Source organism: Leptodactylus fuscus, chromosome 4, assembly GCF_031893055.1.
Source record: "Leptodactylus fuscus isolate aLepFus1 chromosome 4, aLepFus1.hap2, whole genome shotgun sequence".
Lineage (NCBI taxonomy): Eukaryota > Metazoa > Chordata > Amphibia > Anura > Leptodactylidae > Leptodactylus > Leptodactylus fuscus.
This window is the reverse complement of record NC_134268.1, coordinates 185,757,798-185,829,886: the sequence shown is the minus strand read 5'-3', so window position 1 is coordinate 185,829,886 and position 72,089 is coordinate 185,757,798. Positions and strand designations below refer to the sequence as shown.

At 42.5% G+C, this 72,089-nt stretch overlaps 1 protein-coding gene across 1 annotated transcript; it reads right to left on the bottom strand.

The window, feature by feature from the left end:
• Nucleotides 1-30,463: 30,463 nt before the first annotated feature.
• Nucleotides 30,464-46,391, bottom strand: CSRNP1 (cysteine and serine rich nuclear protein 1). The gene is made up of 5 exons (XM_075271483.1): nt 46,208-46,391; nt 37,794-37,974; nt 36,988-37,247; nt 36,299-36,595; nt 30,464-35,919 (listed from the first exon to the last, which is right to left on the bottom strand). The coding sequence occupies exons 2-5, from the start codon at nt 37,948-37,950 to the stop codon at nt 34,912-34,914; spliced, it is 1,722 nt and encodes a 573-aa protein (XP_075127584.1). The 5' UTR covers nt 37,951-37,974; nt 46,208-46,391; the 3' UTR covers nt 30,464-34,911.
• Between the last annotated feature and the right edge of the window lie 25,698 nt (nt 46,392-72,089).

Sequence of the window (72,089 nt, the reverse complement as noted above, 5' to 3'; positions counted from 1 at the left end):
TGTGGACTATGGTCCTATTCATATGTTTGCATTTTATGTATGCAAGCCATCGGCATATATATAGACTCATTTCAATGTACCGGTATTTATTCAGACATTTGTTTTTTTGCACAGGCCATGGGTCCATGAAATAACAATGGAAGCTTGTTCACCTTTACAAATCAATGCAAGTCTATGCGTAGGTGACAAAAAACAGATGGGATCTGTGTGGATCCAGAGACAATGAAAAGTACAGGAAATGTACAAAAAAAAAAAAGTTGATGTGTGTCTATGGTCTTATACAACAGGTTTTCCCTAGCTGTGTGAATCCCACCTTTTTAATACGAGGGAAACTCCGTTTTCAGTATGAAAATTATTTCATTAAGAGACATTATTAAAATACAATATAGAATTAGAGATAGATACAGCACCGTTCAGTAGCTAAGGAAGTTCAGCAGTACACCTGCAGGGAAGGAGTCTCCCTCTCCTGCAGCTTGTTTTTCTTGAGGTTGTCTAATATAGCACAGGAAACACTAAATGTGATGTTATATATGAATGCAAGTTAACAGCATAATAACAACACTGACCTGGGGTAACATCCCCTTAGTCTAAGGCTCCACGTTATGAAAAGCTGCTTTTTTTTGTTGCAGATTTTTCTGCGTTTTTTTTTTTTCTTTTTTTTTTTTTTTTCTTTTTTAGCAAAACAAAGGAGAAATACTGTATATAATATTCCAAAGACATACTGATAGGGAAAAGGAAAAAAAAAAAAAGGACATTGTGAGCTCTATGTGGGGCTCACAATCTACATTTAAAAAAAAAATAAAAATACTGTATATAAGAAGTACTTCTACTTCCTTCTACTCAGTACACTCCTCGCTTTGGCTCAAAAGAAAAAAAATACAAAAATATCTGCAATGTAAAATGCAGTTCTGCAACATGGTTGTACACTCGGTTCACACTAGCGCCAGGCTCTCCATTGTTCGGGTCCATCAGGGGGACCTGAATGATGGAGAGCTGGATTGCTATGACAGCAGTTACACACATATATTGGTGGACACCATTGACTGTGATAGGGTCCACCATTTCCAAACTGAAAGCGTCGAAGAATAAAGTCCTCCTTTATCTGCCAATATTTGGCCGTTTCTGCGACGGGCACTCCCAGCCTTAGCCTTAAAGTGACGTCACTTCCTCGCCATCAGTACTATTGAACAGATTGGACACATATCATAGATTTAAGTGTTACCAGGATCTGAAATTTGTACTCAATGGGTGTCCTTCCTCCAATGTCCCTTGAGGTTGGAATGATTTTGCCATCTAATAATGAATTCAGATATTACATATAATACACCGTGACTTGACCCATATAACTCAGCTTTCCATTCTTGAGATTGGCCAGTGCCTTTGTATGGTGGCGGCTGCACCTATGTAGTGACACTCCTAATAAGTCTCACCGCTGCTCCCAATTCCTCAAAGATTAATTAGTGTCTTTGTATCAGCGGATGTGACAGCAGAACAGAGCCGGCTGTAAAGTGGACCAGTCACTTCATCTCATACCTGCGGTGTTGATATGCTTTGTTCTGCTGTTCGAGATACTAGATTCTGCTGATGCTGATGAGATGACATGATCTTTATACACAACTCGGAGTCTTGTAGAGAAGCTCATCTTGTTTAATGCGATCTAAAGTGTATGACATTTTACTTATAACTAGACATTTTTGCCTTACGCTTATTGCTATGCAAAGCACTAGGCGCTCATGACAGCTGAAGACAAGATAAAGGGAGATGTGATAAGGACTCCTGAATCACACAGTAATGAACACCGCACTATACAACTTATACCAGGTCTACGATTTAAAGGTGTAGGGCGTTCACTATTGTACATGGAGGCTACTCCTTATTACAAGGGCTGGTTATGTCTCTAAGAATTTTCCAAAGGATCATTTGGAAGGTGAACCTAAAATAATATTCCTGTTGTCGGGTAACATGCGGGTTATATACAACTAGGAGCAATTCCAGCCCCTAAGGAAGGTAAATGGCGCCACCTCCAACATTGGAATCTAGTCTTGCTTATTTTATTTGGAACATATAGGGAGATAATGTTTATTTGCGGTCTTGTTACTGGTGCTGCGTATAGATCAACTATGTCTGTATTATATGGAAGCATGCATAGGCTGGCACTGTTCTGGGGGCACTCTTTACACGCTTAGATTTAGGGCCGCATTGGGTTCAACCTAGGGATGCTCAATCCCAATAACTGCCCTACGGGTACAAGCAAGCAAGCTCGAGGGTGCGGTGTGGGTCCATTCACATGGAGGAAAATGGTGAGGAATTTGGTGTGGAATTTCAGCACTGAAAAAAAAACCCCTCCCATTGACTTCAATGGGTTCCTTTTTCTCTAGTGGAAACCCATTGGAACCCATTGTAGTCAATAGGAGACTTTTTTCAGCGCTACAATTCCACGCTGAATTCCTCACCATTTTCCTCCGTGTGAATGGCCCCACACCGCACCCTCTAGCTTGCTTGCTTGTACCCGAAGGGCAGTTATTGGGATTGCGCATCCCTAGGTTGAATCCAATGCGGCCCTAACTCTAGTGAAATCTAGGATAAAAAATTGACATTTCTACATTCCAATAGACTATCACTATTTCTGCATTGTCTGTTCTTCTTAGTCCTTCATTGATTGTAAATATCTCATTTCAAGAAAATGACTTATGAATTGAAAGGAAATATTGCGTCGGAGTCAGGATGAGAAGACATCCGCCATTCACTGTACACGGTCATTAGACTTCGGGTATAAAGATTGTAATCCTAGTTTTGATTTCCTTCCATTGTTACGAAGAACAGATCTTGCAGTTATTGAAATGTACAAGTGAAAAGAATGACCTTGTGTTCATGTTAGTTGGGCCGTGGGAGGCAGATTTGTAGGGCAAAGGTCAAAGATTTGGGTGAACTTGAATTCCAGTCTTTTAGACGTAGCTGAGAAGTAAAGGGCAGAATCACAGAAATAGGTTTGTTAAGAGCCTAAAGGCAGCGTAGCCATAAAGAAAGTGCAAAACCAAGCAAGCGGATCCTTAGGTATGGAGGCTCCTTGATACAAGGGCAGAATTCTACGGTATGGTTGTTCATTCTAGAAGCAAGCCTAGTCCCCTTGTATCTGTAGAAGGTCAATGCAGAAAGGTTACCGCTGACTTAATATTAACTTTACAAAGTGCAGCGAGACATCTTTGAAGGACATTGTGTACTAGTACTACCAGGGTGTAAAGAATATCTCTATACAGAAATGGCCTTTTAATAGTATCAGTGAGGACTCCGTTGTAGCTCCTGTATGCAAATAGAGTCTCATTAATGCCTTATGCTAGCGTACGCCTAGCCAAGCATGCATTTATACTGAGAAGTTAGGAGGAATAGCTGCTCATTTGGCCTACAGCTACTTAAGTTGTAAGGGGATCTTAGCTTCTTCCAGACTGCCCATAGATGTTATATATTTGTGGTCTGCTTCTAACTCTGCAAGGATGTACCTATACTTTCTGGCCAAATTAAACAGCTGCATGAGGATGTAGGAATAGGGAACAGCTGGACACCCCAGAGAGAAGGCAGGGATGGTGTATTACTGCCCCTGCTTTCCTGACAGCACCCAATGAGCTCTGTGTAAAAAGTTAATGGAGCCGCCATGATACGGCTTCTCTCCTGACTTGGTGATCAGATCAGCTCTACAGTCTAGGGTAGGAAGCTGCAATCCTCCTGTAGGCTAAGGTCCCACATAGTGGGCTGCAGCCAAAAAGCGTTGTTGCTGCTGTGGTTTTTCCCACAGTGCTTTTCTGCTTCCATTATATCTGTAGGAAACCGCTGGCATTTTGGTAGGTATATGTTAGGATAGCAGATGCCGTTCAGAGCCAAATCGAGAACCAGTACTAGATACACCGATTGAAATGGTCAACAAGGTGACGTGTGTCCATCACCTCCTGGGCCGCACCAATTCCAACCCCACAATAGTGTTCACCAGAGTCCCAGATGGTGGGGAGGGATTTTGCTGCACTGCTGGGCAGAGCAGTATGAGTCGGGAAACGCCAAACACACAGCACACCACAAATCACAGTAAACCAGACACTGAGACTCTTACCAGCAGACATTTCAGGTTGCGATGTTGGTCCAGGGATCCAGAAAGCTGTGGCAGGTGGCAGCAGAGAGTAAGTTGTAGTCGTACGGCCCGGGTCGTCAACAACAGGGCAACGCAGTACAGTGGGTAATCGAAATGTAACATCAGGCACGCCAAGTTGGTAACAGGAGCGGTAGCATAGTACAAAATGGTGTACAGGAAGCAGAGGGCTAAAGGCAAGCCAGGGTCCTAAATAGGAGCAGGCACAGTTTGAAATCAGGAGGCAAAGGCAGGGTCAGCGTTCAGGCAAGGGGTCAGAATACAGGAAATAAGATACAGGAGAAAAGCTTACTACTAGGACAAGAAGTACAAGTGAATAGCCAGCGGTGGTCCGGAGCCAGAGCCCACCTTAAATAGCTTCCGGCCCACTGCTAGGCCAAAGTCACCCGTCCGGCTCAGGAGGAGACTGGCAACCCCCGCACAATGCTGGTGAGGTTCCGGCTTGTTTCCTGAGACCTGGAAGCAGGGAGTCGGGAGTGAAGTGAGGAGAGGGCCGGCAGCCTCCTCATATCGCTGCAGAGGCTTCGGTCCTCCCCGTAACAGTATAATTGACATGCTGCAATTTCCAAAACCGCAAAGGCTTTGGAACATTTAGTATACCCCCTGTGCGTATTTTTACACAGTGTGTGGATAGGATTATCTAGAATCTCATCCACTATGCAGGGACTGTATAACGCCACGTGGGGCCCAGCCAAAATTAGAAGTATATCCCTACCACACCTACATATGACAGGTGCGAGCCCCACCCAGGCAGCATATAACTAGATGTCATCTGCAGAACAATTACCATAATGGAGAGGGAAAGCTGTTAACATTTTTATAATAAAATAGATTAAACAAATTAATAAAAATCTCATGAAAATAAAGCTGAAAAAACACTGCAAATGTTAGGTGCCTTTTACACAGCAGAAAATGAAGAAGAATTCCTCTTCATTTTCCAGCCACCGGCTCCCCACAGCAGACTGAATAGGCCTAATCCGCGAGGAGTCCCAAGCCGCAGGCTCTACAGCTATCAGATGCAGCATCTGCGTCGAGATCGAGCAGGATGCTTTCTTTTTTCAGATTAATGTTGCAGACTCTGCCACCCATTGGAAAAAAATGGGAGGCAGAATCTGAACGGAATCTGTCATTGATTTGGGGTTAGAACTTGTCCCCAAATCATTGTCAAATTCCGACGTGTGAAAACCACAAGTATGAACAAAAATGTGTCCATTCATGAGCCAGGGAAAATGGCCTGATATTGAAGAGGCTAAAGCTGGGATTCTACACTGCATAAACGCAGTGGTTTGGCCGCAACGGAAATGTGAGGAAATAAATACAGCATTGTACAGCAAAGTGGATGGATGGATGTGCAGCGGACACGCTATGATATCCGGGTTTGGAAATCGCAGCATGTCAATTATACCTACGGAAACGCCAGCTGTTTCCCTACAGGTATAAAGGGAGCTCTGCCGGAAAAACTGCTATGTGTTGTTGTGTTTTTTCCCGCAGCACTTTTTTTTGCTCCAGACTGCTATGTGGGGTCTTAGCCTAAAGGGAATTTATGGTTATTTAGCAATGCCATTTTACCTTTGCTCCATTTCATTACAATCCCTCTATTCTCATATATAGCCTATGCTATGGGCCGTCCAGAGCACAGGTCTGGTTGAACATGAAACCTCTGCGGCCCTGTAATATGATCAGAAATAGGCCACGAGCATCATAAAATAATGTCTGACTTCATACGTGACATACTCATTGAAAACAAGGTCACGCCGACGAATTGATGACATATTTGCCATGTCCTCCACAGTCTGTCCCTACTTGTTAAATAACCAGGAGTGTAACATAATGCTTGTAACTAGCGACTTCCTTCAGACGATGACCTATTTCATGTCTGATTCTACTGTTATGGTTGCCTAGAAAGACCCTCTAGACGTCAGTCAGAGCTGCAGGATCGCACCTACCACGCTCGCATAGGCAGTACAGCCTGTTCTCAGCTTATTCCATTACTAAGCCTTGTCTGAACTGCAGAAAAAAAGATTAGCAAGTAAATAATGTTACATAGGTGACTGCACCGGATATGTGTAGGTCAGTGTCCCCAGAAGTCTGGTATAAGCTGAACTTTCAAAGACCTTAAAGTGGACCGGACACATTGAGAATGCACTCTGACCTGAGGCAGCAAGTTATAGAGCAGATAGATATACAGATTTGTGGGAAAAGATCCAGTAGAAATGTATTCATGTAAATGCATAATTATTCTGTCCTTAGGAGTCCAGTGGGTGGTCTTACAGATAATTGACAGCTATCTCTATACATATTTTAAAGAAAAACAATTGTAGCAGCACCAGCAAATCTGGGGATCATCCCATAAATTGCGCGGCAGAAACCCCTCTCCAGGCAAAAGGGTTTGCAATAGAAAAAACAATCCGGTCTGCCAGCAACTTGTATGGATGGGAAAATGTCCTTTTATTGGAAAAATCAGAATGTGGACCGATACATGGTGTACACTGTCAGTGTATTCCCGTATACCCGATATATACCCCCGATACCCGTTCCAACGGTGTGCCCCCCCACCTTCACCCCAGAAATACCCTGCAAGTCCCCTAGCAATAGGATTGGGGCTATATACACCCACTATTTTTGCTACTGCCATATGGTGCCATTGTCTCACTGGGAATTCAAAGAATATATTGGGCTTACATATAACTTCAATTCCAGGGAGAAGCTTGTCAGTGTAACGTGGCACTGACGGGCTCAATCGCCGCAACCCAGCTTTCCCAGGATCCTGAATGGAACACACTGACAGTGTATTCCCGTATACCCCATATATACACCCCAAATCCCCGTTCCAACGGTGTGCCCCCCCACCTTCACCTCAGAAATACCCTGCAAGTCCCCTAGCAATAGAATTGGGGCTATATACACCCACAATTTTTGCTACTGGTATATAGTGCCATTGTCTGACTGGGAATTCAAAGAATATATTGGGGTTACGTGCACCCACAATTTTTGCTACTGCTATACAGTGCCATTGTCTCACTGGGAATTCAAAGAATATATTGGGGTTATGTGCACCCACAATTTTTACTACTGGTATACAGTGCCATTGTCTGACTGGGAATTCAAAGAATATATGGGGGTTATGTGCACCCACAATTTTTACTACTGGTATATAGTGCCATTGTCTGACTGGGAATTCAAAGAATATATGGGGGTTATGTGCACCCACAATTTTTACTACTGGTATACAGTGCCATTGTCTGACTGGGAATTCAAAGAATATATGGGGGTTATGTGCACCCACAATTTTTACTACTGGTATACAGTGCCATTGTCTCACTGGGAATTCAAAGAATATATGGGGGTTACGTGCACCCACAATTTTTGCTACTGCTATACAGTGCCATTGTCTCACTGGGAATTCAAAGAATATATTGGGGTTATGTGCACCCACAATTTTTACTACTGGTATATAGTGCCATTGTCTGACTGGGAATTCAAAGAATATATGGGGGTTACGTGCACCCACAATTTTTGCTACTGCTATACAGTTCCATTGTCTCACTGGGAATTCAAAGAATATATGGGGGTTATGTGCACCCACAATTTTTACTACTGGTATATAGTGCCATTGTCTGACTGGGAATTCAAAGAATATATTGGGGTTACGTGCACCCACAATTTTTAATACTGGTATACAGTGCCATTGTCTGACTGGGAATTCAAAGAATATATTGGGGTTATGTGCACCCACAATTTTTACTACTGGTATACAGTGCCATTGTCTGACTGGGAATTCAAAGAATATATGGGGGTTATGTGCACCCACAATTTTTACTACTGGTATACAGTGCCATTGTCTGACTGGGAATTCAAAGAATATATGGGGGTTATGTGCACCCACAATTTTTACTACTGGTATACAGTGCCATTGTCTGACTGGGAATTCAAAGAATATATGGGGGTTACGTGCACCCACAATTTTTGCTACTGCTATACAGTGCCATTGTCTCACTGGGAATTCAAAGAATATATGGGGGTTATGTGCACCCACAATTTTTACTACTGGTATATAGTGCCATTGTCTGACTGGGAATTCAAAGAATATATGGGGGTTACGTGCACCCACAATTTTTGCTACTGCTATACAGTTCCATTGTCTCACTGGGAATTCAAAGAATATATGGGGGTTATGTGCACCCACAATTTTTGCTACTGCTATACAGTTCCATTGTCTCACTGGGAATTCAAAGAATATATGGGGGTTATGTGCACCCACAATTTTTACTACTGGTATATAGTGCCATTGTCTGACTGGGAATTCAAAGAATATATTGGGGTTACGTGCACCCACAATTTTTAATACTGGTATACAGTGCCATTGTCTGACTGGGAATTCAAAGAAAATATGTGGGGGTTATGTGCACCCACAATTTTTACTACTGGTATACAGTGCCATTGTCTGACTGGGAATTCAAAGAATATATGGGGGTTACGTGCACCCACAATTTTTGCTACTGCTATACAGTGCCATTGTCTCACTGGGAATTCAAAGAATATATGGGGGTTATGTGCACCCACAATTTTTACTACTGGTATATAGTGCCATTGTCTGACTGGGAATTCAAAGAATATATTGGGGTTACGTGCACCCACAATTTTTAATACTGGTATACAGTGCCATTGTCTGACTGGGAATTCAAAGAATATATTGGGGTTATGTGCACCCACAATTTTTACTACTGGTATACAGTGCCATTGTCTGACTGGGAATTCAAAGAATATATGGGGGTTATGTGCACCCACAATTTTTACTACTGGTATACAGTGCCATTGTCTGACTGGGAATTCAAAGAATATATGGGGGTTATGTGCACCCACAATTTTTACTACTGGTATACAGTGCCATTGTCTGACTGGGAATTCAAAGAATATATGGGGGTTACGTGCACCCACAATTTTTGCTACTGCTATACAGTTCCATTGTCTCACTGGGAATTCAAAGAATATATGGGGGTTATGTGCACCCACAATTTTTACTACTGGTATACAGTGCCATTGTCTGACTGGGAATTCAAAGAATATATTGGGGTTACGTGCACCCACAATTTTTACTACTGGTATACAGTGCCATTGTCTGACTGGGAATTCAAAGAATATATATGGGGGTTATGTGCACCCACAATTTTTACTACTGGTATATAGTGCCATTGTCTGACTGGGAATTCAAAGAATATATGGGGGTTATGTGCACCCACAATTTTTAATACTGGTATACAGTGCCATTGTCTGACTGGGAATTCAAAGAATATATTGGGGTTACGTGCACCCACAATTTTTACTACTGGTATACAGTGCCATTGTCTGACTGGGAATTCAAAGAATATATGGGGGTTATGTGCACCCACAATTTTTGCTACTGCTATACAGTGCCATTGTCTGACTGGGAATTCAAAGAATATATTGGGGTTATGTGCACCCACTATTTTTACTACTGGTATACAGTGCCATTGTCTGACTGGGAATTCAAAGAATATATGGGGGTTACGTGCACCCACAATTTTTGCTACTGGTATACAGTGCCATTGTCTCACTGGGAATTCCACAAATAATTTGGGGATTCATTCACCCTACATCTCAGGCTCTTGCCATATTCACCCAGGTTGTCAGTGCTGCACCAGCTCGTTCCCAGACAGCTCGGCCCGAAAAACACGTTACCTATATAGAGGATTTGGACAATGAAGACAACATGTTCTAAATCTAATGTCTGCACCTTCTCCAGAATTAAAATAAAGGCAGCGTTTAACTTTCAAATAGCACTGCACAAAGGAAGAGCTTATCAGCTTGTCTCATGACATGCTACTGAAAAGTTTCACCGCACAGTGCGGTGGCGCAGTAGACACTCTGCCCAAAAAGGGCAGAGTGTCCCCCAGCCGGGATTCCAACATCTCCTGGGCCAGATTTCTTGAGATGAGGCTGTTGAAGCCTTGGGCATGTGGGTGGGTTGCGCTGTACTTTAGCATGAAATGAAAGGCTTGGGAGATGGGGAGTTGCTGGGAAGAGGCGCATGATGGCGCGGGCAAAAGGAGAAATGGCAGGAAAAGGTGAGGATAAGGGTGAACTCCCCAAAGTGTCAGAGGCAGATGTGGAGGTGTCCTGGCTCCTGGTCTGGACTGCAGCGCCAGCCCTGTCAACAGTGGAAGAGGCAGTGGCCGCCAGGCCAAACGACGATTATCCTGCGCTTGCTCTCACCCACTGAGCCCAGGGCTTGCCTTCCAAATGATGGCACCCGCAAGAGGTGGTGAGATTCCTCTCCGCAGATCTCCAAACCATCTTGGACTTGCAAATTGCACTAAATTTGTCATGTAACTGACATGTATATGATGAGTCTATCCATTGTCTGTTCATTTTGGTGAAAGTCAGCCTGTCAGCTGACAGACAGCTGTGCTTGTCAGTGATGATGTCACCGGCTGCTTGTACCCCCAGTTTTTGCTGCTTAGCTTGCCTCCACATCCACACTGCTTTTGCCCCTACACATCACCCCTATCCATGCCTGTGCCTCTAGCCATAAGTCTGCCACCCATGGAAACTCATGGTGCAGAAAGTGAGGGAGCTGACTCTGAGGAACCCTTGGGTTTTGTAGCTGGTACTCCATCAAAGGTCTCTGCTGCTCACACACCCTGCTGAACATACGGTATCTAGGGTTAGAGCGTGTGGTGACCTCGCACAACAGTAGGTGCTTCAGGCAGATGTAGGCCTTGCTGGAGTGTATTGCGGCTAGCTCCAGGTACTGTAGACTTGGGAAAGTGGGTGTCCAAGTGCCGCACTTTCACCCTTAGCTCAGCTAATTTGGGGTATGTTTTTAAAAATCATTGCACCACTACATTGAACATGTGGGCCAGGCATGGAACGTGTTGGAGGCTGGCAAGCTCCAGAGCCCTCCAACAAGCTAAAAAACCTGGCCCCAGGGGCAGCGGGGATAAACAAATTGCCATCTCATCCAGGATGGCATCCCTGACCTCAGAGGCAGTGTGCTGTCCGTCTCCCAAGCTGATGAGCTTCAGCCCAGCCTGCTGACGTCTCCCCACACCAGTGTTGCAGCGTTTTCAGCTCGTAGCTGGGGTCAATCTAACAGCGGAGGAGGAGGAGGGTGGTGTTTCAGCCCTCCTCCCAGGAATGTTTTGTGGGGAAACAAGTCAGGAAAATTCTTGAAACGGGAGAGTTTTGCATCTTTGCCCTTGCTGCCTATGGACATCCCTTTGCCTCTAGCCACCATTTTCCCTGCTTTGCTTGCCTCCACATCCACACTGCTTTTGCCCCTAGACATCACCCCAGTCCATGCCTTAGCTTGTACCCCCAGTTTTTCCTGCTTAGCTTGCCTCCACATCCACACTGCTTTTGCCCCTAGACATCACCCCAGTCCATGCCTTAGCTTGTACCCCCAGTTTTTCCTGCTTAGCTTGCCTCCACATCCACACTGCTTTTGCCCCTAGACATCACCCCAGTCCATGCCTTAGCTTGTACCCCCAGTTTTTCCTGCTTAGCTTGCCTCCACATCCACACTGCTTTTGCCCCTAGACATCATCCCTATCCATGCCTCTTCCCCTAGCCATAACTCTGCCACCCCTGGAAACTCATGGTGCAGAAACTTTGGTTGCTGACTTTGAGGAACCCTTGTGTTTTGTAGATGGAACTCCATCAAAGGTCTGTGCAGCTCACACACCCTGCTCAAGATATGGTATTGTAGGGTTTCAGTGTGTGTGAATGACGGACAACAGCCTGTGTTTGGACAGATGTAGGCCTTGCTAGAGTGTTTTTAGGCTAGCAGCGACTCCTGTGCACTTGCAAAAGTGGGCGCACAAGCGCCGCATTTTCAACAGTAGCTTCGGTACATTTGGGTATGTTTTTAAAAAACTTTGCACCACTAGGTTAGACGTGGGCCAAACATGGAACGTGTTGGAGGCTGGCAAGCTCCAGAGCCGCTACCAGGTTCCAGCCATTATCACAGGCGTAAAAATGCCAGGCCCCAGGTGTAGCAGGGAAAAAAAAATGCCATCTCAGCCAGGATGGCATCCCTGACCTCGGAGGCACTGTGCTGTCTGTCCCCCAAGCTGATGAGCTTCAGCACCGCCTGCTGACGTCTCCCCACACCAGTGTTTTAGCGTTTGCCGCTAGTAGCTGTGGTGGAGGTTGCAGCGTCGTAGGGTTTCAGTCTACTCCTGCCATGAATTTTGGCCTGGGAGAGGAGATAGGCCACCCCAGTTTGCACCCGGGGAACAGACTCCACCACATTCACCCTGCCTGTCATTAAAGATAAGCACTGCAGCATCCCTGACCACAGGCGCTTGTCCAAGTGTCGGTGGTCAAGTGGACCTTGCAGCAAAGCGCGGAACTAAGGGCCCACCTGATGTTGAGTGACACGTGCTGGTGCAAGGCGGGGACGCCACACCGGGAGAAGTTGAGACGGCTAGGGACGGCATAGTGAGGTGCCACAGTTGCCATTAGGTCCGGGAAGGCGGGAGTTTCAACAAGCCGGAACGCCAACCTTTCCTGGGCCAGCAGTTTAGCAATGTTGGCGTTCTAGGCTTGCGTGGGTGGGTGGTTAGCGGTGTATTTCTGCCGGCGCTCCAATGTCTGAGAGATGGTGGGTTGTTGTAAAGAAGCGCCTGATGGTGCCTTTGATGGTGCAGGAGAAGGAGATAAGACAGAAACAGGGGAGGATGAGGGAGAAGTCAACAAAGTGGCGGAGGCAGATGAAGTGATGTCCTGGCTCGTCCTCTGGAGTGCATCGCCAGCACTGTGAGCAGAGGCAGTGGCATGAACGGCGGGCGACGTTTGTCCTGCCGTTGCTGCCTGCCACTGATTCCATTGCTTGGATTCCAAATGACGGTGCATTGAAGTGGTGGACAGGTTGCTCTTCTCAGGGCCCCTACTCGATTTCGAGAGGCAAATTGTGTAGACGACACTATATCTGTCCTCGGCGCATTCCTTGAAAAAACTCTACACCTTCAAGAAACGTGCCCTCGATGGGGGAGTTTTTCTGGGCTGGGTACAAAAGGGAACATCTTCGGACATTCCGGGTCTGGCCTGGCTTCGGCAAAGCAGCTGACCTCTGCCTCTGGACATGTCTCTGCCTCTAGCTACCCTTTTTGGTGCTGCACCTGCCTCAACATCCACACTACTTTCCCAGCTTGACATCTGCCTTGTCCAGGTGGGGTCGGTGTCCTCGTCGTCCACCACCTCCTCTTCCAACTCCTGTCTCGCCTCCTCCTCCTGCACAATGCGCATGTCAACTGGCTGCCCTGACAGCAACTGCGTCTCATCGTCGTCGATGAGGGTGGGTTGCTGGTCATCCGCCACCAAATCGACCGGAGATGGAATGGAGGAGACTCTAGTGTTTGAGCATCTGGACACAGATACTCGTCTGTTAGGTCCGTGGAATCGCGAAATGGAGGGGCAGGTTGCGGTACAGTCAAAGGAAGGGAGAACAGCTCTGGGGAGCAGGGACAGTTGGGGTTATTGTTCTGGGAAGATTGGGAATTTTGGGTGGAAGGAGGACAAGACTGTTGGGTAAGAGGAGGTAGAGGCTGCCTGGCTGGTGGACAATGTGCTTTAAGCGTTATCCGACAGCCATTGCAAGACCTGTTCCTGGTTCTCGGGCCTACTAATCTTTGTACCATTCAGCCTAGTTAATGTGGAACTTTTGTGCAAAGCGCAGAACTTAGGGCCCGCCTGATGTTAAGGGACACACGCTGGTACAAGGCTCAACTCACCCTAAGTGCCAAAAACACTGCTGGTGCAAGGCTCTACTCATGCCAAGGGCCTCAATCTCTGCTGGTAGCTCAGCTTAAGGTCATGTAACTTTGTTTGGAAGGGCTCATGTTAAGGGCTAGAAAAGTGAATTTTGGAAGGTCTTACCACATATCACACACACACACACACACACACACACACACACACACACACACACACACACTCAAAATGACAGTTAAGGGTGAGGGCTTTTGGAATTCCCATTGCCTATTCCATTTGTGGTTGTCATGGGGAACGTGATTTAAAGGGGTGGTTGTTACTGTTTGTTGAGCTTAAATTGGGGTTTGTGTCCATCCATTTGGGGAGTAAAGAAGGTTTCCAGGTATTTTCCCACTTTGATAGAGGTTTTTTTGAATGTGGAAAGTGTGTAGTTGTTAGGCAGTGATGTTGGGGTAATAGAGGGTCTTTGGTGTGTTAGATGCCCCCAGACATGCTTCCCCTGCTGTCCCAGTGTCATTCCAGAGGTGTTGGCATCATTTCCTGGGGTGTCATAGTGGAGTTGGTGACCCTCCAGACACGGATTTGGGTTTCCCCCTTAACGAGTATCTGTTCCCCATAGACTATAATGGGGTTCGAAACCCGTTCGAACACACGAACATTGAGCGGCTGTTCGAATCGAATTTCGAACCTCGAACATTTTAGTGTTCGCTCATCTCTAATCATTACATAAACTACTGATAATAGTAGTGATCAAATCGTTTATCTACTCCGCTTCTATTTAGACACGTCTGACAGCTCTCCTATAAACCTCATTGAGTCAACTCCAGACTATTGCCGCCTATAGCCATGACTATGCAGTAGAGCAGGGGTAGGGAACGTAAGGCTCTCCAGCTGTTGCAAAACTACAACTCCCAGCATGCATACTTGCTCTGTTGTTCTTGGAACTCCAATGGAAGTGAATGGAGCATGCTGGGAGCTGTAGTTTCACAGCAGCTGAAGAGCCGAAGGTTCCCTACCCCTGCAGTAGAGCATCTCATTAAATACTGTTAATGGAGTAGGTGCTCAGGCAAGATGGCAGCAATATTTACATGTGTGCCATATTTAAATACCCAACATCTGGCATAATAGTACAGTGGAGGTCTTTAACAGTGTTGCTAAAAAGAAAACCCCAAAACAATGTGGGATAGGTGTATATAGATAGATAGATAGATAGATAGATAGATAGATAGATAACACTGTATGGAAATAAAAATGTCTTTGTCTTTTAATTTCTGAGGGCACATTCACACAGACAAATCTGCTGCAGATTTGGGGGCTAATTGTGACCCCCGAATCCGAATGGCATATTCCACCTGTTGTTTTCAATGGGAGGCAGAGATTGCAGCAGGGCGCTGGAAAAATTAATTCCGCAGTTTGAGACTCCCATCTGGTTAAATGCATCAGAGATGTCTGCCTACCTGTTCATGAATAGAGTGACGCCTAATGGTCAAATTATTATAAAGCAATCACAGAACAATTACCACTCGGAGCATCATTCATTTTATTTGCTGCATAGAGTAATATATACCGTATATTTGCCGTACTATTTTTTTTCTACATTATTTGATAGGTCCCTATACACTACAATGAAACTCCACTCCCTGCCCTGAATCACACTTGTTAATAACAAAAGGAGGAGATCCACAATTAATACACTCTCATTACCTCCTCATAATTAAAAAAAAAATCGTGTTTTTAAGACAGTTTAAAGAAGATCCACCCTTTATCGCCATCCATGTTGTGCACTACATCATCTCCACCCGCCTAGGTAATTGCTACTAGTCATTCTCTGTCAAATAGCGCTCGGCTTAGTCTATGTAATCCCTTTCGGAAGAATAAACTTGTGTGACGGCATAAAATGCTCAGTTTCTTCAAACAGCTCGGTCTTGACGCATTTTAATACCAAAGGGAAGAGTCACAGTCACAGTATCGCCTTAAAGTCGCCTTACATGAGTGACTGTATTCAGCCGTAGTAGTGTTTTTATTTGTTTCCATGGCACATTGTTGAAGGAACACCCCAAACAAGGCTGATACAATGGGGCAGGTTTGGTAAAACGCTTTGCGATCGCAACAGGATGCGGAAAAATTTGCGTTCCGCTTGATTTTGCTGCAATTTCCGTGGCTGACTCCCTTATGATTAGGCCTCAAATTGGCCCCACAGTATAAAGTCTCTCTTTTGGTGCAGCCACATTTTAACGTCCCTCTCTTTAGCTGCAACAGTTTAAACTGGGGGCAACTAGAGGGGGACATTAAACTGGGGGCAACTAGAGGGGGACATTAAACTGGATGCAACTAAAGGGGGACATTAAACTGGGGGCAACTAAAGGGGGACATTAAACTGGGGGCAACTAAATGGGGACATTAAACTGGTGGAGCACATTAAATTGGGGAAACTGGAGGGTGACATTAAACCATGGGGGCAGTTGGAGGGGTACATTAAACTGGGGGAAAATAGAGGGAACATTAACAACCCCCTCCAGCTGCTCAGTTTAATGTCTTCCTCCAGTTACCCCCATTTTAATGTTCTCTTCTAGCTAGCCCCCCCCCCCCCGAGTTTAATGTCCCCCTCCAGTTGCCCACAGTTTAAGGACCCCTGCCCTCCTTCAGTTTCCAGCAAAACCCAAAAGACCCTGTCTCCATCGATGTCAATGGTACCCCAAGGACTCCTATACCACCCTAAACATCAATCCAATCCTCCAGACCCTCCAGGGTACAGTCCCATGTAAAACATCACTCTCTTTTCAGCCCTTCAACATGCAGTCCCATGTAAATACATTACCCCCTTCCCTCAGCCTCCTCCAACATGCAGTCTTATGTTAAACAATCCTATTACTTCCCTTCTATTCTGTATCCCCACAAGACAGTCCTCACTGCTCTCTGTTCTTCTTCTCTAGAGTACGGCGCTGTGATGGAAGAGACCCCGCCCTCCTTGGAGAGGCCCCACCCCTTCCTGTGACATTACACATACCCAGAGCAGCTAGACACGACTGAGCAGGCAGGTACACAGTGGTGAGGCAGGAGCTGCTCCGCTCCTGCTTCACCACTGTATTCAACTCATCTGCATCTTCTCCGGACGCAGATGAGTTAAATCCGGGACATACCTTCCGCCGACCAGGACTGCAGGACAAGACCCTGAATCCAGGACTGTCCCGCAAAATTCCGGTACAGTTGGGAGGTATAAGTTGGAACAGGGTTTCCTTATTCAACAGGTTAACTGTTCAAGGTGTGTATTCTCACTATCTTACAGGACATGGCCTAAAAGGTTTGATTAAGAGTTCCCAAGACATAACTTTTCTTCAGACACCAAGTTTGTCCCTTCCCAAGGAACACATACCATATAGACAGCCAATTTAGTTACTAGAAGGGCCTAGCCCTGTTAAGAAACTGGGTAGGCCTCTCCTTTACGGTAACTACAGTGTAAGGAAAGATATTGGGAAATGGGTCATGGAAATGGCTTAAAAACATCAGGAAATTCTGTCTTGGGTAGTAAAATTTGGAACCTATTGGGGTTTACTTTTGTCTTTGATATGAGGCCTCAACCTTCTATGTATGCCATTGTACTTTCCCTTCCAAAGAGCGGGTTATACTAATATCCTAATAATACTCCAATATATCCTCATAATACTAATACCCCTAATAATAGGAGTCTGTAGGGGCAGTTTTGGTTACTGCTACACCTATGGGAACAATAATCTAAAGTGACAGAGACAATCATAACCGGAACATTCTATGAAAAATGACCTTAATAAAATGTTACGTAAAAGTGGAGTTTTCACGTATAACGCGGAGACCTAAATCTTTCTTTTCACTTCGGTATATTATCCCATGGACTAGTAGTCAAGTCTCAATATGTGAGCTCTAGACTTTTTTTTTCTGAATAATTGCCTAGAAGAGAAGCATGGAAACGGTTTCTGGAAATGTGCCATGTTGTAGAGATGTATAGCGTCTGTCACTTGAAACTGAAAACACAGTCTATTAATTCATAAGCAGGTGTTATAACCACAGACTGTAACTTCCTTCTGCAGCTGAGTAGGAGCCTGTTATGTGCAATGTCGGCGGATCTTATTATTTTCTTGTGGAAAGATCAGCCCTGAAGACGGCTCTGATGCTTTGCCTTTTATGTATTAAATGGTCAACAAACAATACAGTCTGATACCTCAATATACTGTTATTACTGTACAAAATAGGAAAAGGACGTTTGTAAAGGTTGTCAAAGAATAGCTGGGAAAAGAGGGGTTGGAGGAACATGTGTCTGGGGTGCGGGTGCCAGGGGGCAGCGCCAAAAATACAGTCTGTATTGGACATGGAAATTAATGTCAAGGCTAGGACAGTAAACAGCCTGAGTCAAGGGAAGCCTATCCAAAAGAGCCATTTGGAAAATTCTGCCATACTATAGACATGATGTCAGTATATGGTCACACCTGGGTTCGGTGACTGTTCAGGGATTCCGTCCAAACAGACCTGAAAAACAGAAACCCCAACACAGGTGTGAACCTAGTGTTATAGAGCAGGAGGAGCTGAGAAATTTGTTATATAATGTTATGGAAGAAATACAGTATAACTTATCATTTACTAGCTTCTGCCCGCGACTTCGTCTGTGGGTTGTTGTTGGCAATGAGTCGTTTATATTAAGCGAAATGCGGTCGGCGATGATCCGCCTGTGTCCATGTCTGGATTGTGCTACAGCTGTGCATATGCGCAGCAGACCCAGCTGTATGTACATCCCTATGGAGAGCAGAGCAAGCTGTGCTACTGCACTACCTCAGCTCTGCTACATCTGGCAATTTGGATCAGAGGGGTTGTCTTGTGTGAGTGTCCTAGCAGCGTCTGTGTTAGACACGGCTGAACGGCTGCTGCTGAACTTTGACACAGTTCACCCTCCCCCCCCAGCAGAGCCCGAACAGCACATGCCCTCATGTTACGCACACAAACTGCTACCGCGCTGTCTAAGCTCTGCTACATATAGCAATTTGGATTACAGGGGTTGTCTTGTGTGAGAGTGTCTGAGCAGCTTCTGTGTTACAAACGGCTGAACAGATGTTGCTGAAATGTGCCACAGTTCTCCCCCCTCCCCCATCAGAGGCAGAACAACACATTCCCCGTCGTACTCCTCTTGCCCAGACGTAGCCTGCATGTTCTGTAGTCCCCTGATCTTCCATGAGACTCAATTTTCTTCAGCTTATACACTGTCCAGCTTCATCCAATATAGCTCCGCCCACAAATTTAGTGTGTAGCTCCTCCCACCGCATAGCCTGATCCTATTAGAGAACGGCTCAAGGACCTGTTTGTGAACCTAAATTCATTCATGGCAGTCGTGTAGGAACGTCATTTACCAGGATAAAAAGTAGCCTATGTTTTAATCGGGGTTCCTATCTATGTATGTGGCAAATTTCAGGCAAATGCGTTTAGCCGTTTTTGCGTGATTCAGGAACAAACATCCAAAAACACACACTATCACATTTATAATATTTAGTAGGATTTATTGAAATCTTCTGTGTGTTTGGAGAGCAATGGACAGTCCAACATCTAAGCTCATGCAGAGCCAGCTGTCAATCATCCTATAGGACCACCCACTGGACTCTTAAGCATAGAGTGAAGAGGAGTTTAAATAAGTAAAAATATTTCATTAAATATTTTTCTACAACTGCGAAGTCACAGCTTAAGGGGTTTGTCAATGGTTAAGCTTTTTATGGGTTATCCTCAGTATAGGCCATAAATACTTGAATGGTAGGGTGCTGACAGCCATACACCCAGACCGATCAGCTGTATGGAGTCGCTTCCCTTCAGCTCAGCAATCATTGGAGTTTGTGGGAGCTGCCCATTAGAGATTGGCGAATTAGTAACCCAATACCAGAGCCAACCATAGGCCTGGTATGTTAGTCACTCTTGCACGCCACTAAGCGAGTATCATCTGCAGTTCTCTCCACAAACAATTGCAACACTTATGCATTGTGAAGTCCTATGTCAGGTGTTCCACAAAAATTCAGATGTGTGGTTTTGGCAACACAAGCCACAGATGAGCCTGTTGGATTCCTTGTCCATTGTTGTCTATCAACATTAAAACCCTTTTGTAACTAAAGTCAATTTCTTAAAGGGATAGTCCACAATGTTTTTTTTTAATTTATGGACTAAATAAATAAATATCTGATCAATAAATATCTGTAGTGGTCAAGTGTCAATACTATAGCTCAGCTTCCATTTACTTATATAGTACACAGATTGGATGAAATTCCAAACAGCTGATCTTTGTAGGGGCCAGCTCTTGATCAGCTGAAATTTCAAACAGCTGATCTTTGTAGGGGCCAGCTCAAGATCAGCTGTTTTGAAATTCATCCAATCTGTGTACTATATAAGTCAATGGAAGCTGAGCTATAGTACTGACACTTGGCCACTATACAGGGCATGGAAACAACTACTTCTGGCTCCTTGCACTGTATAGTTCAGGTACTAGATGCACCTCCAAATAACTGGTCTATGCAGGGTTCAGCTGTAGCCACCCACCAATCAGATATTTATGCCCTATTCCAAGTATAGGCTATAAATAAAAATATCATGCACAACTCCTGTAAAAAATATAAATGACCATCTTAAAGGGGTTGTCTGTGACCATGAAAGTAATGGTTGCTGGAGTGGTGGAGGATTTACCAGATAAGTTATTTTTTTCCACATTCACAGTTTTCAAAAAAATTCTGGGTGAACACCTGGAAATCCATCAATGTGTGGGGTCAGACCTCAGCGATCCTCCCTGAACATCACAAAGAAGGCTCCACCATCATCATAACCGGTAATTCTCTCTAAATCAGTTTTGTGGATCAGCCGTAAACCCGAAAAGTCCCCTCTTTTATGGATTTCCTCAGAATTTATGGACGGTCGGCAATCCTGGATGATTTGATAATCTATTTTGCAATATCAACTTATCACTCCCACCATCCCTCTCCTAAAATGCTATTTGTTTGAGTGGTTTTCCAACCAGAGACCTGGCGGTCTGCCAATTCCTGAGCTCAGGAAGCCGAATCCTGCGCTGCTTCACCCACTTTTGTAATCGTAACGTTCATTCCTGCTTTTGCTCCACGGCCTTTGACTATTATTTTTACCAAAAGTTACATAAAACATGTTTTCCCATTGAGGTTTGCAGTAATTTCACAGATGCTTGTGGTGAAGCGATAGAGGTCACATGAACTAACACTATAAACATTAAAATGCATGAAATAATTCAGGAACTCAGAAAACCCCTACCATGTGACAGACGGTGAGTTTAGAGCTTGTACTTCCCTTTTCCCATAACCTAAAGCTGCTTATTATAATGGCTAAGTCATATGAAATATATCCAGCACCTCATATCGTGAACATCAGTAAGGCCCAGACAAGTGGCAAAGCTGTGGGCACAAATATGGCACCACCCTGAGTCCCTAGGGATCTGTATTACGGAGCACTTTGGGGCTCTTTTGTTATGGCTTGTGCACCAGAAAAGTGGCTTAGGGTCCGTTCACACGATGTAGCGAACCGTTGATTCCAACACGTAAACTCGTGTCAGAGTCAGCGCTGCAAAACAGAATCCCATTGATTTCATGACCAGGCATGGAACTCATCATAAATTAGAGGCAAAGTCCAGGGCAGGGATTATCAAGACTGGCATGAAAAATGCCCCTCTTTATAAATGAGACCCCATGCACGTGACTGAGTGGACATCAAAGTTGGGGCAGAGTTTGCAGTGGAATGCAGTCGGATGCTACTCGGATTGACATCCTAGTGTCACCTGAGTATTTGAGTGCACTTCTGTAGGGCTTCCGATCTGTTCTGTTCTGATGAAACGGTGCAGACTAGGACCTGCTCTATTTTCTTCAGAACAGAATGGACCATTGGATGCCTCCTTGGATGTACACTGGGATGTCTGCATATAGCCTTGGCCCCTAAGTGCGTGCCTCATGGTGCCTTTATGTGGCGTAATGCTTCCGAGGGTAATACCTGGATAATATTACATAACATCTCAGCATGTCACAATCTGTGCTCAAACATGCAATATAAAAATTTGGAGTCATATGAAGGTATAAAATGGGACTAAAGAAGAGTATGGGCAGTGCCTCGTGGGTCTGCACAACACAGATCTGTTGTACTACGAGCAAGGACTCCTTGGCTCTTCTTACAGGACCATGTGCTTTGTCCCGGTGTTAGCCATGTTTTAACGGCTATCACACTGGTCCATTATTTCCTATATTCTCTTGCACATGTCTGTGTTTTATCATGGAGCCACGAGCCCAGGGCCAAAACTTAGGACAGATCCTATACCTCACTGCAGCAACTGAGTCTGTGGACAACATGATATAATCCCCAGGCTGTCCCTGCCATTTTTGGCCATGTGACGGCTGTTTTTGAAAGGCCATCTTAAAGCTCTTGAAAGTCTATGTATCCATCAAAATAGACACAGATAGAACATGTCGGTTTTCTTTACAGACGTGTAAAATGGTCTGCCTAAAAAGTGGACCCATCCACCATTCTTTTTTTTTTTTTTAAATGACCATTCCATGGCTATTATTCACTGTCATGTCTAGAAGTGTTCCAGATTCCCGACGGCCTCTGATGCACCCATATAAAGCTATAGTCATATCCAAGTAAATAGGAGCTAGTCCCATGACCGTTATTGGACAAGGAACGGGAGGTGATGTGGCCCCCTGGCCTTAGGTATGTCCATGCAGAAATTTTCAAGCTTATTTTGGTGGAAAAAACACCCGTATTGATTTCAACGGAAATAAGAATGTAGTCCATATGATGCATCGAAAAAAAAACGTGACATCATTTATCGAGGCTGCTTCTTCCATAGTCTCTGGATATGTCTGCTCACCATTTAGTTTGTATTTTGCAGGTGTTTATGCAGCTGGAAAAACAGAAAATAATGTCTGGATTTGTCTTAAATTAGCCGGTGAAGTCTACAGCGTGAGAATAGTCTTATTAGGGTTAAGGAAGGACCTGAAGAGGACAGAAAAGCAGTTTCTAAACAGGTTTGTTTCACAGTCAAGTCCTATTTATCAAGTGCACATCACTGAATGAATATTGAAGCAGACATGCACTAGAACACTTCCTCTACTAGCGCTGGGAATATTCCCTTTGTTTTCTGTGAATTACTGGTGAATAATTACTGCTAAATCCTTTATTGTACCTTTTCCATCCCCCCTCTACTCCCGGAGTACAGCCGTCTTCCTAGTGCAAAGTGGGAATTCATCCAAAAATGTGCTTGAACAATGCCCGCGCTGGCAGCTGTCCTGCATAATTTAGCTACTTAGGTATTTTCCAGCAATTTTGGAATAGTCAGAAACAGGATTGTTAATCCAAACGGATAGGTATATGTTAGGTTTTAGATATATAATCCACTGGATATATATATGTAGTGTAAGGAGCATGGAGAGTTGTCATCGCCTATTCATTGACATGAGTAATACACACCGCCAATGAATTCACTTGTGTATTGCAAGTTTTCATAGTCAAGAAGCAATTGCCACAGGGCATATTGAAACTTCATGAAGAAAACGCTTATTGTGGGAAGATTGCTTGTGCAACTTCAATCCAAAGGTCAAATACCTAAGTATAACACTTGTAAAGTATATGAGGTGCACCCATACAAATGATAAAGAAATTATAAGGATAAGATGTTAAAAGGGTTTTCTGGGCGACAAGCAAGCACATTCAGATAAGGTTCTTTAAAGGGTTTGACCATTTTCAGCAACTCCTCCAAAAAATGGCCGCTTACTTACTGTGTAAGCGGCCATTTTTCTTGTGGCTGCGGGCATGTGCAGTAAGCTCTGCCCAAGGCCTACAAGTTTGACCGCCTGCGCCGGAAGAAGAGGCGTGAAGAGGACGTTTCTGAAGAAGATGGAGAGTTCTCTCGCAGCATTGGAGACACCCCCAATGCTGTTTGAGCGCTGAGGACTACCCTAGTGCTGCGATAGAACTCATTTGCATATCGAAGGAAACTGGGATTTCGACGGAACGGCGGCGCAGAGGAGACAACTAAAGGTAGGAGAAGAATAGCCTTTCTTAAGGCTATTCCTACGTGGTAGGCTGAAAAAATTGTGTTTTAATGATAGGATCACTTTAAGCCGCCTGTGCAACATAATCATGAACTTTTCATGATCTGGACTTACTTCAGAAGGTGGCCATGTTGGAGTGGGGCCCAATGGTTAGTTGGTGGATCCTTGAATTACACAGGTGTTATGTGTCTATGTAATACACTGGCTCTTTAAGTTCCATGCACGCAACTGTGTGTTTCTGTCAGCTCCATGTATGCGCCAGTGAGCCTACAGCAAAATTCAGGAAGGTCCTATACCCTTCTGTTTTGAGGACTGGTCTCACTGAGAGTAGTGAATGGGGCTGTGGAGGCATAGGGGGGACACAGATGTCATCCATGTGACGTTCCATCAAGCCTGGCTACATGCGCAGGGCCGTGTACATGTATCCTTACTGCTAGCTAGATTTTTAGAAATCGCAGCACGTCAATTAAACCTACAGAAACTCCGACGGTTTCCCTATACATTTATTTGTAATAGGAAGCCTGCAGAGGAAACCTCTGCAAACATTCTGTCTAATGCTCTGTGGAAAGAACTGCAATGCATTTCAACCGCGTTTTTTCCTGCAGAGCTTTTTTGCTGCAGGACGTCCCATGGAGCTTTAGCTTAATGGGGCAACCATTTCCACTATAAACACTGAGATTCTGCGGTAGAATCACATTGAGCAGGACGCTTATTTTTTCAGCGTCGTTTTGCTCTCATCTCTGAACAAATTCAGGAACCCGGCGATGATTTTGAGGCAGAATCAGCACCAAATTCTGCTGTGTGAACAGACCCTAAGAGCTCATGCACACCATTTTATTACACCGCTGTACAAACTTCTAATCTGTATGGAACCCAGCAGCCATTGTGGCATATAGGGCCCTACTGTACTTCCGTATGCCTACAATTTCAGTAATAACATGCTCCATGGATGCTGTGCTATAAAAGTATTCTCGGCTAAAATGATTGCTTCCGTGGGAGGATATATTTATAATACGGTGCTATATAAAGCACCATATGTCGGCACATAGCGTGGCTACTGTTCAGTAGTAGTGTGCCGCAGGGATTCCGTACTGGTTCAAGCTTGGCTGGGTATATGGGGGCCTAAAATAGGTACATACCAGAAAATAATAAAAGTTTGGTATACTGTAAACTGAAATGGTTAAAGTTTGGAGGATTTTGCCCGCCTCATCACTACACAATGTATAGGTAGGGGGTTACCCTTCAGGAGAACAAGCTATCCAGATGCACACTTTCATCCGTTGAGGAGGTGTGCCATTCCAGTGGAGAGTACAGCAGTAATTCAATAAGTCAGCGGTAATGTGAAGCAGAAGGCAAGGTCGGCACAGTGACATCATTGAGGGAGCGCGGAGAGATTGTGGAATCAGGTCTGTACTTCAGCTGCATTTAATTACATGTACTGGCTGCGTTAATGTTTGTGTAATTGCTACAATGTTCTTCTGGTTAGATCTCACTCTTGCTGTGGTGTCTCTGCTGTAATAACTAAAAGGCTTTCTTCAAAGGAAAAAATATTAGATTATGTAACCCTTACCAATCTCAGGGCAAAATAATTACTTTGTTTGCTGCTGTTTGCACAGTATAACATTCTCATTTGCATCTTGTACCCAGTGTGCCTTGCAAAGGAGAAAGTAAACAAAGTATTCCAAGTGGAGATTCCGTTTCTCTCCTTTGCTGTATACAATTTACCACTTGCTCCTTACTATCAGTACAGACACACTAAAGTTTTAAGGTGGGGTTCAAATGTAGCAATTTGACACTGATTTGGGGCAGATTACCCGCCACAAATTGGCATCAGATTCAGTCTGCTTTCTGCCTTGCTTTGATTTCAATGGGACATAGAGATTGCAGCAGGACGCTGAAAAAATAAGCACCCTGCTTGATAGATTGTAAGCTCTTGTGAGCAGGGTCCTCAGTCCCATTGTGTCAATTTCCTATTTCTCTGTAATGGGGCGTTCACACTATCACTGCTGTCCACCCCAGGGTTCCCTTCCTAAACCCTGGGGAAAGTGGACAAGGGACAAGTCCTGCATGTCCGACTTTGTGTCCGTGCAAAGAAAAAAAACGGTTTCCAGGCAGAGAGGCTGCATACGGACACCGGCGGTCACCTTTAAAAACCCATTCATATGAAGTAAGCCATTCCCTGCCCAGTTTTCCTGGGGTTTAAGACGAAAACCAGCGGTGGTAGTGTGAACGCCCCCTAATGTATCTTGTTGTCTGTACTTGAATTTTACATTTTGTAAAGTACTGCGGAATATGTTGGCGCTATGTGAATAAAATGTATTATTATTATCTTGCCGCAGCAATTAATTTAGTTGCAAATTCCACAGTGCGACACTCTCTGCTGCTTAAGCCCATTCATTTGGATGATGCTCTGCAATAACATTCCACCACGAGGAAATGGCGGCGGAAAATGATGGCAGGAAAATGAAGTAGAATTCCTATTCATTTTCTGCCCTGTAAACGGTCCCTTAAGATCGAAATGCAGGACATTTAAAGGTGCCTCTTGAGATTTCTCGCAGTACATTCCAAAATCATTCATAAGAATGATTTATATGATGTAATTTCTGTGGCATAAGGCTGGCAAGATTGGAGCACATTGTCGGATCAGATGGACATTTAAGGGGTGAATACTTTTTCCAATGTTTTTCCTGCCCATAGCCATTTACTTAGGCTCTACATTGCGGAAACACAGCTTTTTTCGTTGCAGTTTTAGCTGCAGTTTTTTTGAGCCAAAGCCAGGAATGGGAACTACCGTATATAGGAAGTTCTTATACTTCTCCCTTCTGCTCAATCCACTCCTGGTTTTGGCTAAAAAAAAATGCAATCCCAAATACTGACATGGTGTGAACCTAGCTGAAATGTAATCAAGTTTCACTGGGATTAAAGCTGCTTTGTGAGCAGGTAATAGCTAAAAAGGGCATAATACTAAATCCTGTAAAATGACATCAGATTTGTATCATTGTTTAAAGGGGTTCTCCATTTTGAAAATCTGAACTTGTTAGAAGCAGTTCTTGACAATAAACACTAATAAGGTCCTTTTGATGGATCAGTAAAAAAAAACCCGGATTCTGTCCTTTTTTTTTTCTGCTTTATGAGCATACACAGAAAAAAAACGGACAGAAATAAAGGATGTTATAATGGCAGCTGTCCGTTACCATCCATCATATGTCTGTCAGTCATAAACATTAATATTAAATAAAAAAAAAAACATAGCAGACAGTTCACATCTGTCATAAGTCCACTATTTTCAACGGAACCAAAAGTCATCCGGCACCCTGAGTTATTACCTACGCCAAAATAATGGACTTGTGAAGGATTTGATCAAAATGGATGCAGAACAAATCCCATTGAAATCAATGGGATTTTTAATGGCTCTGCTTCTGTCTTTTTTCACATTTTGTGAGGGAACATAAAAAAACAGTGTTACTTACAGCTCCAGGTCTATATGTGTGACGTCCCTGACGACATATGGCCGGAGCCTTCGTCCTTATGCGTCACGACACAGGTGCTGGTGAAGTGACGTCCCGTACATCATTGAAGATGGCAGACATTGACATCAGCTTGAACGAGCCAGGCAGAGGTCAGTAACAGTGTTTTTTTTATGTTTGCATCCTCCCCTGGGTCTCTGATTATTATACTCTGGAGTCTGAAAAGACCCCCAGAGCATATTAATTGTTCAAGGGTGTCCATAATGGGGCATAATACTGTGTGCAGGGGCCACTATGGGGCTATAATACTGTGTGCAGGGGCCACTATGGGGCTATAATACTGTGTGCAGGGGCCATTATGGGGCATAATACTGTGTGCAGGGGCCACTATGGGGGATAATACTGTGTGCAGGGACCACTATGGGGGATAATACTGTGTGCAGGGACCACTATAGGACATAAAACTGTGTGCAGGGGCCACTATGGGGGATAATACTGTGTGCAGGGGCCACTATGGGACATAATACTGTGCGGAGGGGCCACTATGGGGAATCATACTGTGTGCAGGGACCACTATAGGACATAATACTGTGTGCAGGGGCCACTATGGGGAATCATACTGTGTGCAGGGACCACTATAGGACATAAAACTGTGTGCAGGGGCCACTATGGGGGATAATACTGTGTGCAGGGGCCACTATGGGAAATAATAGATTTCCATTCTAACTCGTGAAAGAAAACTGGTGCATAGAGAATGATTAATTCCCCCATCACGTCTGTGCTTGAGCCTGAATACTACCGTGCCCCGCACACTCGTAGCACAGATGAGTCGTCTTGTGGACGTCATCTTATTGCAGGTGGATATTATCAGCAGTGTTTCCGGAGGATGCTGAATAAAGAAATAGCTTACTTGTGAAATAGATGTGAACGCAGGTAAAGCCCATATTACATTTCAGAGTGTAAGAAATGCTGAGACACTGAGTCAGGTTTTGAAGCCAGTGGTTGATAGACTCTGGGGAAAAGTGAGGAAGTGCTCTCTTACATTAAAACACTCGGAAACCCATGAAGAACTAATGGTTATGCAATTTCTTAGAAAAGCGTACAAGTTATCAGGGTGCACTAATAAGAGAGTGCACTACAAGTAATGCTTGCCATCATAATGGCTCCCAAGACTACAATATTCATGACCTAACACCTGGTATTCCCACCATTGGCCGTATGAAGAGACTGCAACATTTAGAAGAGTGCTGCAGCCTCGTCACTGCTTACCAAGCAGTACATTGTGTATTTCACGTATAGCACATTGACCCATTCATTTCAATGGGCCTGTACACACGATTGTGAATTTCATGGTCCAGTGTGCTAGCTGACAGTCCAGGCCACAAAATATAGACCTGGTCCTATTCCTGTCTTAGGGCCCCTTCACACGGCGTAAGCGCGCCACTCAGTTAGACAAGTATACACATGCCAGAGTGCGGCGCTTCAAAACAGAGCCCATTGATTTCAATGGGAAGCGCGCGTATATCGGCATATTGTTGGCATATTGCATATCGGCATACTGTTCTGTTGTTGGATCCACCCAACAACAGAAGTCGGGTGAAGAGAAGGACAAGGTACTTAGATATCAACATGTCCAATCCTTTCATTGAGAGAAAGCTGCCAGTAGAGGAGTCTGCCAGCTCCTAATATTACAAGTCTAAGGCTACCACTTTTTGGAGGGTTTCCGGTTAGGATTTATTTATAGACAAGTATCGCTTGGTTTTTCCGGTTTTATACAAGTGAGGCTTAATCCTTGTATAACCAGTTGTGTAACTTTCCAATGCCATTTCAATTGCACATCACGTTCAGGAATACCAAAGTATAGTATTTTGCCTTTTGAGCAAAGATGGGTTAACTTTGCACTTGACAAGACATGAATTATGTCCTCGTACAATCTATATTAAAAGCAAAGTCAGCCGGGTGTTTCCCCAGAAGACAGGAGACTGATGTATACATGGATAAAATAATCGTACAACGATGACCAAACCAAGTCTAAGAGTATATCGGACAAAATGTAGGGACAGTCACATAACATGGCGGGAGATCACCATCTGAAACTTAAATAGCGTTAAACTTGGGAGACAGAAGATGTGGCAAGTGTAGCAGTGCATTCTGGGCCATAGGTTTGATGCAGCTTTCTAGACATTTTAGAGACTTTTCTCTTAGGCTGGGTTCACACTACGGTTTGGGTTTCCTTCTTCCAGGTCCATATGGTAACCCTGTCTGCTTAAAAAGCGGTTACCAGTGGAGACCTACAGGCCCCCCCCATAGACTACAGTATAATGGGGTCTGCATGGTTTCCATTGATTTTACATGGAGACTCCAATGCAGATGTGAACCTAGCCTAAGGCCTGGTTTACATCTGCATAAGGGGAGTCTGCTCGGGAAACTCTTCCCCTTCCCAAATGGAAACCTATACGTATTGAAAGGCTGTTACCTAAGGAAACCCATGGACTATAATGGGGTTTGGGTGGTTGCGATTCAGTTTCTGCACGAAACACGCAGAGTAAAGTGCTGCATGCGGCACCCAGATAATGCCTATAGGTTTCCTGCACAGAAACCCGAACGCAGATGTTAATAGGGCCTTACTTACACCTTCTCATGTCTGGCTTACTCTAGGCCAACATTTTGTACCAAAATTCTGCCAGCATCTGCACCATTCTCACATTTTGGCAGCAAAAGTGGCTGTATGTGTAACATGCAGCAATTCGCAACACTTTTTTTCTAGAGGATAAATAGTAGATTAGTGGGGTTTGACCAGAGACCCCCACCAATCCTGAGTACAGGAGTGCATTACCCCCCCATCCAGCCTGCCTACAGCCACCAGAGCAATCTAGGTATGCATGTGCTGAATAGGATGCATCAATGCTCCCATTTCCATCAATGGAAGCACCAAACATAACCAAGTGCTGTAGTTCAGCAATCTCCCATTGAAGTGACTGAGTACTGAACCATTCTGCCCAGCATGAGGAGATAAGTGCCACACGTGGTGGCGAAAGAGAAGAAAAACCACACAGAACAAATAGTAATTTTTAGATTTTTATTTTAAGTGTAATGGATATTTTCTTCATATTGCTTTAATGAAATGACAGACAGCAGTTGCAGAAATTCTTTGCTTAAAAAAAAAAAAATTAAAATAAAAAACAAGACACAATATTTACAAAAATGGCAAAGTTTAGCAATTGTGAGAGGTTCCATAAAGATAGTTACAAGCCGTGTCAATAAATACCCAGAACAATTAGACAGGAGACGTAAATGAAACAAAATACAATCTGAAGTTTGGTTTTTTTGGCACAAACAAATAAATTAAATGCACAAAGTTAATGAAGGCAGGATATTTAATTTACCTTAAATTAATAGATATATCTGTTATGCAAAGTAACCCAGGAATGTTGTAACACGGTATTAGTGCCAATAAATAGAGACTAGTACCAGAGTATTGCCAGCCTTGTGAGCCATGGCGCCAGGAGCGGCCTAGGCCATTGAGAAGGTCTCCGAGCTTTACTGGGAATGTTTATTACTTGAAATGCACAGAGAGTGGATACTAAAGAAACAGCAATGAAACCAGGGCCCTTCCAAGATATGTCCCCATTGGGTTATCCTAAGGCCCGCTTCACATCGGCGTTCGGGTTATTCCATTTCTCTCCCAGCATGTAAAATACAGAGAGAAAAGTCCTGCAAGCAGCACCTTTTTTGTGTGTGCAGAAACCACACGGACCCCATTTCAGTCCATGGGGTTTGTGGGTTTCCTTAGGTAACCACTTTTTTTTATGCGGATTAGGTGTCCGTTCAGTGAATTCCTGAATGGAAACCCATGCACAGATGTGAACCGGGCCTAATTTGGCATGACTAGACACATGGAGGACGGGTAGTAAAAGGGAATCGGTCACATTGAACATGCATGTTGAGCTCAACAGAATGATTGTTTTATAGGGGGTATTGGATGTTATTACTTTATATCCTCCTTCATGAGAGTCAGTGCACATGGAGGTTTTTGGTGCTGATTGTGAGGCGGATTCAGTGTCAAAATCAGCACCAGAAAAACTCCATGTGCACTGACCCGGACAGACAGCTACACCAGGAAAGTGGTCTCTGACATGAACCGCTTGCCAAGATAAACCAGATCAGTCTGCTCCGCTCCTCCCACTTCCTAATGCGAGTGCACTTACAATGTGACAGACTCCCTTTTAAACGCACCCTTCTCTCTAACGCACTGTCGCAAGCAGCCATTTTGTTTTCCGAACTCCACAAATGATCATACAGCTAGGAAAGTTTGGACATCCGCTTACTTAGGGTGGACGGATTTTAGGTCACATTTTCCTTCTACACCGAGAAGGAAAACCTAGTCCAAAAACAAATTTTCCTTTTTGCCTAAATTGGTGTATTAAGAAATATAGACCCAAAATACTCTCAAAAGCAAGGAACTCATGGATGGAGGGAGGAGGTCATTTGGCTTACAAAACAGCTGCTAGTACAGGGATAGCCCCAGGAGAGGATATATGTATACGTCCAGCTTCACTTCAGGCACAGTTATGGTTAACCTAGAATACACGTGAATGTTAAAGGCGATATGCCAATACTTTACGGTTTTATTGGTGATCTTTCTAAATTGGGATTACCCATGAGGCCACACATGAGAATCTGAAGCTAGCCAGCATATTCCTTCCAGTAGGTGAGTGTTGCTGCACACTACTACTATATAGACACAATAAAGACATATGGGTACAATAATAACACCGGCATACAAAAGTAGTGCTGGCAAAGGCACTTGTGTGTATCGCTAGAATGAGGATTATGTCAAAATAATATTTCACCAGAGTGCATTGCACCAACACCTTAAGGCTTATTTAATGTACAGGACCGGAGAGTAGACATGTGCCATAAGAACAGCATTCGTTGCACATCGGTCTAACATGGCCGTGTGTTATGGTACATTCACTCCAGTGATCAAATAAACCTTATTACATGCATGGTATACCTTTGGCACACAGCTTAGACCATAGGATGTATTGTAAGGGCTACAGCATTAGCACGACTTTACCCATTTACTATATAGAAACCAAACACATTAGATAAAGGGCCAACCATGCAAACCGTATAGGGCTGCTGCACCTTAGTGGATAGTTTGGGGAAACTTAGATTTTTAACATGCTTGATCCTTTCGTTCCCATGTCACCAGCCCATTCCCATCTAGCGAGTCAAGCATGCATGTGCATGGGCAGGATGGTAGGAATAGTTATTAGCCAAATGAGCAGGGGGCTGCTATAACCTATTACTTTATACAGTACAATAATTTTAATTCCAAATTTCATCCTACAAGTATGGGGGTAGCCGAGCCAAGAGCTGGCAGTCCCTTACAATGACATCCCCAGCCAGAATATGTACACAGCCGAATTGCCAAAATGTGTCATTGCCAACATTTGTCCTGTCACGCAGAACGGTTTTCACAGTAGCCAATTAGGTCACACACATAAAGACAGCAATCTTCATAGAGAGTAGAATTATGACCTGGTATCCAAATAATAAAACAAATTATAATATGTATACATAATCTTATTGGACGGGTAAAGTAGTAGGCTGGTACTGGAAAGGCCGTTTGATACTTCCTTTACTATGGTACTAGGTAACCTTTTGGTAGAGCAGCTCAAACAAAAGAAAATAAAATAAATTAATAAAAAAAAAAATTCTATAAATCGGTCTTGGTCTCTGGCGTTAACAAGGTTTTATAATTTTGAAAGAAAAAAAAAAATATATAAATTGGATATTTGAGGTTTTTTTCCCCTATAAACTCATTTTATTAAACGCTATGAATTAAATATTTGCATTTAATCTTAAAGCTTAAATAGTATAGCTTCTGACTTAAATACACGTGGATTGAAGAAAAGAAATTCATAGATATTCACTGTGTTGTAAAGGATGTAAAGCAATAAATAATCTACTTCTTGTTTTACATATACCTAAGTTATAAATAGATGGGGCCATATATTAGGGGAGAATACAGAAGTGATCCATCTAATAAGCAGATGGAAAGAATCTCTTTGCTCACGCTGTTCTGGCTCTATGTAGCTTTACTTATATTGCAACGGCTCCGCACCATGATCAGCTGACTGGTTGTCCAAACCGGAGAGCGCGTTCAGCTGCCTAGGATCTTATGGCCAAATCCCTAGATATATCAAATAAATATGAAATAACTTATAGAAAGATTAAATAATTGAACTCAAGAGTATGGCTTGTAAGTTTAGCACAGACGGGACGTCTTTGAGGGGGAAAATTCTGATCCTAACAGAGATAGGAAACTTAGTTCCCAATGACCTCCTTGTGCTTTTTTATATTACCAGTGGTGTAATGAATTAAAGGGGTTTCCAGGACTTTAATACTGGGGTCTATACTTTGTATATCAGATTTTCTGTTTGGGAAGGGGGCGGCGCACCGCTTTGGGCTCTTCAGAATTAGGCGTAGCTCTGACCTATTCACTTACTGCAGACAGTTGCAGTACCATGCACCGCCACTTCAAAATATATGGCACTATGCCTCAATCAGCCCACAACCCTTCGATCAACAGATTGCCAAATCAGAACCTGATACTTATGACCAATATTAAAGAGGACCTTTCACCCATTTGGGCACAGGCAGTTCTATATACTGCTGGAAAGCTGACAGTGCGCTGAATTCAGCGCACTGTCGGCTTTCCCGATCTGTGCCCCAGGTAAAGAGCAGCACACGGAATTCAGCGCACTGTCAGCTTTCCAGCAGTATATAGAACTGCCTGTGCCCATATCGGTGAAAGGTCCTCTTTAAATGTAACTTTAATATTAAAGTCCCTGATCACCCCTTCAATGGAGACTGCTGCTGTAATATTGCACAATAGGGGAAGAAAAGTTTATGAATATTTAACTCAAAAATAAAATAAAAATAGTCTATAAATAATGCAGATATATTATGGAAAAAAATATGATTGTACTCATAATACATCTGAGGTATTTCCAATTTAAATAAAACTCATGCTAGTTCAAGCTTCAGTCTCATTCCTGGAATTTGCAATAAATAAAACAGCTCTGTATAAAGTATGCGGTTTTTTAATTTTTCCTTTTTTTCTGTAAACCCAAGTAGTGCACACTACCTCTGCAAATATTTCTTTTTACAATAAATACATGAATAGAATTTCTCTTAAAAGCACTGAACACGGGAATACTTGGATACCCATTCATAAAAGAATAGCTTTTCACAGGTCCACAAACAAAAGAATTTTTTTTTCTCCCCCCTCCCTCCCCCCCAAAAAAACTTTATATACAAGTCTTTTACAAAAACAAAAATTTGTTCAGACCGACGTACGGTAAACAGACCGCAGTGACAGTGTTCCATAAAAAGACCAAAATAGAGTTATCCATGTAAAAGCAACATAGAAACATTCCTTGTTTTATTCACCGTTCCTGCAAAATGATCCACAGCTTGGAGTCCACCTCCCCCTCCCCATTTATGCAATGAGGGATTCAAAAGGAGATGGTGATTTTAAGGCATCCTCTAAATATTGATTGTCACCACAGGACTCAGAAGAGCCAATTAAAGATTCCAAAAAGTTTGCGGTCGTGTCCGCCGCCGGGGTAAAACCAGGAAGTAGCGTCACCAGACACTGCTGAGAATACAAGTTTTCGTATTCGTTCAGTGAATTGTAAAGGGGTCCAAAATTGTAGTCGGTGTCGTCCGAAATATCAAAAGCTTCCGAGGAAAGGCTGATATCCATGTAGTTTTTTAGGAGTGGCTCTCCTTGTGCCACGGTAGAATCAGTAGAGATGGCGACAGATACCTCATTGTCAGTAAAGCAATCCGCACCCTGGTTTGCGTTTTCGTCTACGCATTTTGAAATGTTTGATAAAGAGTTGGAGTACAACCCGCTGGCAGATTTTTCGGAGCTGTAGAGAGATTCGTAAACCTTATCACAGAAAAAGTCTGTACTATGAAAGAAGCTCAAGTTGTCCTGGCAGTCGCTGCTGTTCTCCTCATACTCGGAGTCGTTGAAATGAAGAATCCTAGCCAGATAGTCTTCTTCGAAATCCGGTTGGGATTTATCAGCTGAAGTAGTGAGATCAAATGGACCTTCAGAGCTTTCGCTCGGACTGGATGAGGAGGAACTGTCCATTGTGTCGCTGCTGCAACTGTTTTCGTTTGTTGGCTCCAAGTCTGCTTTGAAATGATAGGATGCAGTGGATGAGGAGGTGCCAGTAGTAGTGGTGGGAGCAGTCCTTTCTTCATCTTCAACAGATTCTACAGAGGGGCACCCAAAGGCATCCAATTCCTCACCGGTTGGGGTTTCAGGCCTGTCATCCACATCATCCTCTTCATCTTGCCTTTTCTCCTCAAGCTCAAGTTTCATTACAGTATGGATAAAATGGGTCTGTACCCTGGATGAATTGAACTCTACTCTTCCGTTTCGGTTTCCACATCCATCCTTTGTACACCCACATGGAAAAGTTGAGTGATCTCTCTGGAAGAGGACAAAAACATAATATTAGGCAATGTCTTTTGTGGCTATATTGTATAGCAGCTGGTTATACATCACAGAATTTAATAAGTTTACTCTTATGTACAATGCCGCAAGGAATTGCTTCATCCAAGACTGAAGTTCTACCAATTAGATAGAGTAATCCAAGAAACGTATGGGGCAGAAATATAACAGAATATGCGTTACAATACAAATGTTATTTATGTTTTTTTGGTCTCCCCAATACCAGTCATCTTGCAGAACTTATCTAGGGATATTTCGAGTCAAGGAGGAATGGCACATTCATAAAAAAAAAAACAAAAAAAAAAAAACAAAAAAAAACACACACTTTGAGAAGCAAATCACAAAAACTGATGCTAACCTGACATTTGATGCCTGCCAAGGTACAGACGCATGTCTCAGGCTCACAGAAGTCCTGGCAGTCACAGCCACATTCTTGTCTTGACTTCCGGATTTCATTAAGTTCATGCTTTTCACTTTTGTCAATTTTCTTCACGCCCTCACTCTTGAGCAGCGCCCGCCGTTTCTTGGGAGGGTACATTCGCGGACTGAAACCATCTTCGATTTCTGCATTGGTCATGTCAATATCTTCATCACAGATGTCATCTATGCTGAGGTTATTGGCCTTTTCTGACTCGACTGTACCATTTTTTGTAAACTAAACAAGAAGTTAAACAAAGTCTATTAGTACTTGTATGGAAGTGTAGGGACTAATTCACATGGAGTTCCGCGTGTACACATTCTGTTGCGACATTCCGCGATGGATTATGCCCAAATGTATGGGCCAGAGCCTCGTGCTGAAGCTGATTCAGCCGCGGAATCCTCAGCAAGACAGGGCAGCTTGCTTCTTTTTTTCGCTACTAGTTAGCGGAAAAAAGAAGTGAGCAGCTCCCATTGAAGTCAATGGGAGTAGCGGATTTTGAGACGGATTCCACTGCCAACTTGCCCCGTGTGAACTAGCCCTAAGAGCTGAAATCAGTCACATCAATATTAAGAAGGCTTCATTACCAAGTTGTCTCAATGTCTAGAATTTGTGGTACCAACACCTACCATGTTTTTTAGCGCCATGAGCTTCTCTTCTTTTAACCGCTCCTTGAGTTTCTCCCTACGTCGGGTTAACTGTTCCCTGGAAAACTCTTCCAATGTGAACTGTCTACTGTAGCTGTGTTTTCGCCGCATACCCAGCGTGCATCCACCCCGGCTTGGCACGCTTGTGAAACCTTGGCATCGCTGGAAGTAGAAGACTATCACCCGATCAAACAGAACCTTGTTCTTCCTGGCCCTTTTTGCCTTTTTGAGGATGGACGTTGCTGTAAAGAAAACATCAGTATATGAAAAAAGATCCATAGAATTTACCAGCAAACACCTTTATAAAAGGTCTGCCTTAGTCAAATAAAAGAGATCTGCATTTCCAGCCTTTAAAACATTCATTTTGTGGATACATGAAGCCAAAGTCACTCTGTCAGTTGCCAAATGGAAAATACACAACTGTAAACATCAGCCCATAAGGAGAGATTCAGGAATAAAATCTGATTTCGGACTCCGGAGGGATGTATACGACTCTGTGCGCACTGGGCTTATAGTTTTAAGCTGTAGAGAAAAGTTCTCAGTGTTTACTCAGGTGGTGAAGAGTTGACATCTTTATGGCTGCTGCTTCGGAAACTATGCAGATTATTTAAAGCCCAGTTTACTGTCATACAACACAACAGCTGGGATATGAAAATCTAGCAGGGAAGTCTAAGAGAATCCTGGCTATTATCCATCAGCTTTCTATGGCTTTTGTAGACAGAATTGTTCTAAAAGTAATATAAAAAAGTCATGGCGAGAGAAGAAGAAGAAGAATCCAATGCACTTACGGGTGAAGTCGCTCAGAAGCGGCCTAGGGCTGTAGCTAAACTCTTCATCTGATTCCCCTCCGGAAGAGGTGGCCGATGACGAGGGGGACGAAGAGGAAGAGGAGTACATGAAGTCATCTTCCAACGCTTCGTACTTGCGTTTTAGTAACCCACTCATGGCTATTGTGTAGATTTCACAGTCCTGCAAAAAGAAAAAAAAATAAAATAAAGTTACTTTCAAGTGTGTAGGTGAAAGATTAGTAAATATATATATATATATATATATATATATATATATATATATATATATATATTTTTTTTTTTTTTTAATCAAATCACTACTGAATAGGTTAAAAGCAAATTGTGCAAATTAGTAGTGAACAACAAATGATAATTTGGTATAATTAACGGATCCTTTCATATGTAAACCCGTTTCTATATCGTACAGGAAACAACATGCTGGACTGTAATAATGCAGCAACTGCTTCCTGTCACATCCCATTCAGCTTGAGTGAGCTCATTTACCGAGATGAGGAAAGGAAGAAAAAAAAATTGCCTAGCTCTTCAGAGAATACTTCTCGCATGATTTGCATGCTGTACCTCCCCAGGGAAATACAGGCAGAGCATCTTATTAGACGCAACGCTAAAACAAAAACACATCAATTGCACCCGGCTCCTTTTTTTTTTTTTGTTTCCTCTCCTGTATTTTTTTGCAGCCTCTGGACATATTAATGAAAATAGGTTTCAGAAAAGAAAAAAAAAGGAAATTTTTGTTCTTCAGATCTGGTCTGGTGCCCCCTCCCCAACCCTCATTTACGCCGTTAACCCCATAAATGCCATTTCTACTGAAAATAAACCAGTTACCGTGTGGTACAATAGGAACATAAAAGACGCCTATGCGCGGCTGATCATTTGGTATTGTGTTTGAGCCGGCATCCAGGAGTGCTGCTCGACGACACTCATCTCTGCCTCAAAGGGCTCGAGTAATCTCGGAGTGAATAGAAGCACCGTGCTTGATCACGATTTTATCACACGCGTACAAGGTATCAGTTTAATATTAGCAGCATGTAGGAGGGAAGGAGAAGCAGACATCACGGCACAGGCATTATTTGGAAAGATGACTCAGGGTGACTCAGTAGTCTGCCTGTGTGTTTACGGATAGACGTGACAACAGCTTCGAAGCCGTGATGGGGAAGCGCCAGGAAACTTTTTTTTCTTCACAGCCTTACTAGCAAGCTACACTGACGTCAACATTGAGGGCGATGACAAGGACCTGGTGCAGCAGACTGACATCATTAGGAAATAGTGCACTTCCTCTAGTGTAACCAAGGGGTAAAAACCACGAACAGAAGGACTCCTTGTAGTGCCATGTCACTCTAGCAACTCCGAGCAAGCGAAAGGAAACTGTAAACCTTTACGTAACACGCCATGAATTAGTGCCGCCATCCTGTGTACAACAAATACCAGCATCCCTTAGAAGTCACTCTTCCCCTGAATACACAATAACCTGAAGTGGTAGATCCCCAAGGGCCAAACAGATCTAAAACAACCCCAGTTTTTGAGATGTCCAATAGTCAGGGCCAATATCAGGGGCAGCAAATATCAGCATCAGCAAGCGGAAACTTTAACCTAGCCAAGTGCGCCGGGCAGGTGATTAAAGCTAAATTAGTGCTATAGCTGCAGAGAAGGGAGGCAATGCGCTAGTTAATTATTTACAACCTTGTTATGCGAGACTCCAGCCATGGCCCCGGTGTCTCATTTAATGTACAGCATGCGGACACTGCTTTAGAACAACGTGTAGGACTAACTATTCCTTTAACTCCTTAATGCGTATCTAATGGTCACGTACATCAGGGCAGAGGGCACGGTATAGGCCTATAGGTAGCAGGTCTTGCACCAATGCACCACTTTACACAGCCTTCAAATTATTGAATCTTTAGATTACTATATAATATAAAAGGGACATATAGAGGACGACCATACCACTATGCAAACCTCTCACGGGCTAATGTTTGCACCAAGTGTAAAACCTGACACATCCCCGCTGGTTGACACTGGCCAAGGTTCAATAGTTCATAGGTCTAACAGGGATCTCAATGTCAATGTGGTACCCATAGGCTTACAAACATACTTGGTACATAGGTGGTGAGGTTGATGCCATAGGATCATCTATCCCAGCTGTCTGGAAAAAGACAAAATGCAAGAAGCTCACCATGCCCTTAAAACAATTTAGACAGTAAATCTTCCCTGACAGATGGTGACCCAGGACCACCTCTCAGGGTGGTCGCAACTAAGGGAAGAAGGAAGAAAAACAAAAACCCCACAACATTCCTATGTCCATCAGGTGAGGGCAAAACCTTTACTTTATAAAGTCAGCATATTCTGCAGCCTATTGGCATATTACCCAGCTTTCCTGCACCCCAGAACAGCAACATCTGCAAGCACTGTAGTGATACACCCGCACTTCTGAATTTGCTGCACCGTTAGCGGGTCTGTCTTTCAACTTCCACCCAGCTTTCCCAGGAACAGATACACGGAAACCCCCTTACCCTAGCTATAGAAACTAGGGGAAAGGTGGAAAGGGAATGTAATCTTGTTTATTTTAACCGAAATATTAAAATTGTTAGAGGGTAAAAAAAAATAGAAAAATAAATAAATAAAAATTTAAAGGAAACCCCACACCCTTCTACAAGACAGCCAGGTAGATACAGACCCCATACTAGATGATTAGAGCGTTGGTAACGAGTCTGAGTTTCTAAAATTCGGCAATTGTTTCCCGCTGAATTATGTAAAGTCAATTGCTGCCAGATGTTTTATGAAGTGGCTCTAGACTGCACTAGAAAGGACACAGTGTTAAGCGGATTTACTCACAGGGCCGGTACAAAGTGAGTGCCGCGCTAAACTGTCACAGGGAGCCAGGAGCAAAGTGTCACCCAAGCTTTGTGTCAAGAGGTCACGCGAGGACATCAGGACCTAAAGAAACGTCAGACTCAGACCCTGTTACAGAAACATTTTCTCATTGCAGAGCAGCAAGTGTTTATTTGCATAGTGCATTGTATGTATACAGCACGACTCAGTGTTTATGCAGTGTGTACAGTTACATGGAAATACAAGGAGTGCACTAATTTTATTACGTGCCCATCACCCAGAGGGCACAGCTACTGTGAGGGATCAATGCCTGTAGTATCCAGACCGATGCTAGGAGGTTGCTCGTGACTAATGTTACACCTACATATACAATTGCCCCATATTCATTCCATGCAGCAGAAGTGACAATTCTCTCAAAGATTCCATTAAAACAAAACAGTATGAAATTATATAATATAATGCAGTGTATACTTCCAAGTTTTTTCCCTGGAGTTCCATCTGTCACCTACAGCTGCGTTTCTACATTTAGGTTTTTGAAGCCAGAAACCAGGTGTGAACCATAGAGATGCAGATGTTTTAGCTTCAAAAACTGCATCAAACTCTAAAGACTAGATCTACATGGAGACGGTGAGCGACCAAAGATCACCTGGCCAACCTGCAACTCGTCAGCTAGTGTTAGTGAATGGAGTCGCATTGTGACCACAACTCAGAGTCAAACATTTCTGCACGTTTTTTGCAGCTAGTGAAGGAGTCGCAGGGCAACCCCATGATCCCTTGAACACAACCAAAATCACTGTAACATAAATTTGGATAGTCTGTGGTTGCTTTATAGAAGAGTAGACTGGTACATTATATTACAGCGATCAGTTGTTTCCACCACTTTTGCAAACATTTCACCAAGTTTTCAAAAAGTGGAGGGGGGAAAAAATAATATATATATATATATATATATATATATATATATATATATATATATATATTAATTTTCAAATCAACACAAACATATGCAAATGAACAAGAGTCAAAGCCACAGACCACTAGCGCGTATAAATGGACAACACACAGGTAAAACACAGACCCCCCCCCCCCATTACCCAAGAATAACCACAATGTCAGATTCTAAATAAAATCAGCCCAAAGTGTCAGCAATGTCACCAGCCGTGCCAATTTATTAGGCTCATGCAGTGTATATGGGCATAGCAGATAAATCTCGCACTTCCACTTTCTAGACACTAGGAGCATCTGTAAACAAAGTGGAGATGTAATACTGGATTAATTGTCTAAACCCAGGAGCAATTAAGTAATTACAGCTCTGGAGTCATGTGTAGGTCATCCAAGGGCAGGGGCATTTCCTTTACCATGCGGTATAGCACACAGATGTCCATATAGTCATACTAGGAACAGATACTGCAACCTCAACCGCTTCTCTCACCTCACAGGGGGGGGGCAAAAAAAAAAAAAAAAAAGTTTGTAAACTGGCAGTGCAGAAAAAAAAAAAAAAAAATATTCAATATTTTTATTCAACGTGTGTTAAGTCCAGCATTCTGCTCCATACAAGAACTATTTAACTGCATTTTATTTCAGGTTATTAAAAATAAATAAATAAAATAATCTGCCTCACTTACTGCTGCCAAAAAAGACATTCTGTTCTTGGCTCGGCCATCTTACTCATCTATTTTACTAAAAACAGCTTTTTAAACAAGTACAAGAGTCGATGGACCAAAACCGCAGGAATTCTTGTCTGGCAGCACCACTCCCACCGAGTGTTAAAGGTGCAGAGCCATGGAGAAGGGGAAAGAAACAAGAGACGCGGGGCCGGCCATCAGTGGGGGACAGACGAGATCCAAGCAAACTATAATAATCTCCACCTCTAAAAAGAAACATCCAATCTACGCCAAGGAAAACGGTTGCTTAAGACGACCTTTAGAGAAGACCACCCCGACCCCATGGTGGTGCCAGAATCTTCTTAATAACGGGTGTGACTGAGTGAATAGTAAGAAAGGGAATGTATTATTCCACTCCCTTTTTCTGACCCCGGCTTTCAGAATTATCCATATATACAGGAATTTCAGGAATGAACAAGCCTCCGCTATATGGCATGGTAAACACAGGAACCGGTCCCAAACAACATGCACCCTGGGAAATCTGTGCACTGCTTACATCTGTTTATGTGGTCGGGGAAGCTTCTTTCTGTGTTTGTCTGAGACATCCCAGCTCAAAGGTTATTCTGGAAGCGCAAACATGTTATGTATGTATTTGCCCACTGGCAGTGACTACTAGTAACATCCTCATACAGCTGAATTTACCAGCATTTGTTAGTATCTAAAGGGTCCCCCCACTTTTGGCTACACAAGCCCACCCTAGAATGCCCCCAGGCGTTGATACCCCCTTCCCCAGAGGCGTCCGCGGTGGGAAGCGCATAGCAGGCACTCCCATTGCTGTAGTAACTACTCGCTTATTAAATGGACATATTCATTTTCCATAATGATCACAGAGAAAGGGGGCATCATCAGAACCCAAGAGATCACCCCCGCACAGATGGGTTAGGGTCCCCTATATACAGATTTTGCAGTTTGTGTCAAGGTGCAAATTAGCTCTTTGGAGCAACAGGGGTGTGGCCATTGCTCCAAAGAGCTAATTTGCATTTTGAAGAAACCAGCAATATCACATCAATGGACAAACTGATGAACTCAAGCATCACTACTACAGTGTTAGTGTCAGCCATGTCACCAGATGTGGCGCTGTTGTGAGTGTCGCTGTTCTGTGCAAAACAGACGCACTGAAACACACATGTGAACAGAGTCTTAGTGATATCACATCTCACAACTGGACACCAATAAGACTACCACATAACACATTAGTGCTCCCAGGATTTATCATCCAAATTTTCTAGACCCATCAAGGGCAAATGAGCCACAGGGCTATAAACCTAAGCAGATTTTACTTTCAGGGATCTAGGAAAGCTGGGTGACAACCCATAAAAATAAATAAATAAATAGTAGAACATGATTATTTTATTCTTCTCTGCTGCCATCTCTGGACAAGAGGAAAACACATGATAAAAGCGCTTGTGACTTTGTGTAACCCTCAGGGAACGTGCGTGATCGTATGGAGCGTTCCTGAAAGCCAGACACCTGTTTAAAGACCATAAAAGCCACGTGCAGAACTTGCAAGGCAGTAGTCATTGGATCATTCACATGCAAATCCAGGGGAAGGATTAGAAAATGTGGCAGAACAGGATCTGCTTGTTATGACAGCTAACTCCAGGTTCACGCGTACAGTGAGTATATTCCAAGATTATCCAGTGGCAAAGGAGGAGATAGAAGAAACACCCATAGTGCAGCTGAAGAATGAAGAATGCAGGGTCCTATACATGATCATGTACAACACTGGCATCTATGGGAGACCACAATGCACTTGGAGGACCCAGGGTTATATTATATCCTGCACAATCACTATAATATAGCATAGCAAGCACCTGGGACAGGTATACGGATGGGTGCAGAGGGTATATATATATATATATATATATATATATATATATTATATGGGGCAGGGAATCAGATTTTATGGCCACGCTGAGGTACGAGTGACTATAAATTTAATAAAAAAGAAAAAATTATACAAATAGATAGAATTCCATTATGTAAACCTCTGTGCTGTAACCAAGTAAAACATAAGAAATAAGAATAAATCAATGCCAAGCCTCAGCTTCAACAAGGTACAGGTCTGTAGGAATAAGCATGTCAGACTGTACACGACGGTATTAATCCAAATCCCGCTAGGCGACCCTAAATCCCAGCAGCTTGTCTGGCTGGATATGAGAAATCCCAGTGACATAGCGGAAGACGCTGCTTGTTGTAGGAACTGTAGCTAAAACAAGGACAACGTCTTATTTACATACGCCTGAAACAGGAGACCACCAGGGATAGGACAGGGTTCTCCACCAGCGAGGACGACCCTATAGCGGGCACCTGGCAGCTCACAATACCTCCACTCATAAGAGATTGTTCCCACAGAATACAATATAATGGGAAAAGGAGGAGGATGTGGTGGTGATGGGGGGGTGGCGGTCTCAGGAGGAAGAAATTCCATCCCTTCCAAGGATATGCATTTAAGTCATATCATCCAATACAATGAAGGCAGATGCCCTGGGAACGTGCCCAGTCCGCCGCTGTACACACGAGCGACTGACGGTGGAACCCAATATGGCCACAGACGCTGAGATTTTATGGAATGTACAACCGGTCACGGCTCATTGACTATAATCCTCGCAATACAATTTAAAGATTTTTTTTTAAAAAATAAAATTGCCATTTAAAGAATTAGGAATTTAAAAAAATATAAATTAAAAAATTCCAACTCCACAACTAGGAAAATAGAAACATAAAAAAATTCCACTGCAGCCGGATGGTCGCTGTAAATAAGCAAGTCACACAGTGGATTTTTTTGTTTCTCTTTAACCCAATATGCTGGGTTTTTTCCCCCCTAATAGAGAAGTCTATGGAAAATGCCGAAAAAAAAAAAAAAAAAAAAAAAAAAAAGGCACTTAAGATTTTTTTTTTTTTTGGGGGGGGGGGGGGGGGCAGGGGGAAAAAAAATGAAGATACAATAACATGAAGGGCACGGTAACGTGTAAACATCCTTGTGAAGGGTCTAAAAATACAAGTATTGGTTCTTATAAATTTCTCCTGTGCGGCGGATACCCCAGCAGAAGGAGTTAATCCCCCCCCCCCCTCCCCAATTCTATTTAATCCACATATAAATAACTTGGAGAAGTTTAGGCACAGAAAGTTCCATAAAGTTCTTCACAAACAGGAGGAAAATTCCACAGAAGCCATGAAGTCACTTCCAAGCCTTGAGTCATCCCGGCTCATTACTTCATCCTTTCCCCACAAGGCTCCGGTGACGTCACAAGTCGCTCACACGTCACCCGCCTCCCTCCCTGCTCTCAGCTGGCGCCAAAAAACTTTGCAGAGTGACGTCAGCAGCCGGTATCAGGCTGTGCGAGCCCGGCTCTGGTCTATGGCGACATTATGTCCCTTCACACAGACACTGAGCTTATTATTATCTAGGGGACAGGACAGAAGCAGCAACATCTCTGCGACAAACGCGCGCTTGGTACAGAATAGACGCGACATCAGGCTCACAGTAACATCAATGGCTTAGGATAGATGTATGTTCACACTTTGCGATATTTCTATAATAGATGCCCAGCACTGGTGACACAAAGTAACAAAAACCTCCAATAATCGCAACATTGAGGCAATTCCAGTCCCACAGACACTAGTAATGCAGAGCGGGGATCCCGGGCGCCATCCCACTGCTGGCCGCTAGAGGCCGCCCCGCGCTCACTCACCAGCACCTCCACTATAGACACCGGCTGGACTAGACATAAAGTACAATACAGAGCGCTGAGCTCCAGCCTATCACACAGCCTGCGCTCCATAGCAAGAAGCCCCAGAGCCAGCCGCACACAGTGCACCCCTCACCAGTACCCACCTGGCACAAGGGGCTGCCCCCTCTCTCCATGCAATAATGCCCCATCTGCCCCTGGCACTACTCACCGTGGCTGTCCTGCAGTGTCCGGCAGCGGGTACTAGATGCAGCGCCGGCTGAGTGCAGCTCTCATAGTCCGGGGAGTGCAGTGAGTGCTGAGGCAGCTCCTCCTGCTCTGACTCCTCTCAGCAGCAGCACTGCCTTTTTCGTCAGTGGAAAACTCCTGTGCTGGTGACGCAGGCGGTGACAAGGAGGCAGACAGCCCGCCCCGGCCCCTCCGCCGGCCCACACTCCTCCGCCCTCTCCTCGGCTTCCTGAGCTCCTTCTATGCACCTCCGGCCGCCAACCCGCCTGTGTCTGTGTCAGCACATCCCCGGCCCGGCACATCTATATGTGTGTCCTCCCCCTCCTCCTCCTTCTTCTCCTCCTCCTCCAGGACACTGCTATGGAAATGAGACCAGGAGGGGAGGGGGATGTGTCTGCTCTGTGGTGGTGCACGACCTGCACATAGGCTGATGTGGGATTACTCACCTCATATCCATCTATTATCTATCTGTCTATCTATCTATCTATCTATCTATCTATCTATCTATCTATCTATCTATAATATATCTATTATCTATCATCCATCTATCTATCTCTATATATCATCTATCTATCGTCTATCTATTATCTATCTATCTATCTCTATAATCTATCTATCATCTATGTATATCTATCATCTATCTATTATCTATCTATTATCTATCTATCTCATATCTATCTATCTCTATATATCATCTATCTATCGTCTATCTATTATCTATCTATTATCTATCTATCAATCATATCTATTATCTATCTATCTATCATCTATGTATTATCTATCTAATATCTAGCTATATCTATCATCTATCAATCATATCTATCATATCTGGTAGGTCTGTGGTCAGACTAAATGGATAGGTATAGCAGATACAATAGATAGATAAATAGATATATAGCTCACATACTGTTGTAAAGATAGTATCTCTATTTGATAGTATATCTATAGTATATCTATAGATATATTTATAGATATATCTATAGAGTTAGTTGGTATCTCTATCTATCTATCTAATATTTCAGTTATTTATCATCAGTCTATTTTTAATCAGATCTGATGGCTATCTCTATCTATCGATCATCTATCTATCATCTATCTATCTATCACATGTAGAAAGATAGATAGATAGATAGATAGATAGAGACTTCAGGAAGATGAATATAGAGACAATAATCTATTTATCCATCTATCCATCTATCCGTCTTTATATAATATATATTTATCTGTCCTATTTCTATAGACTTTCTGTTCCGTCTATACACCTATCTACAACATTTGTTCCGCCTATCTACCATCTCCTTCTCCAGCCTATCTCTCTAGTCTTATTTTTACTCCTGATACAATTGGGATAATTTACTGCACAGACATAAACTATAAGCAATGCTCAAGTAGCGCCCGGTTCACACTACGGTTTGGGAACTCTGTCCCAAATTTCACCTAAAATCGGTGGAGAGAAAAGCCCTACGAGGAGGACTTTTCACTCCACTGATTTCTAGTATCCCCAAGCAGACCCCAAGGACGGAAGCAAACGCTCGTGTCAATGGCGAGTAGGGGTCATGTATTAATTGTGTAGTTTATACCATACATTTGTGTGCCAAACCTGTAACACATGCAACGTAAATAGGGGCTTCTTACAATCCGCCATCATTTTCTCTATATAAAACATGTCTGCCGTCTCAGGCTTCAGTGCTTTGTACAGTTTCTGGCTGACTACAAGATTTCCTCATGGCCAACTACTTTCCTTATATATGGTTCTGAGCACGCGTTTCAGTGAACACGTTCCAAAAAAGTCCAGATTTTCTCACAGCCTAGAATCAATTTTGATAATTTTGTGGTATTTTTATTTTACTTTTCTATTTGCCCATTTATAGATGTTACCGCCTCCTCCAGGAATTAGATCCAGGTTGGGACACATGTTACGTCCCCCCATATTTGCCTTAGCTGCTTACATTGCCTCTTATCTCGTGTCTCACTGCTTGTCACCATCTGATCCACAATAGTATTGGTTAATCTGTATCTTGTGCTCGTCTCCTTCACCTCAGCTATAAACACTCACCACTTCCTTAATTCCATGTTTTTTAAAAAACTTTTTCCCTATTGTGTAAGGCCTTAAAACTACAAATATCAATATTAAAGATGGACACCGATATATATTTTATCAGCTTAGTCAAATTTCAGTGGGGTCCCTAGCAGTTACCACCCCTAACACCCTATTCATGGGCCCTTCTATCTGATGGTCAGGCTGTACCCACAGCCATAAGGGAGATGGTGGAACTATCTTAAGGGTGTAGCCACTTTATGATGGTCCATAAATGCCTCGATTGTAGGGTCCAGTATGTCCGACAGGTGAGAATTGGGGCATTCAGGGTGGTAACCGGCGTTTCTGAAGTTCTGAAAAGCCATGTATCAAAGAGATTTTCAAAGATATTGGAAAATCCCAATCTAGCCCTTCTATTATAGATAAGAGGAACAATGGTGTTTTCAACTACAGTCCCAAAAAGGGTCTTCATTTGCATTACTATTTATTGAACATGTGTTTCTTGTAATTCCTCACTCACATCAAGATGAGCCAAACTAGACTAACCAGTCTGGTGACAATGAGTAATCTACATATGCAAGGACTGTACCTGAGTTTCGCTGTATAGTAAACACATGGATGTATACAAGTATGCAAACACAGATCTATCTGTCTGTCTGTCTGTCTGTCTGTCTGTCTGTCTGTCTGTCTGTCTGTCTATCTATCTATCTACAGTATCTATCTATCTGAAGAGGCCGCCTTCCTAGGATTTATACCCAGGTTGTATGATTACCTGTGCTACTTTGGACTCTATCTATCTATCTCCTATCTATCTATCTATCTATCTATCTATCTATCTATCTCCTATCTATCTATCTATCTATCTATCTATCTATCGATCTATCTCCTGTCTATCTATCTATCTATCTATCTATCTATCTATCTATCAATAAGGCCCAGTTCACATCTGCATTTGGGCCATTCTGTTTGCCTATCCGTATGAAAAGCAGCACTTTTCTCTTCGCATTTTTCATGCGGAAACTGTCCAGAAACCACATGGACCCATTATAGTTTATGGGTTCTGCAGGTTTCCTTAGGTCACCGCTTTTTTATGCAGACACGTTTTCGTTTACAGTGTCCCTAAGCAGACTCCCTGAACGGAAACCCGACCATAGATGTGAATCAGGCCTAAAGCTGACCATACACATGAGTTTGCTGTCAACGATATCTCCCGCTCCCTTCCTCCATAAACATGCGTACTTGGGTAGCCAAGTATGGAAAGAGGTAAGAAAGCTGGTGCCAGACACTTCAGGTGGTGGTTTATCTCTCCTTACAATAAAAGGCCAACCCTTTTCTCCCATGACATCTTCCATCAGTGGAGAGCCATGACATGCCCATATACATTGGATGACTACACTGGCATCAAAAATGGACTTTCAAAAAATTGGTCATGTGACTAGTCCCCATTCACACACAGTGAATTTAATGCAGCTGTGTTGTGCAGAAAACCCACTTTTGTTCACAGACATTGGGGCTAGCTAAGACCACAATCTATCAAGCCTCGCTGTCCAGAATTCTGCTTCTACTTGCTACGTCTTGAGATCATTTGCACAGAATAATTTGCAATGGATTCTGCGGCAGAGTCTCGTAGCGAGAATCCAGCCTTAGACTTATTGATGCACCAAATTCCTTAAAAATTGTGTGGCATTTGTTAAATTTGGTGCCACTTATTCCAATGCAGACTCCTGCAAAATTGACTACAACACTTCCTCTAGTATACTGATGCTAATTTCAGTAGGACCCACTGACTAACAGATATGGGGGCCTGGTAAATCTCCAGTAGCAGATGTGGGTGGAAAGAAGGCTCAGGATGATGGATTTAACATGCCCGATCGTCTTCTTCTCAGGAAACAGGACTCCGGCAGTAAAGTATTCCCTTCTCTATATTGAGAACACATGCATGCTAGGCCAAGGTCTGGATGTGGAACTTGGATCGAACAACTGTTAGTAATGCGCATTCAACGAACAGCTATTCTATGTGTGGAGTCAGCCATATGTCAGTCCTGGAAGGTTTAATTCTTTTGAATACCAACAAACAAGACTAACATACAAGACCTTAAAAGACAGTTGTAATGTAGATGCTTCCTTTAAGAAAGAATACAATGCAAAGAATGGAACAAGTTCATTGACTACCAATAAGTATTGGTCCTATACTTTATGAAGAGTCTCACCTCCTCTGAGGTCCACGGCCACAGCAGGGAAACTCGGGCAATGGGGTGGGGGTTGGTTGTTAATTCACTCATATATAACAATGCTTTTTCCTCCAGGTGTTATTTGTCTAGATTTATTCGTAACATTTCAGAAGACACCAATATAAGAGTAGCCCATTGTTTGCCAGAAGTAATCCTGATAGCATCTTTCAATCTTGTTATCGGCAGCGCTTACGACCTTGCTGCTTGTGTGCCCTTGTTGTGTAGACCATCTTGTTTATTCAGAATGTAATCTCATTATGTATCACAAGTCAAAAACAGGAATTAGAGCTTGATCTATTCTCAGAATGATAAAGAAATTCTATTAAGAAATCTGTCTTAACCCAGGTAATTAAAGTCGTCTATCCAAAGATTATCTTATAGGTTTAATAATGATGGGTGGTGAATGAATTAAAGAATATTGAAAGTCTCTGGAGGGAAAAAAAATTGTCTACGTGTCCCCTTACGAGTGTGTTCACATGAGGATTTGGATTGTTTTGGCATCAAAATCCAAATGGAAAACTCAAGAGATCTCGTTCACTTTAATGGGCCCTTATGAGGTTAGGGAGGGAAGGAAGGGATATGTCAATTATTGTAGTCAGCACAGAACCCATTCGCTGGTTTAATAGAAGTCAATGGGAGGCTGAAGAACGTCTTCAAAAACCTTATAAAAAATCATGACCATTACGAAAAACCCCATCCAAATCTCATGCAAAACTTATGGGGTTTGGGTGAAGTTTTCCAAATGGATTTGTCCACTTCAAATTCTCTGCGCACCTATAGCCTACAGTTTATTTAGTCTTTACATAGGGCTGTACACAAAAGGAACATTACGCAACTGTTCACTTATATATGTGGGTTTGGGTTTACAGCTACGGTTGTGCCCAAGTGAGAAGAACTTTGTAGAAAGAGTCAGAATTATTATGTTCATGACATCAATGACGATCGTAGGCCCTAAGCCCTGACCATGTCGTATCTATCATACAAAACTGTCTTGGAGAATCTACATTGTATTCAGTATTAGAGTTGGACAAAGTAGTAAACTGAACTTTGAGTTGCCCAATAGTGATGAGCGAGTAGTATTCGATCGAATACCTCGCCGGCATAGGAATGCGTGTAATCGGCCGAACACCAAGGGGCTAAATACTTTGATTATTCAATGCTTTTAACCCCTTGGTGTTCGGACAATTACACGCATTCCTATGCCGGCGAGGTATTCGATCGAATACTACTTGCTCAACACTATTGCCCAACATTTTCCAGACTATGGACCACTGTTGATAGAGGCCTAAACAAGGCCATATATATTAGATGAGTGTGGGTCAACCCCATCAATATCAGCGGGACTGGCCGATCATCTAGTTTGTATGAGTCTTTGTGTTTGGGGACATAAGTATAGGGTAAAACTTGCTCAACTGGGAAGACCCCATTAAGACGACGCAAAAGTTGCAGAATGGGGTGCAACATGAAAACATTGATAAGCCTATGCGCCTTATCCTACAGTAGATGTTTGGATGAGAATATTGCGTAGACTCCATATGGATCTAATACTATCTTCTAGACAGATCTATGTAATGATGTGATCACAATAAATTACACCCAGATAATTACTTTTACATGACATTAGCAGCCTATCAGGTGGTCTAGTAAACTAAGTACATGGTCTACAACTCTGCATTTACATATAAGTACACCATTGTCACTCTTCTGTTACTACCTGCTTGGGTAAATAAACATTCAAGGTGAAGGAGAGACCAGCTGCAGGCTAGTAGAGACTTGTTCACATCGGTCACTTCTAATGCAGCCCGTACATGACCAGAATCTACTAAATCAGGAGAAATATTCAGTTTGACCCTCGCATGCAATTCACAGTCTGCTATACTAGGCGTATTATCCTATATTGGCTGCTGTATCTATCTGTATAATCTTCCATTGTGTAACTAAGTAGTATAGAAGACAATACATCAGACTTTCATAGCAGTGACCTATATTTTTCTTAAAATCAGCAAACGTGACGATTCTCTTATTAGGCCTAGATTTCATTTTTCACGTTTTAATGATTTATTAATAATTGTCCATCTTTTAATGAATTTGTTGCAATTCACTCCATCTACTTTATTATGTAAGTTCATACTGGCATTCGAGCAGGGTTTTCGGGTCCCTAATGCCGACTCGAAGGACGGAAACCCGAACGCTAGTGTGAACCTAGCATTACTCTGTCATAAATAGATAAAAAAAATACTACTGGTGTCACACAAAAGATGTGATCACCCTTGAGCGACCGCTGGTTGTTAGTTGGTCTTTGGCATCATTACACGGATCAATAATCACCCACATTTACGATAATTGGTACCAGATATTGTTTGTCTGCAGCACATTGTCCGGTATAAACAGGGGATGTGCGGCTGACACAATGGAATTGTATGGGGGACAAATATTCACAGTAACAATCGTTCTTCTCTCTTACCGTTTGCTTTGGTCCATGTAAAGGCCGTCACAAAATAGCGCAATTTAACGCAAATTGCTCACTCTCGAACGTTGGGACAAATAGAAATGGAGTGATCCAGGAATAATAGTCCATTCCATAATGAATTAGGCTAGATTGTAAGCTCTTGTGAACAGGGCCCTCACTCTTATTACTTGATATGTTAACAATTTTGTTATATTGTAATATCCGAGTGCAATGGAATATTACTATTAGAACCCTGTGACATGGGAACGTGTCCCCTATTACTGAATATGAATCCTCTAAACAATATGTATAGGCTATAGCAATAATTCACGCATGTTTTTCAGGATCATTCAATTTCACTTTGTTTAGTTGACTTTGCAAGATTAGAAATGATATCATGTAAAAAGCTACAAAGGTAGAGACAAACAATAATGCGTATTAGAGCAATGCCAACAGAGAGGAAGCAGATTATCTCAATTCACTTACAAACTAACTAACGTGATAAATTCAGATTATTTTATAGCTGTTTGTTTGGTTTCTAGGCTGAAAATAGAAATCTATCTGCGAACTCTGATAGTAAGCACTGCTACACACAGGCAGGAGCTGACGGATTACTCAGTATTAGTAAAATGATATAATAAATGTACCCACTGCACAATATGCAGAAACCCTTTGTGTAATGGGAATCTCATTCTTGGAACCAGTTACAAGTTAAAGGCCATGGACGGCCCCAACACATACCGATATATTACTCACTTCTTCCACTTTATTCTGATGGGGACTTTTCAAGGAATCTTGAAACTTGAAAGCTTGTGGATAGAATAATCCTGTAATTATATGTCTATTGTTACAGGCCGGTGCATACAATTATATTACTTTGCTCAAGTGAACGGGATAAAATCTGAAGTAGTCTGCCACGGCTACTGCACAGTATATGGAACCTTTGCCTTCTGGTTCTCTAGGCCTTATTTACATGACCGTGCCTGAACACGCGGCCACAAAAACTAGGGCTGTGTATTTGGTCCCATAGAGATATATGTTCCTGTACATTGATCCACTATTGCAGTTCAAAAGCACAATTGTGTGAAGAAGACTTTACAGTGTATAGTCCCAGCGCCTGGAGGCTGCCAGGAAATGCTGAATGTTGCAGGGCCAGGTGTTGGACCCCCACTGATCTGATACTAATGACCCCCCACAGGACCAAAAAACTCATTCAAATGCATGACAAAGGTGACAACTTCATCAGGACTGACCAACAATCTAATGAGTTTTGTGGATTCCCATTGTCCTACTGAGTTTTTAATCTATTTATAGCCTCTGTTGATGTCCTAGCTTCTAGGCCCGAACATGTCTTCATAAGATGGCAGCAAAAAAATTGGAAAACCTACCAAGTACTAGAACTGGGGTAAATGGTCGTTAAAGGTCAGTTCACTTGAATTGCACAACTTTTCCAGAAATGTGTAAATGTTTCACTACCATCACATCACTGTTAGAATCATTTACACTGACTGCTACTGAAGTGCATATAGATCAGCATAAAAAATAATAAAGAAAAATACAATCAGTGAGACCATCTAATCGGCTAATGTGTATAATGGCGTACCAAGGCAGGTGTAGTATGAGGCTGCTGGCTTGCAACAATGTATTCCCCTTTGCACATTAAATACACCTGCATTCTCTGTACAGGGTGTTCACTTGGATACTCTGTTACGTTGTAACTAAGTTGTACGGAGCAGTGTAAAAAATAGAAAGGTTGTAACACATTCCCAAATTCTGCAGCACCCATAAACAGTTGAACAGTGGGGTTGGATCCCCAGGGATCCCAAGGATAGTCGATCAGCATGAAACACGGGGAATCCTTATAGGCTTTGGACTATACTACTATTCATGGTGTTAGCGAAAGGGGTGAAAGACAACATGTCTGTCACATATTTTCATATGTGCTAAAATCCATCTAGCTTCCAAGCAGAGGACACCAATCCTTATAATGCTGTTCTAAAAGTTTAACTCCGCCATAACTGATTCCTGGACACACTGGGATAAGATATGGTCCCCCTGGATTAAAAGAGCAAATATACCAAGCAGCGGTGTACACAAAGTCTTGTGAGCCCCGCTGCAATCTTTCTGGGCCCCCTACCTCATCCCTACAGCGAATTCTTGATAGTGATGGTTACAGGTGTTAAGGAGTTTAATCCACCTTAGTGTGGTTAGAGTAATCTGTGGGTTTCCTTGGTTTATGGGCCAGATGGAAGCTGCAATCTCAATACTGATGCAAGTGCTTATGGGCCCCCTAAGGCTCCTGGGTGTGACTGCACCCCTGATCCCAATTCTGGCATACTACCTTCAATTGTAGCCCCTAACTGTGCAGATTGTAACTCTAAACCCCAAATAAGGTTGATCACCACGCTATAGGAGACAGTGCTATCATAATTCTTCTTCGAGTTTGTTCAATGCAAACATTTTTATTGACGTAGTTATTCCTTTAATTTTTAGGTTTTAGATGTTTTCAATTTAAGGTCAATATGCTTTATTTGTAAGAGTTTTTGGTAAGGCTAGCATAACTTTTTCTGCAAGGTTCACTCTAGTGTTAGGATTTACGTTCCAGAAAACGGAAACCCTATCCGCTTATATAGTGGTTATGATAAGGTCATTGTTGTGTTTATTAATTGACCAATAATTCTGGGTAACTGTCGTCGTCCTAACGAATTAGGCTGAGTGCCAGGCGGTAAAGAAATCACACCACTCTGTGTTGGTATTCATTCTTCTCTCAGTTACATGCAGAAATCGGCAGACCTATAGACTATAATGGGTTTCGCTTGGTTTTGGCCTGTTTTCTACCAATTTAATACGGAAATCGGCGGAGAGAAAAGTCCTGTTCGCATTCAAACAGAATGGGGGATGGTGTCCCCCAAACACTGGTGTGAACGGACCCTTACACTGTTACGCCTGTTCTTTACTTTTGTCATTTAAAGGGGCTCTATCAGCAAAATTATGTTGTATGAGCCCCACATATGACTGAACAGCCTTTAACCCCTTCCCGACATGCGCCGTAATAGTACGGCGCGTGTCGGGTCGGTAACTATGGCGACCGCCCGGGAGCCGGGCGGCCGTCATAGCTGCCGGGTGTCTACTGCTTTAAGCAGTAGACAACCGGCTCTAATGCCTCCGATCGGTCCCCGGACCGATCGGAGGCATTAACCCCTCCGGCGCTGCTGTCAAAGGCGCCGGAGGCGCCATCTTCCCGGCGGCGCATGGGCGCCGCCATTTTGGCAGGGATCGCCGGCTCCTGGAGCATGCTCCAGGGCCGACCCCCCGTTGCCATGACAGCCGGGAGCCTTGTTAAGGGCTCCCAGCCAGTCTGCAAATTCTCTCTTTTGCAGGCTGGTGTATACAGCCTGCAAAAGAGATGATGCTTTTTTGCAATGCATTGCAATGCATTAGCATTGTAATGCATTGCATTAGTGATCAGACCCCCTGGGGTTCAACACCCCTAGGGGGTCTAATAAATGCAAAAAAAAAATAAAAAAAAAAGTAAAAAAAAATATAAAAAAATATAAAAAGTATTAAAAGTTCAAATCACCCCCCTTTCCCTAGAACAGATATAAAAGTAGTTAAAAACTGTGAAACATATACATGTTAGGTATCCCTGCGTCCGAAATCGCCCGCTCTACAAATCTATACAAATATTTTTCCTGTTCGGTAAACGCCGTAGCAGGAAAAATAGTCAAAAGTGCCAAACCGCCGTTTTTTCACTGTTTTAATTCTGCTAAAAATTTGAATAAAAAGTGATCAAAGCAATAACATTTCCCGAAAATGGTAGAACTAAAAAGTACACCCGGCCCCACAAAAAAAGACGCCCTATGCATCCCCGTACACCTATGTATAAAAAAGTTACGGCCATCGGAATATGGCGACTTTTAGAAAAAAAATTTTTTAACACCGTTTTCGAATTTTTTTTAGGGGTCAAAATGTAAATAAAACCATATAAATTTGGTATCCCTGGAACCGTACCGAAACACAGAATACAGGGGACATGTCATTTTGGCTGCACAGTGAACGCCGTAAAACCAAAGCCCGTAAGAAAGTCGCAGAAATGCATTTTTTCTTCAAATCCACCCCATTCTGAATTTTTTTCCTGCTTCCCAGTACATTATATAGAATAATTAATGGTGGCATCATGAAGAAAAAATTGTCCCGCAAAAATTAAGACCTCATATGACTCTGGGAGCGGAGAAATAAAAAAGTTATGGGGTTTAGAAGGAGGGGAGTCAAAAACGAAAAACGAAAATCAAAAAATGCCATCGGCGGGAAGGGGTTAAAAAGACTATTCAGGCACCAGTAATGTTATTTTAAACCCCCCTCCCGTTTTAAAATAAAACTATAAAAACATATATGTAAATCATATAATGTAAGTCATCTTCTGGCACGCCTTTCCTCTTCTTTCTTCTTCTTTCGGCAACATCCTCTGGTCCTTGCTCTTCCACGGCTTCATCGTCCTCTTCTTCTGGCGGCATTGGCTCAAATCCGGCGCGTGCTCCGGCGCCGGATTTGAACCAATCCCACCGGAAGAAGAGGACGATGAAGACGGGGAAGAGCCAGAACGGGAGGGCTAAGAAAGAAAGAGGAGGAAGGCGTGCCACAAGATGATGACCATGCATGACCACCCACTGTGCACGATAAGTATAATTTGCATATATGTTTTTATGGTTTTATTTTAAAACGGGGGGGGGGGGGGGTTGTGTTACAATAACAACAGCGATACCTGAATACAGCATAATTTTGCTGATAGAGCCCCTTTAATAAATACCTTTGAAACCAAAAAGTTATTTCCAAAAATATCTGTGCAGATTATACAATGAATATGGACTAGAGGTTTTGAGTATTTTGGTTAGGGTTATTTATGGGGACAATAGCATCACATTGAGTTGTTGTCATGGGTGGAGGTCCACAGATACAGGCCCATTTGTCTGATCAGCTCTGGATATTAGCATTGTACCTTTAAGTGTCAAAATTCTCAGTTTCAGCTAGAATACTGAAGACAGAAACCACACACTTCATGAAGGAAGCGGCCTGCATATTGTAATGTTCAGTCAATTGCGATGCGGTGTGATATGGGGTTATACATATAATGGTCATTAATAATCTCAGGAGAGGAATGAATAAGATGTTTATACACATCACAACCACTTAATATAATGATGTGTTACACAAAATGTCTTTTCTATATCAGATACATCTGAACTTTACGAGACGTCTTGTTTTCTATATACTCACGGCTAAGAATATATTGTCGCGATTATTCTGTGACTTAGATATTGGATATATGATAATCACCATTTCCACATTTCCACCTTGTCTTCTTGCTAGTAATTAACATAATCTAAGTATTTTTTTTACCAATGTGTTACTTTGCCAGAGGCGAACTATGACAAATGCATATGACATGGAATTATTTTCTTTCAGTTTTAGGTAAAAATGTTACATTATATCTTTGTTCACCCTCTCCAGAGCCCATACAAGTGCTGCTATTATTGGCCTAATGAGAAATGGACATGAACGTGTCGTACAAGTGAGACTGCTGGTGGAGCGAGACTGCCGGGACCAGGGGCGTAGCTATATGGGTGCATAGGTAACAATCGCTACTGGGTCCTGGAGCCTGAAGGAGCCCAAATGCTTCTCTACATGTGGGTTTAGGGCTTATTCACAGTGGCAGTGAGGTGATAGTGTTATTGGAGGTTGTAGGCCTTCCTGAATAGGTGAGTCTTCAGGGCCTTCTTGAAGCCTGTGATTGTGGGGGTCAGTCTTACGTGTCTTGGTAAGGAGTTCCAGAGTATGGGGGATGCACGAGAGAAATCTTGGAGGTGGTTGTGTGAGGAGCGGAGAGCAGAGTGGCGTAGGAGGTCATTGGAGGATCTGAGGTTACGTGTGGGTAGGTAGCGGGAGATTAGGCTAGAGATATATGGAGGGGACAGGTTGTGGATGGCTTTGTATGTTAACGTTAATCTTTGCCTCTGAAAACAGACATAGATTGTGGTCCTTGAATTGGTCCATACAAAATTATGGGTTCCATAATGGCTATGCGATGGCTCTCTCACAATAAGGGCCATCCGTGCACTTTTACACATGCACACACACATCTGTTTTTCATGGACATTAGGCTGTCGCTCGGTCATTGTTCACTTGCCAGGCAAATAAGTGCAGTCCATGGACTTGCACGGACAGACTCGGCGGTATTTCACAGACGTTAGATCCATGAAAAATTGCATGACCGTGTGCCTAAGGCCTGTAAATTTATGGGGGGAGGGGGGGGGGCTAATGTATCAGACTGACTTACAGGGAAAATCAGCAAAGGAAAAAGTAAAATGCCCCCCATAATTTTATTATGAATTTATGGGAGATCCAGTGTGTAAAACCCCCCCAAATAAATAAGACACAAAAATAAAGTGAAAAAACAAACGCAAAAATGATTTGCATAACCCAAAGGGAAAAAAATGTTGTAGACCTCAAAACAGCATGTATGAAAAAAGACGAAAATGTTTCTTGTCCTGAACCAGGGAAAATGCCCCGGTCTTGAAATGGTTGAAAGTAACAACAATTACAATTCAGTCAATGCAAACTAAGGGCCTTTTATTGATTACTATAGACTGGACTCTCTTTGGAATATTTGTCTAAACATGACCCAATCTTTGTCATGGTGCCGTGATGTCCAGCCGAGTGATTGTTCTGCGGACACTTTTACATGTTTATAGGCAGCTTCATTTGGGGCATTTATTTATTGTTGGTAGCTGTTGTATAGGACTGCAGTTTCACCTGAGCTTTTTATGCTCATTTAATCATTTTTTGTATTCCTGGTAGTATCAGATTGGAATAACAGTGAATAGGATTTATAGTGCAATGTTTATTTTCCTAACAAATGTCATTATGAGAGCAGCAGACGAGCCATTCATGTTAATTGTTTTCAATCACTGATAACATAACAATAGCACATGGCCCCTTTATGACTAGTGAAGCAGACAGCAGTCTGGAGGTACCAATACAGCCCTGCCAGCCTGAATGGAAAATCTACTGTGCATCAGTGCAGGTAACACTGAGAATACAAGGTTCACAGGGGGAGGAGAGACCTTGTGTGGTTCTTTGCCTATAGCAATTTTATTCTGCAACTTCTCAGAATTATAGACAGACTGAGTCTTTCTCACAATTGCTACCGGCATTAGTGACAAGGTTACTTGTTACTTGCTTATTTTCTTGGAATTTACAGCCTACTACTTTTTACAAATACCAAATGTTTTATTGATTTCCTTACTATATAGATATATTCTACAGTGCTGGATCCCCAGCATGATGCATTGTATAGTACCTGCAAAGAGGATTCTGTCTTATCCCATCCACACATTGCAGAAAAAAATGTGCAGCGGAAAAGCTACGCTCGCATTTTTTGAAAATTTTACCTGCAGAAACACTGGTATTTTCTATACAGGTATAATAAGGACAGAAAGTCCTCTGAGAAAATGCAATGAAAAATGCTGCAGAAAAAAAGGCGTTTCGTTTCCACTGCGTTTTTTTTCACTGTGTTTTTTTTTTGTTGTGCTTCACTACGTGGAGCCTTATCCTCAAAGGTGTTTTCTGAGACTTTTAAATTGATCACCTATTCTCAGGACAGGTCAGTAAATGAAGAATAGTGTGAGTGAACACTTGGGACCCCCATGGATCAGCTGATTGAAGTGTCAGCAACACTCCGTGAATGCCACTTCCACTTCACAGGCCAAGTGATTTCACATTCATGTGGCCTGATCACAGTTCAGTCCCATTCAAGTGAATGGAATGAACCGTGATACTAAGCACAGCCACTGCATACATGTATGACGCTGTTCTTGGTAGGTGGTACACTCACCTAACACTACAGCCTTTTCAAACAGCTATTTATCCTAGATGTCTGATCTTTAATTGATGACCTATCCAAAAGGAGAACCACAGATTATGAACCAACCCGATATAGAATCAGGCCAAGGAACAGCGCTCATCCAAGCAACTTCAGAGAACCTTCTTTATTGGAAATGTAGGTACGGCACAACGCGTTTCAGACACGATATGGTCCATTATCAAGTACGCAATCACTGGTCAGGATGGCTCGATTCAGCCCCCTGCCACAATAATAAAATATCCAGGAAAATCCCTTGAAGCAAAACATCTGCCATTAGAATGAAAAAAAAAATAAAAAAAATAAATAAATATATATATATATATGTATATATATATATATATATATCTGCACAAGAAAATAAAAAAATTATGTATGAAGGAAAACCTCACTGTTTATACACAGATCCATTCATGTCCTCTCAGCACTGTATATGCCTAGGGTTATACGCCACACACTTTTTTTCTGACAATGCTTCATCTACTTGAAACAACAGCAGTATCTCAAGCCCGGCCAAACAAACCATATGGTTACAGTGTATCACCGTCAGCACTTGTGAGATGCTAGAACATCACATCAGAGGAGAGGCGCTCGCTGTTCCCTCCTGGAGGACACAGATCCAGTGGTGTATTTTTATAACCACACAATACGTTCTGATTAAACATTAGCTGCAATTAGAGAGCCAATCCTACAAGAAACACCCATATTAAATGGATCATCTGTGTTGAGACTTTGGGGGAAATTCGGGGGTTGTCCAAGATTTGGAGCAATCCATGGAGAAGTTGGGGATGGTGTAAACTAAAAGAAAAAAAAGCATGTTCCTGAAGCCCAGTTATCCATCGCTGGTGACCTTCCCATCTTGTGCTGGGTATGCCTTGTTATAAGTCCTGAGGCTCACATGACCACTAAGATCAATCTGTCACCTCAGTGGTCACGACTGGTCACCATTGATTGGTCTCAGTGGTCACGTGAGCCTCAGGACTTATGACAGGGCATACCTTGTACAAGATGGAACGGGCACTAGGGGCAGACAACTAAGCACTAGGAACAAGTATGTTTTTTTAATTTTTTTTATTTTACGCCTCAACAGCCACCCCGTGGGTTTCTCCAAATCCTTAGCAACCCCTTAACTTCTCCCTATGTGAAAAGACAGGCACACTTGACCAACTTGAGGATCCACTTGAGTGGAAAAGTCAAAAGGATGAGGAATAGCTATCAGCCAAACCAGCATTAGGATTACATCTTCTGAAGGTGGCCATTTTAAGGTGTTCTTTTGCCTTATATCCCTAAATGGCTGCAAACACCCTCTACCCCCTCTACTGATCTATTTCGTATCTTCTCAATCAGCTTCCAGCTGTGAGGATCAAAAGGACCATTGTCTAGGATATAGCTTTCTCAAGAGCTCCAGCCCTCCAATACTCTGGGAATGAGTGCCCAATGTTCAGGCTGGTGCCTCCACTCTTGTCTGCTTTTGAAGTCAATGAATCTAATGCATTTACACCCACAATATACATAAGAAAGAACTTAGTTAGCATGTGCAAATCACTATAGGATTAGAGATGTTCACCTGAATTTTGGAAACAGTGAAACATACCCATAAATAGGAACCTAGCTGAAGGTGTTAAGCTGCAATGTTGATAATAAGGAAGACAAAAGAACCCCAAAGGAAATAAATTATTTCCTGAGCCCAACATGATAATGACAATAAATCCCTTATGCCATGTGGGGTGGAACTGAGAATATGTAAAATCTGCTATTATCTAGGTAAGGTCTGTGACAAGAGACATCCATAAATATGCTTTGGTACCTAACACAAACAATCCCCTTTACACAATACCAGATCCTTTTAAAGGGAATATATAACTAAAAATAACATATTTTTTAAAGCCAGTTTTATGTTAAACATATTTTTGTTATGATCTATATTTTTTTTTAAATCATGTAGTTCTGACTCAGACCACTAAGCCAAATCATATGCTAAGACTTCCTATTTTCAAAAAAATGTGGATAAGTCATCAGAGTAATTTACTTTCAGATCTTGGACAACCCCTTCAAGTAAAAAAAAAAATATTACAAGAATTGTCTTTCGGTCCAAATTCATGCATTTCAATGAAAAACACTTCAAAGGTATCTCTAGCCTATAAACAGATGGATGTTTCTTTATATAATTTTTTTTAGATTTCCAGGCACTTCCTGGCTCGCTACAGTTACTACTGTACATGAAAAATTCCTTCTACTTTATCTGTAAATCACAGCGTCTTCAGACATTTTCCAAGAGACACACATAAACAATACATGAGATGGCGTAAACAGCCGTCCTGCTCACTTGTGTCCTCTACAAGGTCCTCCCTTCCTGTGTTACCTAATGTAGCTGAACATCGGCCATGTCTGCTCCAGTAATGGAGTGGGAATTTGCCTTCCAGAACAAGTGAAGTCTAAGATAGAGATAGATTGTAGGGGAGATATTACATGGCGCACAGAAGACATCCTATCTAGCACTCCCATTAGATTTTCCCATCCCATAGAATTCCATAAAAGTCTTCTAGATGCAGATCCACATCCAACTTTGGGATCCAAATGTATTGAGGAAAACTGACAGCAACAGCATGTTCACTTTAAAGGGATTCTATCATTAAAATGCTATTTTTTCTCACTATCACGTAGGAATAGCCTTAAGAAAGGCTATTCTTCTCCTACTGCGGGCATGTGCAGTCGGCTCTGCCCAAAGCCCGATGGCAGAGCCGACTGTGCATGCTTAGTAGTTTGAAGCCAGCGCTTGAAGAAGACACCGAGAGAGGCTGTTCCAGATGAAGATAGAGACAGCACTGGAGAGTTCTCTCGCAGCATTGGGGACACCCCCAGTGCTGTTTGAGCACTGGGTCCCGCCCCCAGTGCTGCGAGAGAACTCATTTGCATACCGAAGAAAACCAGGATTTCTACCGAACGACGGCACGGAGAAGACATCTAAAGGTAGGAGAAGAATAGTCTTTCTTAAGGCTATTCCTATGTGATAGTGTGAAAAAATAGCATTTTAATGATAGAATCCCTTTAAATATCACTGTACTTATTAATTGTTTCCTCTAGATAAGGCCTTACTCACATCTGTGTTTGGGTTTCCGTTTGGATAGTCCATTTGGGGACCCCCCAAGTGGAAATCTATCAGCATTAAAAAGCAGTTACGTTCAGGAAACCCGCAGACCCCATAGTCTATAATGGGGTCCATGTGGTTTCTGCACGGTTTCCGCTCGAAATATGTGGAGAGAAAAGTCCTGCAGGTAAGACTTTTGTCTCATGTTTCAAGCAGAAACCACACGGACCCCATTATAGTCCAGGTAACCCCAGGTAACCACTTTTTAATGCGTATAGGTTTCCGTTCGGGGGGTCCCCAAGCGGAATCCCCGAATGGAAACCCAGAAGCAGATGTGAATAGGGCCTTAGATATATTTCTGAGATAGGTCATCAATGGAAGATTGGCAGGGGTTCAACACCCAGGACCAGATGCTCAGAATTCAGGTGAGCACTACAGTCTCTTAACTGAAAACCAAAAACCAAGCAGAGCATAATAATAATAATAATAATAATAATAATAATAATAATAAATTTTTTTATTTATATAGCACCAACATATTCTACAGCGCTGTACAAATCATAGGGTTGAAGTGCAGACAAAATGAGAGATTACAGAGTAATACGTCAATTCACACAATGGTATTGCTTGTCTGCTCGCCCAAGTTTACAATCGTACATTGTATAGCAGTTGTACTTGATTTTACAGCTCAGTCCCATTCACTTGAATGGGACTGAGCTGCTCTAAGGTCATGTAGCGCAAGAACATGAAGTGACATGGCCCGTGAAGCTGAAGTCGTGTTCAAAGAGCACCACTGTCACTTCAGACAGCTGAATGGCGGGATCCTGGATGTTGTACCTCCATTGTGACTTTTTGTTCTTCTATGAATTAAGATATTTTGGAAGTTAACCTGAGCTTCTGCAATTGGTTAAACTGCTGCAGGATGATATTTTATACAATCATGAAAATCCACATAACTATAAAAGACTCGGTAGGTTTCTATTCCAAAAATATAAATACTTCACTACTTAATGGCTATACGAGTCCCATTGTCTAACCCACACCTGTGCACTTAGACATGATGAGGATTGAGACATTGTCTTATCTCCAGACTCCCCAGTGACTCCATCACAGCAGGATCGAGTCTTGTAAGACAAGGGAAGGATCAGATAACTGCAAAAGATTTTTCTAAAATTCTTCTGCGCGGTCACTTTATATACAATATAGGACAAATTATGTATTGGGGTTAGTGGCCCTTTAAATAAGGTAAGTATGTGTAAGTGCCCCATTACTGGCCCTGTCTACCTTCAAGAATATCTCTGTCTATAAAAACCGAGCAAAGGTGAAGTATGTCACCTGAGAAGACAAATCATTTCTTGACGGCGGTGACTCGGAACTGACGTCACAGGCTTTTTCTGAAAGTCAGGAAATATGTCAAGGAAATATTATTTGTGTACATTCAAATTACAGTATCCAATGAGTATATACGTGCCGGTAACCGCATCTTGGAAGGAAGTGTTTGCTGTTTACAATGTCCTTTATAGGTTTCTTGTGTGCTTTCTATATACTTGTGCATAAATTTAGCAAATTGCAAACATTTTATTTTACATCACACAATCCACTTTTAAAAAGTGATAGAGAAAATGTGCAAAGTGATCAAGTATTAGACTTCCGATAGATGCGTCAGATTTATCAAACATTGTACATTTGATAAATTTGGCGTAAATTACACCAATGCAGATTACAGCTGACTGTAAAAATCCCCCCATGATAAAATCTCCCCTATGTGTGTGTGTTAGGGCTCGTTCTCACGGGGCAAGAGGAGACTTTGGCGCTGAATCCTCCTCAAAATCCGCCCCCTCACAATAGAGGCCAATGCAGACTGCTAGCGTTCTTTTTTCCACTAGCGGTTTGCTCCTGCTTAGGGGAAAAAACAAGTGAGCTGCCCTTTCTTTAGGTGGATTCGGCGGCTGATTCAATCACGTCGTCCACCTCGCAAAAAAACCCTCCGGACTAGGCCCATTCATTTGTGCCTACTCCGGAGCGGGAAGCCGCGACTGTCGGAAGCCTCTACAGTCACATTTTGGTCGTATTCTGACGCGGCTTCAAAGTCAGGACCAAAATATCAATATCAGAGAACTGGGCCATGCACCAAGAATGGCCGGGGCTGGTTACTGCACATTGGTTCCTATTCACTTAAATCTCAGCAATCTGATATTGATCTATTCTAAGAATGGGCCATCAATATCTTAAGCATGGACAATCCCTTTAATGTCAAATTTGCACAGTCAGGCATATGGAAGCAAGGGAATGATCACTGTATTTCTGTGATTATGGCCATGATGGTTCTCATCCAACTATACTAAAAAATATGGATAGATGATAGATAGATAGATAGATAGATAGATAGATAGATAGATAGATGGATAAATAGATAGATAGATGGACATAGATAGATATAGATAGATAGATAGATAGATAGATAGATAGATAGATAGATAGAAGATAGATGATAAATAGATAGATGGATATAGATAGATAGCTGATAGAGAGATATATGATAGATAGATAGATAGATAGATAGCTGATAGAGAGATAGATGATAGCTAGATAGAAGATAGATAGATGATAAATAGATAGATGATAAATAGATAGATAGATAGAGATAGCTGATAGAGAGATAGATAGATGATAGATAGATATATAGATAGATAGATAGCTGATAGAGAGATAGATAGATAGATAGCTGATAGAGAGATAGATAGGAGATGATAGATAGATAGATAGATAGATGATAGATAGATAGATAGATAGATAGATAGATAGGATATAGATAGATAGATAGATAGATAGATAGGAGATAGATAGATAGATGATAAATAGATAGATAGATAGATAGATAGATAGATAGATGATAGATAGTTGGATATAGATAGATAGATAGATACTTGAAAAATCTGTTGTACTTTTAATTATTTGTCCATGTGCAAAAGCAGTATTCATCATAATATTTCCCCAAAAAAATAAGAATGACTGGATCAGACGTAACTTGTGCTATATTGTAGTCTATCGTAGATGTTTTCCCAGTAGATAAACATGGGGTATAAAACAAGGTTTATTGCAAGTTAAAAGCTTTAGGCAAATTACATGACTTGACATGGGCTAAAAAAAAATCAATAACGTGAGGACGCCAATTAATCACGGTGGCACCAGTTGTGGGGGCCATGCTGGGCTCTGAAATTTGTACGGCTCTGGTCCTTTCACCCGGGTGATCAGACTGCAGTAGACATGTTGGGACTGCATTTAGAATACAAATGAGGATGTAATACAATACTTGAAAGGAATGTCAACTTTTTCTTTATAGGAAGCAGGACAACCCAGAACAGCTTGTAGCTTTTATTTCTTTAATTCACCCATTGGCGGCCAGGGCTAATTTGTGTAGACAGGAATATTTTGTCTAATGTATTTAATGTAGCAAATATATTTGTATATACAGTAATATATATATATATATATATATATATATAAATATATATATATATATATATATATATATATATATAGTCAATTTGTGGTTTGTGATATTGTAATATCATACCGTGTAAATTGATAATAATTACTGTATAGCTAAAATAGACAAAAAGAGAAAAAACATTGGGTTATAAAATGTATGGGGTAAACCAAGTAAAGACATTTGTGGCACAGTTTTTTGCCTCCCGGGCCACCTTATATTGCAGAATGGATGTCACAGGACCCATCATCCCCATAAATCAGACATTTATGGTACATCCTTACACTGTATGTGTGTGGTCAGCCTTAGTGTACACATCAGATGTCGGTGCCATAAGGCGTACTACACAAATAGTACAGGATATTTGGTCTAGGGTCAGGGGTCGCATCAGTTTGTCTTGCCATAACGCCACATTTCATGTGTTAGCTCACATCGTGCTCTAGAACTGTTCTGTAACATGAAATTGTAACCATAGTCAGCCAAACAGAAAGGCATTAGGGCTGAGATATGTGTTGTAAGGTATTCTGTTTGGGGACACCTGACCGGAATACTGAATGCATTTAAAAGCGGTGGGCAATGAAAGCACACAGACCCCATAGACTATAATGGGGTCCGTGTGTTTTCCGTGCGGTGTCCACACAAGTGACACGAAGAGAAAAGTAGTTCATATAGGACCTATAGGACCTTTCGTGTCCTCGGGCACTGCTATCAGGGGGTTCTAAAGCAAATGAAAGATAAAATGAGCCCTAAGTGGGTCAGACATTGAGTTACCAAATACCTAACAATAAGAAATGGTTAAAAATATTCATTTGTATTGAAAAGCTGTACATGCTGACCGACCCACTACTACTGGCATCTATGAGAGATGCTTTGTTACAAGTTCGCTCTTACAAAATGCAGTATTTAATTTGGCCGGGGTTGCATAAGAATCACTGAATAATATTTCAACTGGCCTTGCCAAGAGGAAATGCAGAAAAGGCTATATGGAAATTGCCATTTGTAAACATGTTTTCCTACTAAACTGATGATGTCTCATAGCATATACATATATACACACACACTACTGTGCAATAGTTTTAGGCATGCATAAAAAATGCTACAAAGTAAAAATGCTTTCAAAAATAGAAGTTTATTTTTGTCAATTAACAAAATTAATTGAACATAAGAGAAATCTATATCCCATCAATATTTGGTGTGACTGCCTTCCATTAATTCTTCTATGTATACTAGTAGACAGTTTTTGCAGGAACTCATCAGGAGGTTGTTCCCACCATCTTGGAGAGCTAAGCACAGATCTTCTATGAATGTAGGCTTCCATGTCTCTTCACGTAATCCCAGACAGACTGGACAATGATGAGGCTTTATAGGGGCCATATCAGCACTACCAGGACTCTTCCTTCAAAGCGCGATCACACCGAATATTGATGTGATTTAGACTTCTCTTTTCTTTATATGATTTACTTTGCAGATTTTCAATCCTTTGCAGTAGGAATAGCTTGTTTAGCCAACGGCTATGGAAGTTGTATGGCCAGCTTTAGATTTCTGCGTTGGTTTTGCTATGTGAATGGGTGGACTGTATATATTTGCTGACTATTGCATTGGCAATTCATTTCTTTACCAGGCACTGTCACATTTCTGCTCTGTTATTCTGTCTCGTATTAGTTACAGTTTCTTAGTTTTATATTTCAATGTCAAAGTTGAAATTCTTCATAGTTTTCTTTATTTAGAACTGTTTTTCCTTCTGTTTATTGAGCCTTTTCCACATATTTGCTGAGAGATATCACCCTGTTATGATATGTGGGAAATTATGGACAGGGACCAAAATAGAATTCATGGCAGAGATTTCATAGTAGTGATGTAGCCGCCCAGTTACCTAGTCTGAATCCAACACTATCATCACAAAGACCCCACTGTTTGAGGTCGGAATTATGTGTCCATGTGAGATGTTGTATCCTTCCCCTAGAAACGTTGTCACACTTTTCCATATGTTGCTGTATGTTAGGGTGCGGTCATATATACATATTGGCAGATGGTGTAACTTGAAGCTCCTGGGCCCCAATGCAAAATCTATAATGGGCCCCTACCTATCTTGTGCCATAGAATAGTTGACAGAGGGCCTTGCAGAGTTTTTCTTTTCAGCTCCTTGACAGGTTCAAGCCTATGCCTGGTACGCTGGATGGATATAGGGTGCCAGCGCTCTGGTTTTAGTTTCCCTCTGCCATTTCTGTACTATGTTGCAGGGAATCTAGTTAGTGTCTATATGTGACTGCAGTTTTACAATTTCTTTCTCATGGATTCATATGGATTCTACAATCTATTCTGAATGCAGCGGCCAGGCTCATCTATCAGTTTAGATGCTACAGCGATGCCTCTGGTCTGTGCCAGTCACTAGATTGGCTGCCTATTCATTACAGAATACAATATAAACCTATCACCCTCATCCACAAGGCTCTCCATAATGCTGCACCTCCCTACATTTCCTCCCTCATCTCTGTCTACCGTGCTCTCCGTTCACTCAATGACCTAAGACTAACATCCTCTATTATCAGAACCTCCCACGCTCGTATACAAGACTTCTCCCGAGTTGCACCACTTCTCTGGAATGCTCTATCCTGGACAATCAGATTAACTCCCAATTTCTACAGCTTGAAGTGCAAACTAACTAACTAACTAACATCTTTTCAAACAGGCCAATCACAATTCCTAATGTAAAATCTTTTGTAGTCAGAATCCCTAAAACAAATCCTCCTCTGTTCACGGTCCCACATGACCCCACACGATATGTAGCCATTTCAAGCTAACTTTATACCGTATGTCCAGGCACCATCTGCACATTAAAGGAAACGACTAGTGACGGCTCATACAGTTTTATGTTTGTTTAATGATAGTAACCTCTGTTACAAAATTGTCTGACCACTGTATAAGCAATGCCGACCCTGCTACCTCTTGTGTCACCCCCTCTACCTCATAGATTGTAAGCTCTTGCAAGCAGGGCCCTCAGTCCCATTGTGTGAAATGACTATTTCTTTGTAATGTACCTTTTTTTTCTATGTAGATTGTGAGCCCCATATAGGGATCACAATATACATTTTTTCCTCCTATCAGTATGTCTTTGGAGTACGGGGGGAAATCCATGTAAACACAAGGAGAACATACAAACTCCTTGCAGATGTTGTCCTTAGCAGGACTCGAACCCAGGACTCCAGTGCTGCAATGCTAACCACTGAGCCACCATATTGCCCCTGTAATGTATCTTTTTTGTCTGTACTTGAACCCTACAAATTGTACAGTGCTGCCGAATATGTTGGCACTATATAAATAAAATGCTATGTGGGTACCTTTGAAAAAAATGTGCAATATAGGACCATCGTGGGCTGGAGATGCCAACTTGTATATACTGTATACAATCTGTACAACAAGGACCCATAATACAGCTATGTGCATAAGTTCCTATTCTCTTGGGGATCACCTAGAGTGCAATAGTTGAGCACTAGACTCCACCTAAAGCTGGCTGTATGCATAAAATCACTATTGCCTGATCTCCATTGTAAATATGGGAGGCATGTGCATGTTTGTTTTAGTGGGAGGAGGATAATAATCTGCTGAAGGACACTTATGGCAGTATCTTATCTCCTGTGGGTACAAAGGATGGCTCCTGTTAAAATGCATCATGTCTGATTCTTCTTTCCTCTGATATCAGCTCAGCTTATGTTTAAATTCCCAACATCAACCATACAGGTACAGAGGAGGGTAGGAAGAGGTTAAATGTCCATGCATGCTACATATCCCTAAGGAGACGCAGTGTCCCATCTGGACTCATGTCTATGACCTTTCACCTACCCAAACCAGGACCTTGCTTTGTACTGATGGGGGCGACAACCCCAAAACAGCGTTCTGTGGATAGGTCTGTCTTTCTCTTGGAAGAGATGTTCTGGTTTGGCTATAATCCCAGTCAATGTCACAAGGTTTCATAGAAAATCAGGTGTTGATGTACAGGTATCTCCCTTCCAGGTAAACTTTTTTTTGCATATTCCTTTCCAAGTAATATCTTAATACTGCCTGGTTAACACATCCATATAGAATTACAAATAGAAGAACGTAATAGATACATACGTTGCATACGTAATAGATACACAACATACTGGTACATACAAATGATTATTTCTAACTTCATTGCTTTACCCAGACTTCTGGATTTATTTGCTTTCAATCTGCAAACTGGTCAACTGACCTGATCAAAGTTGTCACAGGAGGCGCAGTCTGGAACAGAAGACCTAAAGTCTTGTAAGGAGCAAAGATAAAAAGGAGGGCAAGCAGCCGGGGCAAGGTCTAGGAAGCCTGTCCCCAACACGGCCTGAAGCGATGAGTTTGACCCGGTGTAGTCACAACAAACCCCTCTGTTCTTCAGATAGAATTTCACTTTTCTGACAACTTGGTTACACAAGAAGAGGGAGGTCCTTCTCAGAAGATAAGAGGAATTCTCTGCCTATATATGATTGGTACCAGATGTCAATTATCACATCTGCGGCGGGATGTCTTGCAAGTTACATATAGAACAATTTTATGAGCTGGAGACTTGATATTGAGAGTGCACAGAAAAGTGATGGTTAATTATAGACATTTCATCTGTATGCGCAGCGATAAGGTTGCC

Coding starts and splice junctions, on each gene's coding strand:
- CSRNP1 (XM_075271483.1), bottom strand. CDS start 37,950: ATGAGTGGGTTACTAAAACGCAAGTACGAAGCGTTGGAAGATGACTTC. Junction 37,248..37,793: donor GCTTCTGAGCGACTTCACCC/GTAAGTGCATTG, acceptor TTTTCTTTACAG/CAACGTCCATCCTCAAAAAG. Junction 36,596..36,987: donor TCATGGCGCTAAAAAACATG/GTAGGTGTTGGT, acceptor CTTCTTGTTTAG/TTTACAAAAAATGGTACAGT.